This window comes from Coffea arabica, chromosome 9c (genome assembly GCF_036785885.1).
Source record: "Coffea arabica cultivar ET-39 chromosome 9c, Coffea Arabica ET-39 HiFi, whole genome shotgun sequence".
NCBI lineage: Eukaryota > Viridiplantae > Streptophyta > Magnoliopsida > Gentianales > Rubiaceae > Coffea > Coffea arabica.
In genome coordinates, this window is record NC_092326.1 from 7,410,771 (window position 1) to 7,482,859 (window position 72,089).

General features: G+C 37.0%; 2 protein-coding genes across 2 annotated transcripts; both read right to left on the reverse strand.

Annotated features, from left to right (window-relative positions):
• Positions 1 to 12,668: 12,668 nt before the first annotated feature.
• Positions 12,669 to 13,580, reverse strand: LOC140014098 (uncharacterized). The gene is made up of 2 exons (XM_072064493.1): positions 13,031 to 13,580; positions 12,669 to 12,694 (listed from the first exon to the last, which is right to left on the reverse strand). The coding sequence occupies exons 1-2, from the start codon at positions 13,578 to 13,580 to the stop codon at positions 12,669 to 12,671; spliced, it is 576 nt and encodes a 191-aa protein (XP_071920594.1).
• Positions 13,581 to 13,772: 192 nt separating this feature from the next.
• LOC140014099 (uncharacterized) lies at positions 13,773 to 14,732 on the reverse strand. The gene has a single exon (XM_072064494.1). It carries the CDS (start codon positions 14,730 to 14,732, stop codon positions 13,773 to 13,775), a length of 960 nt encoding a protein of 319 aa, XP_071920595.1.
• Positions 14,733 to 72,089: the final 57,357 nt, after the last annotated feature.

Genomic DNA, 72,089 nt, shown 5'->3' on the forward strand with positions numbered 1-72,089 from the left:
TTTTGTCTCTAGTGCTTTGGTCATAGTTATTCCATGCTTCTGGTTTTTTTTTTATTCACGGAAACCTTGGTCAAACACTATTCTGCTCATGATTGTTGGAATATGGATTCAGGAGCTAATTCACGGACAATATTACATATTATTTTGGTTACATGAATTCTTCATCCGATTGCATGCTTGTGATGATGTAAGCTATTTTGTTTTCTGGCCACGGGAAGTCCCTTGTCCTTTTCTCCACCATTATGGACAAGTTAATTTTGTCTTAACAATTTCACAATTCATGGTCTTGTTTGCTTCCACGGCTTGAATAAGGTGCTTCGTACTTTGACTTTCGATGGTAGCAAGGTCATTGCTTTCATGGTCCCAGTGTCATTCACATGTATTGAATCAAGTATGAAATTCATGTACTGGTCTTCCATTATTTCTTTATGAGATTTTAAGTTGGTCGATTGTCTAATTGCCTAATTAATTGTTTATATCGCTGGAATTCAATTATGGGTATGCCTTTGGTTATAAAATTAGGACAATTAACTCGAATTTTTGACTTGTTTTTCTTATTTAAGAGCCAATACATATATTTTTTATGTTAAGGATATTAGGGTTTCTTTAATTTAAATGAGCCCTAATAAAGTTAAATAGGACATTTAAGCCCTATAAAATTCATATGTGTGGCCCATTAAATATGTAGTTTTTTTTTTATAAAGTACTTATGGATTTCAAGAAAATTTTTGGGCTTAAATGTTAATTTTGGGTCAAATTATGGATATGGACCTTTGGTCCAATAAGTCATGATTTAATTTGATTGATTTGACCATATTTGATCACGTTTTGACCAAAGTTGACTTTGATTAAAATTTTTTGTTTAATTTAGATAATTTTAAATTCGAATATTGGTATGATTATATATATTTTGGAATAAATTAATTGAAATAATATGCCACCAAAGTGACCTCTATTATGGAAATTAATTTATTTTAAAATATAATTAGTTGGGCACTAGTAATTTTATGAATATTGATCGGCCCAAAGGAAGGTCAATATTTAATGAAATTACATGTGCACTCGTTGTAATAAATACGTGATAATTATTTGGATTTTACATGTGATTTATAAATTGGCCCAAAGGAAAATTTATTTTCGACATGTTATTATTATCAGTATTTATTACTGCACCAAGATATCACTCAGAAGTTAATATTTTTGTCCAAAGACAAAATATTAATGGAATATCGGTATCTTGAGATGGGACTACTATTATTTGAATTTATTATTGTTTTGATTTATGTGAGCTTGTTTTAATTATGTTATGTTTTCTGTTCAGTTGCGAATGATCTTACAAATATTACTTCCAACATCAATAATATTCCTATGCTGAATGGCACAAACTTCAAGTTCTGGAAAGAAAATCTCTTAATAGTACTTGGAGTAATGGATCTCGACCTTGCGTTAAGGAATGATTCACCCCCACCTCTTACAGATCAGAGTACCTCTGATGAAAAAAGAAATAATGAGAGGTGGGAGAGATCAAATCGCTTGTATCTAATGATCATTAAAAAGGCCGTTCTTGAAGCATTCAGGGGAACAATGTCAGAAACGACTGTAACCGCTAAAGAGTTCCTTCAGGACATTGAAAAAATGTTTGTCAAGAACGAAAAGACTGAAGTTAGTACGCTCTTGACACGCCTAGTTTCAATGAAATATAGTGGTAAAGGCAATATCAGAGAGTACATCATGGAGATGTCTCATCTTGCTTCGAAATTAAATGCACTTAAAGTGAAACTCTCTGAAGAGTTACTAGTGCATTTGATTTTAATATCTCTTCCTACACAATTTAGCCAGTTTAAGGTGAGTTACAATTGTCAAAAGGAGACTTGGTCTCTAAATGAACTCATCTCACACTGTGTAGAGGAAGAGGAAAGGTTGAAGCAAGAGCAGACAGAAAGTGCCCATCTGGTGTCAACCACTAATAATAAAAGTAAGGGATTTAAAAGAAAGAAGAAAAAAGGAGCTGCAGGTACAGCGCCACAAAAGAAACAACAAAAGAAATCAAATGATTAGGGAAAGAATAGTTGTTTCTTCTGTGGGGCTGAAGGGCATCAAAAGAAGCATTGCACCAACTATCATGCTTGGCGTGCTAAGAAAGGTATGTTTCTTAATTTGGTTTGTTCTGAGGTTAATTTAACTTCGGTACCTAGACACACATGGTGGTTAGATTCTGGTGCAACAACTCACATCAGTGTGTCTATGCAGGTTTGCCTGAATTGCCGAAAGCCTAATGATAATGAAAGATATATCTACGTGGGCGATGGCAAAACAGTTCAAGTTGAGGCAATTGGAGTTTTTAGATTATTGTTAAAGATCGGATTTTATTTGGATCTCTATGAGACATTTGTTGTACCGTCTTTTAGACGGAATTTAATTTCTATTTCTGCTTTGGACAAATTTGGTTATTTTTGTTCATTTGGAAATGGAAAATTTGAATTGTTTCATGATTCAAAATTGGTTGGTTCTGGTTCTTTAATGCATTGCGATAATCTATATTTAATTGATACGATTGCCTCATTTAATGAATCTCTGCATTTGAGTACTAGAGGAGTTAAAAGAAAATTAACCAATGAGAATTCAGCTGCATTATGGCACAAGAGATTGGGACATATCTCCAAACGGAGAATGGAAAGGCTTGTGTCAAATGAAATTCTCGACCCCTTGAATTTTACAGATTTTCATGATTGCATTAACTGTATAAAGGAGAAACAAACCAATAAAAGGAGATTTGAAACCAATAGGTCCTCAGACGTCTTAGAACTTATACATACAGATATTTGTGGACCATTTCCTACATCTGCTTGGAATGATCAACAATATTTTATAACGTTCATAGACGATTTTTCAAGATATGGCTACATATATCTCATTTCTGAAAAATCACAGTCATTGGACGTGTTCAAAAATTTTAAGGCTGAAGTTGAGAATCAACTCAACAAAAGAATTAAAAGCGTCAGATCTGACCATGGTGGTGAGTACTATGGCAGATATGACGGTTCAGGTGAACAACATCCAGGACCATTTGCTAAATACCTAGAGCAGTGCGGTATCGTCCCACAGTACACTATGCCGGGTTCACCCACTATGAATGGTGTAGCTGAAAGACGAAATAGAACACTTAAAGACATGGTAAGGAGTATGATATATCATTCCACCTTACCAGAGTCACTCTGGGGTGAAGCACTTAAGACTGCAGCATATATCCTTAATAGGGTTCTAATTAAAGCAACTATCAAAACCCCTTATGAGCTTTGGACCGGAAAAAAGCCCAGTTTAAAGCATCTACACATTTGGGGATGTCCAACTGAGGCAAGGCCTTATAGGCCTAATGAAAAGAAACTGGACTCAAGAACGATTAGTTGTTATTTTATTGGATACTCTGAAAGATCCAGGGATTACAAGTTTTATGATCCCAAAGCCAAATCAATTTTTGAGACAGGAAATACTCGGTTCTTTGAGGATGTCGAGTTTGGGGGAGAAAATACAGTAAGGGACATTGTCTTTAAAGAGGAATATATTAATATTCCCACAGGTGTCATTACTCTTGCTCAGGACCCTATTTCTGAACTTGATCATGGCATAACAAATCAAGACAATGTCGAAGAGCAAACTGTTATAGAAGAACAAACTCTTCCTCTTCAAGAACCAGTGCCATTAAGAAGATCCACTAGAGAAAGGAGAAGTGCAGTGCCAGATGATTACATTGTTTTTCTCCAAGAACATGAGGATGACATTGGATTGATGGAAGATGATCCAATCAACTTCCGTCAAGCCATGGAAAGTTCAAATTCTCAAAAGTGGATCGAGACCATGAATGAGAAGATTAAATCCATGAAGGACAATAATGTTTGGGATCTTGTCTCATTGCCCAAAGGTGCGAAACCCATTGGTTGTAAATGGATATTTAAAATCAAAAGGGATTCGAAAGGCAATGTGGAAAGATTCAAAACTCGTCTTGTCGCTAAGGGATTTACACAAAAGGAATGTATCGACTATAAAGAAACCTTCTCTCCAGTCTCCTCAAAGGACTCTTTTAGAATTATCATGGCATTAGTGGCACATTTTGATCTTGAGTTACATCAGATGGATGTAAAGACAGCGTTTCTCAATGGTAACATTGATGAGACGATTTATATGGTGCAACCAGAAAACTTTGTATCAGGAGATCCCAAGAATATGGTTTGCAAACTTAAAAAATCCATCTATGGGCTCAAACAAGCGTCTCGACAATGGTATTTCAAATTTCATCAAGTGATTATCTCATTTGGTTTTGAGATGAATCTAGTAGATGATTGCATATACCATAAGTTCTGTGGGAGCAAACATATTTTTCTGGTATTATATGTTGATGACATTTTGCTTGCCAGTAACGATATTGGTCTATTGCATGAAACCAAGAAATTTCTAACTAAGAATTTTGAGATGAAAGATCTTGGTGATGCATCTTTTGTGTTAGGCATACAGATACACCGTGATCGCTCTCGCAGTATTTTAGAACTATCACAAAAGGGCTATATCGAAAAGGTTCTTAAAAGATATGGCATGCAAAATTGTAAATCAGGTGACACTCCTGTGGCTAAAAGAGACAAATTTAGTCTTGAACAGTGTCCCAAGAATGCTTTTGAAGAAAGAGAGATGCAAAAGATTCCTTATGCCTCAGCAGTGGGGAGTCTAATGTATGCTCAAGTATGTACGCGTCCGGATATTGCGTACATTACTGGGATGTTGGGTAGATATTTGAGTAATCCTGGATTAGATCATTGGAAAGCAACCAAACGGGTCTTACGGTATCTACAGAAAACAAAAGACTACATGCTCACGTATCGGAAGTCAGATGAGTTGGAGATCATTGGGTATACTGATTCCGATTATGCTGGATGCAAAGATACTATGAAGTCAACGTCAGGCTATGTCTACTTGTTGGCTGGAGGTGCCATATCCTGGAAGAGTGCTAAACAGTCTCTCATAGCATCTTCCACTATGGCTGCAGAGTTTATAGCTTGCTATGAGGCATCCAACCAAGGAATTTGGCTGCGAAATTTTGTCACGGGATTACGTGTAGTAGATGGCATTGAAAGACTACTCAAATTATTCTGTGACAATAAGTCAGCAGTCTTATATTCCAATAACAATAGGAGCTCGACTAAATCTAAACATATAGATATCAAGTTCCTGACTGTTAAAGAAAGAGTGCAGAATGGACAATTATCAATAGAGCACATCGGGACAAACTCCATGGTTGCGGATCCGCTTACTAAGGGATTGCCACCCAAAATGTTTCATGAGCATACTGCTCATATGGGTGTCGTATTAAATGATGTATAGTTTTAGTGGGAGTTTGTTATTTTAAATGCTCTTATGATATTTTTCAGTTATTAAGGATTTAAGGATATTTTATGCATAAATAAAGTTTGGATTTATTTGCATTCTAATTTTGGTATGATTTGATCTCATAAAATTTAAGGTGGACCAGTTGGAAATAGGCATGTTTTGATCACATTACATGAAATTTCCATGCTACACATCTACATCATAATTCATGTCATTCAATTGCATTGATATATGTGACCATAGATGGGTCGAGTTACGAAATTGTAACAAAGGCCGCTTTGATCCTATATTGGTGTAATTGATGGACCGAATTGGTTACAGATACATTGTGATAATGACAGTAAAGTTGAGCTCATACGGTTAATTACAAAACATAATTATAAGGTTACACATATAGTCCAAATGGGAGATTGTTGGATCCTTAATCCAACATTGGACTTATATGTGAATAATTATGTATTGCAAACTGTCAATTAAGGTTAAACCCAATTAAAGTGATCAAATATAGTTTGGATTTAATGTATCTAATAGGATGTGGGCCCTTTAATGTGTAGAAACTTATGGGCTCCTATTTCAATGATGGGCTGAAATAGGGCTCCAAAAGATAATAGGAATGTTACCTATAAATAGGGTTATGGTCCCTAGGTCACAGGTATCGTTTTAGTTGTCGTATTTCCTAATACCACAAAATACCCCTTCCCTGATATCCCATCGTCAAGAAAGATACCAGAGAGAAACTAAATGCCTCTCTCAAAGGATCGGTGAATACCTGTTGACCTGGAAGGCCATCCCAAATCTCTAGGGATTCAAGTATCAAGTTTATCAATATGGATTCAGGTACGCTTCCGCTATTTTACAGTTAATGTATTTCTTAATAATCACCATATAGATCTTGGGTTTAATAGGTGATGGTTTTCACCAGTGGTTAGATTTAAATAACCACCCTAACAGAATCTAGTCAAATATCACGTCTCGTCCTCCCATTTACAACAAAACACAGCTTGAACTTATCAAACCATAGCCATAATCATTCAACAATAAAAAAACTGCAGCGTGATCGAGCTTTTGCTACAACTCTCAAAAGCAATCCCAAATGCACCATTAACATCTAAATCCAACTCACTCTGAACCAAACAGCAAAAACACTAAATGTCCTCCTCTTTCTTTTGCTCTGTTTTTTTTTTCTTTTTGGTTTCTCTTGGTTCTCTCCAACTTCAGCCGTAGCCTTTCTCTAACCGAAGACCCTTTCTTTCTCCCTAAAGCTCTCGATCTCCCTTTTTTTTCTTTTTTCTTGTTTCCCTCTCACTCAGCCACCACCATCTTCCTATTTCACTCCCCTTTTCACAGCCAGTATGCTAATTCTAAACCACAACCTAATAACAAAGTCTAATGACAGCTTCCAAACAAATCCCAAGCATTAGCATACTTAATCATACAAGTAAACAACAAAAGGCAACAACTTTGGGCCTGTAAAAACACAAACCAACTCAACATGAAAGCAAACAACAAACCAGGTGATAATGGAGGATATATTCACAAACTTTGAACGATTAGAAACTGATTGAAGCTCATCTCACAGAAACCAGAAATGACCTCTTGATGTTAAGGCAAAAAAGACCAGAAAAAGGCAAGAGCTTTTACCGAAAAAAGAAATTGGCAGCAGACTGATGTTGACGGCCAAAGCTATATGCCTTTCCAATGCTGTTTCTTCCCTTCAGCCTCCTCCAATGGTGTTGCTCTTCTTATCTTCCCTTCTACTGGCCTTGGTTCTCTCAGTTTTCTATCTTTCTTCCCGCTCAGTCACCCTTTGCTTCCTCTCCCTTTTGCTCTCGTTTTTCACTCTTCACCTCGGTTTCCCCCTCACTCAGCCGCCAATTTTTGGAGAAATTTCCAATTTTGTGATGAATTTTAAAAACATTCTACAAAAGGGGTAATTTTGGTGAGGGAATCCGTCGGGGAGTCTTCGCATTTCGTAAATGCGAGCGGAATGCGAGCTCATTGAAATGCGAGCTCAATAGAGCCCAAAAAGTATAAGTAAAATTTTTGTGCTTATTTTTTTTCGGAGACAGAGATTTTTTTGTATTAAAACTAAATATTTAAAGATCTCGCATTCGTGTTCGCATTCCTTAAAAAAAAAAATTTTGGAGGTCAATAGAGCTCGCATTTCACGAAATGCGAATGCGAATGCGAGCTCAACACTAAGTATAATTTAATTTTTTTTGCTTTTTTTTTTGGGTGCTAGAGAATTTTTTCCAGAAAATAGTAAGAGCTAAATGCGAGCTCCTAAATGTTTTTCTTTAATTTTTCAAATAGCTCACATTTGATAAATTTGACCTCCAAAAATTGTAATTAATTTTTTTGTTAGATTTCGCATTTATAAGTATGACTTTCAGAAAATTAAATTCAAACTTGCTAGAAAAAAAATTTTAAATTGAAATTTACGAGCTCCAAAAAAAATGTAAAATTAAATGTAAATGTTGTTTGTTTTGTAGAATTTGCCTTTACTAAAATGCTGTCGGTAGTAAAATCTTATTTTAAAATCTCTACTAAAATCTTATATTTCGGAGAAATGTTAGAGAAATTTTATTTAAAAATCTGTAATTAGCAGAGGAATAAATTTTTTTATTTTAAAACTTGCACGTGCCAAAAGTCATCAAATATGTGCTCTAAAAAAAATCATATTCACAATAATCTTTTTAATATAATTTACTATACATGCATATTTCTTTTATATTAAAAAAAATTGGTAATTGTACGGTTGGAAATATGTTATTTTATTATAATACATTTAAATGGTGGAAAAAGTACACATGCATAGTTCTTTCTATTTCATAGATCAATGTAAAAATAGAATGAAATTGTTAACATGTAAGGTGTTGACTATATTTTATGAATAAAATACTAACTTTTTTTCCTTTTTTATAAAATAAATTTTTTTATCAAATTCTAATTTTCCTTTGTTATTAATGAATCGTATTTATTTGTTGACACCGATGAATATTAGTTATAAGAATCTAATAATTAATAGTCATTAATATCTGTTACAATTTCAACTATAATTTTAGAAATTCCATAACGCAATGTTATTTAAAAAAGTTATATAAGTTATTTTTATGAAGTGCATGTTATTTGTTTGGTAGTTGAAAAGGAAAAGAAAAAAATTAAATCAAATATCTAGCGATTAAATCTTGCGTGTTTTACCTTTTACAATTATTGGCAGGATTACTATTTTGATTAAAAATATAAAGCGATAATCAAGACAAATTTATTGTCATGCAAAAATCCTAAAACCCTAAGTGCTAAAGCCGTAAAACACTAAATCGTAAATCTTAGAAAGCAAATCCTTGTAAACCCTAAAACATCAAATCAAGGTTGTTGGGTTTATTAAAATCCATTAAAAAATATTTTTGCGGCACGATAGGATTACTATTTTAATTAAAAATCTAAAGTCCTAATCAAGGCACACTATTGTCAAACTAAAATCCTACAACCCTAAACCCGAAAGCGCTATTCTCCTAAAACACTAAATCTTGATCTCTAAAACCCTAAAACCCTGAATCCTAAAAGCCTCAAACCCTGAGTGCTATCTCTAATGTAGTCAGTAGCTGATATTATAATTTATGTTTTTTGCATCGACATTTATAAAAAAGTTTGTTGTAAGAGATATCTTATTTAAAAACTTATTATTTGTTGAGGAATATATCCGTTTCTTTTTAAAACTTGCATGAGTTTGAAGTTTGCAAATATGAGCTCTCACAAAATTATATTCAATTTAATTCTTTTTATATAAATAACTGTACATGCATAGAGGCAGATTACGGTTGGAAATACCTAATTTTATTATAATACAATTATTTTAACGAAATAACTACACATCTTGCTTCTTTATTTTCAAGGTCAATATAAAATAAAATTAAATTGTTAATAAGTTAGGGCTTAATTTTCATGAACAAAATTGTAATCTTATTTTTAACTTGCCCATATGAGAATATTAAAGTTTATTCCATATATTTAATGGAGAAACTATGAATAACAAAAGGTAAAAAATAACAATATATAAATATATTATAAATAGTATGTTTAATTTTTTTTTTGTGAAGTTCCGACATGTAACTAACTTACCGTGTATGAACTAGATGAGAGGTTAGTATAGTTTACCTTTTTTATATTTATTCTGTTCATGGGAAAAAAGGATTTCTTTGTAATTTTATCCTACATTTTTAGTTTTGTTTAAAAGAGTACTCATATAAAGTGAGAATTAAGATACGCGTGATGGCATTGTTCCACTCATATTCGTGAAATTTTAGAATATATACAAAATGTCACCAAAAAAGTATGTAATCCATAAGTTAGGTTACTTATACAATAACGATATAAGTAGCGTGCCATCAATGCTGCCCAAGTTTTCCATGAGTACCACATGTTGTTGGTTTGGGTATTCTTTGGTTTCGATATAGTTGGTTTGGCACTACTGTATAGACTTGAGTAATATGTGTCAACAGTGTAGCATCTTGAATTTGAGTGCTTGTGCCTTCACCTCTTTCACATTGCTCAGAAGTATGCTAATGTGAGTCCCTATCGGGTGTAAACTCTGGAAAAGTCATAGGGGACCTAAAATGCCCAATCGATACACCTCTCTCATGCATGACTTCAGTCTGAGGTGTGACAAAAGTAGATGTGCCACCTTGGTCCTCAGTAGCCAGCGAACCTCTATGGAATCCAGTTTGTATGGCGGGTTCTGGTGATCGGAGTGTACGACGTCGTCCACCGCCATGCTGACTTCCGTGGGTATTTCTAGGAGCTCGCTGAACACGACACGGATCAACATATAGTGGAATCTCCTGTGGTACGTGTGGAGGGCGAAATGCAAGTCGGCGTGACTCTTCTACATGATGCAAAGATGTGGATGCAAAGTCCCTCAACTCTTGAAAATAGCTGCTGTGTTGTTCATCACTAACTGCAAGAGAGTCCTGTACCATGAAATACATGTGAGACATGGCATCGCTCTGGAGAAACAAATATAAGAATAAGAAGGAGATACTGTGGTAAAAAATAGTTAAAAAAGTGAGCAAACTCAAAGTGATTATTAAAAGTGGGTTGGAAATAAACTTACAAGATATTGTGCCCTAACGCTATCACCCTGAAAGCCCTCTGGGAAAGCGGGAAATTGACTTGGATTTGAAATATAAATCACCGTCCGCTCCCGATACCACCAAACATACTCATCCGATGGATATGTAGTATCTTCAATTACAGTGCCATCTTGTGCATGCACACGTCGATCAGTCCAAATATCAAGATATTGTTTATGCGTGGTGCTTCAGTCTTGATTCGCCCTACCACGACGATCTAGAGAATGTAGAACTGCCTGATTATCTGTCAACCTCATATCAGGCAGGGACTGATGAAATCCAAACTGCCGCATAACCCGATGAGGGAGGTGCGGCTCAACTACATCCCAGCAAATAAGATACGTTACGGACCTCCAAATGTCCCGACCTGCAGTACAATACGCAGGAAGAGAAGCGAGAACGTCCTCCAAATATGGCTGCCATATAAACTGAAAAAAATATAAAATCAAAGTTGTTTCATTTTTTCTATTAAGAAATAATAAAACTTCCCAATATTCAAATTGGACAATTTCATGAAAAAAATGCTAGTCTCCGGTCAATTAAAAAATTTTTGAATTTCTAAAAAAATTTCGGCAGAGTCTCCCCTATAACTGGAGGTTAACTCCCTGCCAACAAACTCAATTTCCATTCACAAAATGCAATCTGACAAACTTATGCTTTCAGTTGACAAGAAATATTATGACAAGACTACTGGCACAACTTTTCAAATATTTCTATTGTCCGGACATATGTACAATACCTCTTCAGGACGCAGGCCTGTCAACTGATCTCGGCATGCGGGCACAACATGCCTAACAACTCTGTGTACGTCCAAGTCATTATTTCACCTATATTTAATAAAGTAAGAACCTGTTTAGAACAAATTAAAGTTGTTTCGATAACAAATGTCATTAAAACAACCGAAATAAGGGCGAAATGCGCACCTAGCTCCATATGGACCAGGGTAATGCTCCAACGGCGCGATTCGGCCCGGATGCATGGTTGGTATATGTTCCCAAATCCAGAGCTGTTAGAAAATTAGAATCAATGTTAAAATTGTAAAATGATAATATGCAAGAAACCCAAGACATATCATTATTGGGTGCAATGTACCTGTAGCAAAACTAATAGACCGGCAATAGCCGATTTGACAGGATTCGTGGCATCACAAACTAACCGATAGAGAGTCGCCAAACACGCACTACCCCAACTATATTGCCCAACAGTTTCGAAGTCCCGTAGTAATGGAAGATACAACAAAGGGACTTTGTTGCCGGACTTATCGGACAATAAATGTCCACCTAAAATCAATAAGAGGTAGATGCGCGCACGCTGCCTAAATTGGACATCTGAAGCATCGGGTGGCAAAACTGTGTCTAAGACTCTTGGTAAACATCCCAATTTTAGCCTCTGTCCATCAAAGTATCCAACTGCAGGAGAAAATCCAATGAGCTTCTCACAAATGGCTCCCCACTCCTGAATGTTGCGGTATGTGTCTATCCCTATAACCGGTGGACCATTGATGTGCAACCCCCACAACACCTTTACATCCTGTAATGTCACGGTAGCCTCTCCAACCGGTAAATGAAATGTATGCGTCTCGGGCCGCCATCTCTCCACTAAACTTGTGATTAAAGAATGATCAACCATCTGATATCCACTCTCAAGCACCCCCTCAAATCCAACCAAGGCAATATAACGACAGACCCGATCAGGAATAGGTGTATACTCCCAAAATCCTCTGTCACACCGTCTGACATCTAACTGATTGCCCTCAATATGTCCGTGAAAAATGGAATGTGCTCGGTGTGCAATTCCCTCCGATATAATGTCGTTCACGTATGGTCCTGGATGTAGGACAGGAGGGATAGGAGTGTCGGCCATAATCCCAAACAAATATTTACATCGATTAAATTCAATAGTTATGCATAAGTACTTTCCAAAAGTTTGTGTATACAATTTTGACCTATAAATCGCGTTCAAGACTTTTTTTTGAGAAAATTTTGACCATATATCGCTTATAAATCGACTACAACTCCCTACCAATCAGTTATTTTTTTTAGAAACATTTGTTATTCCTCTATGTATTCATATACTGCAGCAATTTATTTGTAGTCATATTTTAAAAGTTTTAAAAAAAATTTGACAGAGTCTCCCCTATAAAGCGGCCATAATTCCCTGTCAATCAAATATCAAAATACCATATCCTGCATATGCAAGAGCATTAACACATATAACACACCATCCGAGCATTTTTTTAACAAATCAATGGATAGGGGATATAACGATAAATGAATAAAACTGTTGGGCTGCATGTTTAAACTAATTAATTCAATACTTATCATAGTCAAGAACGAAGCATGCATTTGACAAATAAACAATGAAAGTCACTAATGTAATTGTTTAAAATAAATCATGAATTGAACACAAATGAACTAGAATGAACCCTCTGTCAAACTAGAGTGCACTGACATGAGTTTCCAATTTCTAGGAACTCGATCAAATCAAGAACTATAATTTTAGACAATTTCTCCTATTGTGACCTGTCTGATGACAATTTCGACATCTTCTTGGTTCGTCTGGATCCCTTTCATCCATCTCATTTCGAATTCTGTTAGCTCGAACCCGCCCTGCCCGACGTGCAACAAACTTGCTCCTATCTGCCTGCAGTTCCCATCCAGGATGGAGCCAAATATCTTGATGCGGCAGTGGGTTAAACTTCCCTGAATACTGCACGGCCCACCTCGTTTTGGTAAACTGCTGATCCACAAGCAATTCCAGATTGTCACCTCTATTCCTGCACACCGCCAAAGCGTATGAACAAAGAAGCCTATAATTCTGCCACTTTTCACAAGAGCATGCCTTATCAAAAAACCTGACGGTTTGCGTATTGTCTCCTTTACCATCGACAAGCCGACCTGTGATAACCTTATATACGCCCGATGGGCCATCGAACTCAATGACTCTGTGGGCGCCTACCTTCTGCTCAGTATTCTTAAAACGCCGCCATATCTTTGGGGGGAAAAGATTGCGACAATGTGAAGCATCTTCACTTCTCGTCTTAAATAACACAACTGTCCGATGGAATGTCATGTCAATGCATGCACGAATTGGCAAATGGTGTGCCTCGCGCAAGACATTATTATAACTTTCGGATATGTTGGTAGTTAGAATACCCCAACGATGGCCATCGTCGTGTGTTAGGCACCACTTTTCTGGACTAATGGCAGGCAGATAATTCCAACCATCTGGAAACATGCTTCGTAGTTCTCTTCTGAACATCCGCTACTTGCGCAATTGTCTTGTCCTTCCTATTGCCCAACACAACCTTTTAAGGTGTAAACCTTTGAAGTGTCTTATCAAATTGCTCCTAACATGTCGCAGGCAAAACTTATGGTAGGCCAAAGGTTCTTCCCAATAATCAAAGTGTGTCATGGTATAGATGATACCGTTGTGGCGATCGGAAATGACACAGATAGGATGTCGATCAAGTGCCACATTATATCTTAATTGTTCCATAAACCACGACCAACTGGAAATCGTCTCCTTATCTACTATGGCATAAGCAATTGGCAGAATATTGTTGTTCGCATCTTGAGTGACTGTAACAAGGAGTTTGCCCTTGTATTCGCCACGCAAATGAGTGCCATCAACACATATAACCGACCTGCACATGTGAAATGCTTTAATAGCCGGTCCAAAGGCCCAGAATACATACTTAAAAGTCTTAACTTGATCCGAACCATCCGAATGATGCGACCACTCCACCACGGTACCTGGATTGGATTGCACCAGGGCATCGAAATACTGTGGTAGTTCGGCAAAATTCGCCTCCCAAGATCCAAACACAAGCTCAATTGCTTTACGTCTGGCATACCAGGCTTTTTTGTAAGACACATCAACCTTCAAGTTTTCTTTAACGAAACTTAGTATGTTCTTGACCTTTAATCTAGGATCATCTTCAATGCTACGGAGTATGTGCCTTGAAATAACGGAAGCCGTCAGACTTGTATTGTTATTTCTAATCATGTCGCCTAAACAGTTATGGTCATTAATCCATTTTGTAATTTGCCACATTCCATGAGTCTTTTTCTTTACGGTTCTAACACACCAGTCGCATGGTGGATACGACGGCGCGGTTGATGTGGAAGGAGTTCTTTCAATTGATGATTTGCATTTAGCAAACCACGTGTTACTCTTACTCTCAATAACTCTGAATTCCCTATTGTGATTGATGGACCACATCCTAACTGCCCGGCTGAGCTACTATTTACTCTCAAACTTCATATGGAGACGTATATTATTATTTTTCTCACTGAATGTGACAATACGCTCCAATCCATCCTCCTCTTCTATATCATCATCATCTATGCTACCAAGATCGGAGAAAAATGCCATTTCTCTTGGAACATATGCAGAGCTGCCAGCTGTGCTATTACGCCTGATATCTCCGCATTCTGTGTTAGCAACCCAATACCCAATAAAAGGTTGTTGGGTATCGAGGTTTACTCTTAAACCCCCACCTTCATGCTCATCATTCGACTCACTACCAGACACATCTTGCGACTCCGACTCTTCAACCTCTTCCGCATCAACTTCCGGATCATCTTCTTCCGGATCATCTTCTTCAGAGGCAAGGAGCCTATTATGCCCACTAGCATATACATCATGTTCAGCTGAACTACGACAATCTTGACCAGGGTTAGATTCGATCCCATGTGGAGAAATATGGCATGATGGCCCTGGATCTCCAAAACTTGGAATCGAATCCAGGCCATGAAAATATTCCTGGGCACCCATGGACCCTGATGTGAGCCTTGGTTCTAATAAATTCATAGATTGATCATCATGCATATAATGAGATGCCGATGAAGTCTCTGGAATGATTGAACTAGAACTGAAGTTAAACTTTGTTAGATACATGAATGCATGTACAAGCGACATCATTGGACCAACATTACCTATTGGTCCAATGAATACGCTATTAACTACAGGCATTTGGACGATTTCTTCCTTCTCGATATAAATCTCCGCCATGTATGAAACTCTTTGGATCCAAAGATCGTACATTACATCAAGAGTTTCATCATCCACCACTGCGGAAACAGTATATTTGGAACTCTCCAACGGTTGACGAAGAAACAATTTCAGCTTGAACATCCCTTTATCGACCCTAATATAGTGATAAATCCTGTCAACCAACTCCCCGTATCCAATTCTATGCCTCAAAGTGAATGTCCGGTTGGAAGTACGAGGCAAATAACAAACAAAGTCACCCTCGTAATGTATTTCTCCTCCCCAATATAGGTTTACCCGCAGAGGTCTTTCTACAGACATGTCTGTGAAATGAATCCCTATTTTGGGGACAATAAATTAGAATTAGTTGTCCAAGAGTCCAAACAAATGAAAGAGGGTGGACTCTAGGTCGAAATTGGCACTATTAAATAGACTAATTTCGATCCAGATGTTTATGAAAAAATTGAAAACAGGTATGAAATATGCTATAAATGACGATATGAATAGCCTAAAACTCCCAACGAAATTTTGAGAAAATTTGGACAGAGTCTCCCCGAAAAATAGACTAAAACTCCTTGCCAACCAATCCACAAAATAAACTAAAACTCCCTGCCAACCAATCCAAACAGGGTTTATATGAAGTTGTAATGACATTTGCCACACTACATATTGTCAAGAGACCCTATAATTTTCAAAATACAAGTATAAGAAAAGTACGGGAAGTTATATATATTTGGCCTCCACATTCACACCGCATAACAAAATCCACATTCACAATGATGTGATATTCTAGCAATGAACCTTATAAAATTAATGTTTTTCCCTATAGCAGATTTTGCCACTTTTTTAGCATTATAGATTTTGCCAATTACAAAAAATACTACAAGGTTGGTCATTGACTTTAAATCCATCAATTCGCCATAAATGAAATCCGTATTTCATATTCTAACGCTCTTTTCTACTAAAAGAAGATTTAACAAACTATACTATTTCAATTCGACGGCAAAGATCCAATAGTTGTAATATAAAATAAATTCCCAACCTAATGACTTGTATCAAATCCGAATGTAGCCAACTTCTGTGGGTTAGATTCTAGAGGTACCAAACACAACCTTCCAGGCTTGTATCCCAACTTTGTTGTACCTAGATGAAGAAATAATTTACAATAAAAAATCACTTAAAAATATATAGGGTGTGTTTGGATCCCTTGTTTTTTGGGCTGTTTTTCAAAAACTGTTTTTGACATTTATATAATAAAATATACAACAAATATTACAAATTGAAATATTATATAAACACCATATTTATAATATTAAAATATTTATAATTAATATTAACGTATATTATATATTTTAAATATTTATATATTATTTGTACATATTATAAATATTTTTATATATTTATATGAATTTTATATATTATATAAATTATATATAATATAACATATATTATATATTATATAAATTATATATAATATAACATATATTATATATTATATATATTATACATTTATATAAATGTACATTTATACATAATATATATTAATGTATATTTATAATATAAATTTATATTATGTATTATATATAATATAATACATTTATACATTTATATTAATATACATAATATTAATTTTATATTTATACATAATATTAATACATTTGTACATTTATATTAATTATATTAATACATTTATACTTAATACTAATATATATTAATAAAATTATAATTTATACATTTATATAATATTCATTTGTAATTTATACATTTATAATAATATAGACTTATACGTTTATAAATATATTTATATTATGTATTATATATTTTTATGTAAATACATAAATATATTTATTTATAAATGTATTATAATTGCATAAATGTATATTTATATAAAAATATATAATTTATAATTTATACATTCATATAATATTCATTTATAATTTATACATTTACAATAATATAAACTTATACATTTATAAATATATTTATATTATGTATTATATATAATATAATAAATTTATAATACATTTATATATTTATATATAAATGTATAAATATATTTATTTATAAATGTATAAATATATTTATTTATAAATGTATAAATATATTTATATATAAATGTATAAATATATTTATTTATAAATGTATAAATATATTTATTTATAAATGTATAAATATATTTATATATAAATGTATAAATATATTTATATATAAATGTATAAATATATTTATATATAAATGTATAAATATATTTATTTATAAATGTATAAATATATTTATTTATAAATGTATAAATATATTTATATATAAATGTATAAATATATTTATTTATAAATGTATAAATATATTTATATATAAATGTATAAATATATTTATTTATAAATGTATAAATATATTTATTTATAAATGTATTATAAATGCATAAATGTAGATTTATATAAAAATATAAAAGTTATAAATTGTAATTTATACATTTATGTAATATTCATTTATAATTTATACATTTATAATAATATACACTTATATTCATTTATAATTTATACATTTATAATAATATACACTTATAAGTTTATAAATATATTTATATTATGTATTATATATAATATAATACATTTATATATATTTTGAGCGAATATATAAATATATTTCTTTATAAATATTTATAAATGTATTATAAATGCATAAATGTATATAAAAATATAAATTATAAATTATAAATTATAAAAATACCAAAAAATATGTTTTAGAAATACCTGTAAAAATAATCCAAAAAACATCTACAGTAAAAGTTTTTCGTATAATTTTTGAAAAATAACTCCAAAAACAACTAATCCAAACGGACTTGTATTTTAAAAACAAAATGCTACAGTGCTATTTTTGAAAAACAACCCCAAAAACAGCTAATCCAAACGGAGCCATAGAAGTTGCAACATGTATTTGTAATAGTCAGTTGCCCTCACAAAGAAAGAGATCTACAAAAATTTTACAGAGTCTCCCCTATAAATGGGCTAAAACTCCCTGTCAAACAATCCAAATTACTGTCATTTCAAATTGCACAAGACGTATTAAAGTACTTTAAATCCATCAATTCGCCTTCAAATAAATCCATTTAATTTCATTAACGCCTTCGTGGTTTGGAAGAGCTTTAACAAACTATACTATTTCATTGTTTCGACGTCCATAATATGTAGTTGTAAACTAAAAATTAATATCGAATGGCTTGTATCGAATTCGAAAGATGGACTTCTGTGGTTTGGACGACGGACTTCCCAACCCAGGTCTCTACGCCTCCCAAGCTTGTGTCACCAACCTTGTATACACCTATATGAAGCAACAACTGCTCAATATGCAAACCATTTCATATAAGTTATTTGCATCCTGTTTATCTCAATTCATATCTTTTGATGATTACAAAACAATTGGATGTTTCTAATACTTTTTGTAAAGATCCTTTTCAGAAATAAACCAAACAGGTATGTGGAGTTAAAGCAGAAAAAGAAGATCAGAAAGGAATGAAGTATGCTGAGGATGATGTCGGACGCACAAAAGGAAAGTATCGGACGTCCGACATTCTTTGAGCATCTTCGGACGAGTAGAGAACTCAGACTCGGACGTCCGAAGAAGACAAGCCAGGAGTTACTCTATTACTAATTTGGTTCGGATGCTCAACACCTGTGTATCGGACGTCCGACAAATGTTGCTGATCTTCGGACACAACACTTTGGATGCATCGGCCGTCCGAAGGAATTGAAGAAGAAAAGTCCAAGTATTCATCCTACCCTCGGACGCATGATCGGACGTCCTAAGAGACTCGAGAAAACTTCCAGAACTCATTTATATCGTTCGGACGCATAAAAACCAAGCATCGGACGTCCGACAGCACCAACGGCTAGTTGACTCTTCAGCTACCTTCTACCCGTTGACAGCATTAATTGAAGAATTCTCTGGTCTCCTATAAAAGGAACTAAGCCAACCACCTCAGGATAACTTTGTACATCAAGCCTACATCAGATTGTGAGTGATTCAAGTGCTAGAATACTCAAAAGAATCATTTGTATTCCTTGCATGTGCAATCTTCGTGTAGCTGTTTTTCAAGTGTGACATAGCTTCTTCAATAGTGTAGCAAAGAGAGGGTTTGCGACTGTTTGTAAAACTTCCTTGCTTGACCAAGTGTATTTTGGGGCAAGAAGGAAGTGATCCCTTCCTTGTACACATAAGATTGGTTGCAAGTCTATTCAGCTTGAAGTAACTTGGTATATAATAGAGGGTTTCAAACATCAGTTGTGTTTGAAGCTTGGTTTGGCTCTTTACTCTCATTTACTGCTTTTCTATATAAACTGCTTTTCTCCTCATCTCACTAATACCTGTGCTACTATATTATCTCGTTCATTGAGAAGCATCTTGAAAAAGAAGGGCTGTCTGTCAAAAAGGTTGAATATTTACTAGCAGGTTTTTGAAAGCCTAATTCACCCCCCTCTTAGGTTGTCCTCGATCCTAATAATTGGTATCAGAGCTTGGTCTCCTAGAGATTAAGCTCAAGCGGCTTGGAGTAAGATGACAACCAGTCATGCTATGTTTGTTGAGGGGCAATCTGTTACTAGGCCTCCCATGTTTACTGGTTCCAATTATGTTAGCTGGAAAGAAAGAATGATTATCTTCTTGCAATCCATTGATATTGAGCTATGGTTTATTGTGAATGAAGGACCGCATGATGCTAACTTTCTTGATGCAGAAACAGGTTTATTGCGGCCAAAAACGAGAGCTGAGATGAATGCTCAAGACAGAACCAATCTCACATTGAATGCCAAAGCCATGAATGTTCTTTACAGTGCCTTAGACTCAAATGAGTCAATTAGAGTAAAAGGGTGTAAATCTGCCAAAGAAATGTGGGATAAGTTAAGAGAAATTCATGAGGGCAGCGACAACGTAAGAGAACAGAAAAAGTCCATTCTGGTCACCAAATATGAATCTTTTAAGATGGAGCCTCATGAGAACATCGACAAAATGTATTGTAGATTCAATGATCTGATCAAGGATTTAGAGGTACTCGAGAAGGAATACTCTCTAGGTGAAAAGAACAGAAAAATTCTGAATGCTCTATCAAAGGATTGGGAAATCAAAGTAACTGCTATAGAGGAAGCTAAGGATTTAAATTCCTTATCCATTGAATCTCTGATTAACTCTCTAACTTCCTATGAACTGAAGCTTAAATCTAAGTTGCAGGAAGAAGAAGACACAAAAGGAAGGAAGAGTATTGCTCTGAAAACGTCACAAGATGAAGATGAAACAGCCTCACTGGATGAAAATGACTTGGATGGTGATGATAGTGACATTGCACTCATCACAAGAGGCTTCAAAAGATTTCTTAATAAGAGAAGATTCAGGAAAGGCGGATCCAGCAATTCCTTCCAGAATCAGACTAATGACTTCAGGAATAGAGGGAAACTAGAGTTCAACAAGAAGCAGAATGATAAATGCTTTGAATGTGGCCAACCTGGACACTATGCAAATGAGTGTCCAATGAAGAAAAAGAAGGAAAACAAGATTGAACGAAAACCAAAGTTCAACAATTTCCAGATTACCTGGAATGATTGCAACTCAGAAGGCGAAGTTGAAGAAGAAGAGGAATCTGCTCAAGTAGCTTTCATGGCCATTGGAGATGAAGAGGTAACACAATGCAACTCTCAAATCAATAGTGATAGTGAATCTGATGATGATGTCAATTCTTTTCTAGAAAAAATGCATGACAGCTTGAAAGAATCCTATGCTAAAAACAAAGAACTGAAGCAAAAAATCAGCTTTCTAATACAAGACAATGCAAATCTTTTTCGACAAAACAAATGCCTTAAGCATGAAAATGATAACCTGAAAAGGACTGAAACTGATGCGATTGCTGAACTTTACAAAAAGAAAAATTACTGTGACTTACTCAACAGTGAGCAATGCAGCCTGAGAAAAAGGATGGATGATTTATGTAAATTGTTACATCATGTGAAACAGAATCATCTTCAAAAAATTGACACTGTACCTTATGTTAATACTCATCGAATAAGACTGAACCAAAATACAAATGAGTTTGCTATCCACAGAAGAAGGCAAGTCAGATTCATCAAACCTGTTCATTTGATTAATCCTATGTCAATGTGCAACTTTTGTTATCAATCTGGCCACATGTACAGCAACTGTCATGTTAAGAAAAATATGAGGAATGGGATGAGATGCATGTGGATAGTCAAACATAAGACTAACTCTCAAGGACCCAACATGTAAAGGGTACCAAGTATTATCTTGTGGGTTTGTGTGTAGGTGAACCAGGATTACAGTGCTAAAGGATCAAAATGGTTCATTGATAGTGGATGTTCAAGACATATGACTGGTGATGCGTCACAATTTATTAAACTCAAGCAAAAAGCAAGTGGAAAGGTAACTTTTGGAGATGATAACAAAGCCAAAACTGTTGGCATTGGCGATGTTGGTAAGAATGATCAAACTTTTATTCACAATGTTCTTCTTGTTGATAATTTGAGCTACAATCTGTTAAGTGTTAGCCAATTGTGTGATAGGAATCTGTTTGTATTATTCAAAAAGCTTGAATGTCTTATATTTGACTCAAAGTTCAACATTATTTTCAAAGGAAAAAGAGTTAATGATGTCTACGTTGTGTATCTTGAAAATTTTGATTCCTCATATCTCAAATGTCTCAAAGTAGCAAATGAGGACCCATGGTTATGGCATAGAAGGTTGTGTCACTTCAATATGGACTTGCTGAAAGAAATTTCTAAAAAGGAACTTGTTAGAGGTCTTCCAAAAATCAGATTTGAAAAAGACAGAATCTGTGATGCATGCCAATTTGGAAAACAAGTCAAGGTCTCTTTTAAACCTAAGAAATGTGTTTCCACTTCAAAACCACTTGAACTTCTGCACCTTGATCTATTTGGCCCTACACAGACTGCAAGCCTTGGTGGTAAGAGATATTGTTTTGTGATTGTTGATGACTTCTCTCGATATACTTGGGTAATATTCCTTGCTCATAAAGATGATGCCTTTAAGAATTTTACCTCATTATTTGCTAAAGTACAAAATCTGCTTGGCTTGAAAATTGTTAGAATTAGAAGTGATAATGGGACAGAATTTAAGTTCTGTGGTTTTCCAGAATTCTGTGATCACAATGGTATTACCCATGAATTCTCTATTGCTAGAGTTCCTCAACAGAATGGAGTTGTAGAAAGAAAAAATAGAACTCTCCAAGAGGCTGCTAGAACCATGCTTAGTGAATGCAATTTACCAAAATATTTTTGGGCTGAAGCCATAAACACAGCTTGCTATACCATGAATAGAATTCTTCTAAGACCAATTTTGAACAAAACTTCCTATGAGCTCATGTATGATAAAAAGCCAGTAGTCAGCTACTTCAAAGTATTTGGTTGTAAGTGTTTCATTTTGAATATCAAGGAACATCTTGGAAAGTTTGACAAGAAATCTGATGAAGGAATTTTCTTGGGATATTGTGAAAACAAAAGAGGTTTCAGAGTTTATAATCGTAGAACATTGATTATAGAGGAGGCTATACACATTACTTTTGATGAATCTAATGGTGACATTTCTATGAGTTGTGGTGATGATGATGACACAGGTGTTCAAGAAGGACTAAAGAAACTAGCAATCAATGACCATGACTCTGCTTCACCAGAAACTGATTCAAAGGATAATGATGCTCAGATCAGTCCAGCTGAAGAAGTGAATAATAGAGATACCACTACTCCTAATGATCTTCCAAGAGCCTGGAAATTTGCTCATAATCATCCCAGGGAGCTCATAATTGGTGATCCTTCTGAAAAGGTCAGGACTCGTTCCTCTAGACACCTGGTAGATAATCTTGCTTTTGTATCACATTTTGAACCAAAAAATGTTGTTGATGTTTTGAATGATGAGCACTGGATTTTAGCTATGGAAGAAGAGTTAATCCAATTTGAAAGAAACAAAGTCTGGACTCTGGTTGCCAGACCACAAGGCCATCCTATCATTGGCACAAAATGGGTGTTTAGAAACAAATTGAATGATAAAGGGGAGATTGTTAGAAACAAGGCTAGACTGGTGGCTAAAGGATACACTCAAGAAGAGGGAATAGACTTTGATGAGTCTTTTGCACCAGTAGCCAGGCTGGAATCCATAAGAATGTTTTTAGCATTTGCATGTTTCAAGAATTTTAAATTATTTCAAATGGATGTTAAGAGTGCTTTCTTAAATGGATTTATAGATCAAGAAGTCTATGTTGACCAACCACCTGGCTTTGAAAATGTATCTTATCCAAATCACGTGTTTAAACTCTCAAAAGCTTTATATGGATTAAAGCAAGCTCCTAGAGCATGGTATGAACGTCTGAGTGGATTTCTGATTGAAAATGGTTTTAAAAGAGGCATTGTAGACACTACACTTTTTACAAAACAAAGCTCACAAGATCTTTTGATAGTGCAAATATATGTGGATGATATCATATTTGGTGCTACTAATGAAAATTTGTGCAAGGATTTTTCCATCATCATGCAAAAAGAATTTGAAATGAGCATGATGGGAGAACTGAATTTCTTCCTTGGACTCCAAGTGATTCAAACCCATGATGGAACATTTATAAATCAAACAAAATACACCATGGAGTTGCTGAAAAGATTCAAAATGGAGGATTCAAAGCCTGTTGGGACACCTATGTGCACCTCTACCAAACTAGACAAAGATGAGGAAGGTATTAAAGTTGAGGAGAAGAAGTACAGAGGTATGATTGGAAGTTTACTTTATTTAACTGCTAGTAGGCCTGACATCATGTTTGCTGTGTGTTTATGTGCTCGATTTCAATCCTGTCCAAAGGAATCACACTTGAATGCAGTAAAAAGAATCTTGAGATATCTTAAAGGAACCTTAAATTTTGGCTTGTGGTATCCAAAATGTTATGAACTTTCTTTGTGTGGATTTTCTGATGCTGATTTTGGAGGTTGTAAAATAGATAGAAAAAGTACTACTGGTATATGCAACTTTCTTGGAAATTGCTTGGTCTCTTGGTTTAGTAAAAAACAAAATGCTATCTCACTGTCCACTACTGAAGCTGAGTATGTTGCTGCTGGTGCTTGTTGTGCTCAATTGTTGTGGATGAAAAACACACTAAATGATTTCGGTTTAGTGTATGAATGTGTACCCATGTACTGTGACAACACCAGTGCAATTAATCTAACAAAAAATCCCATTCAACACTCTAGGACTAAGCACATTGATATTAAGCATCATTTCATTCGCGATCTTGTCTCAAAGGGGATAATCCGTGTTGAGTTTGTTTGTTCTAAAGAACAGATCGCTGATATACTCACAAAAGCTCTTCCGCTAGATCAATTTGTGTTTTTGAGGACCAAATTGGGTGTTACAGAAAAAATGTTCTGAGTCTTATTTCCAGACAATCCTTATCGGACGTCCGATGAATTGGAACGGACGTCCGACAGTGTTCCTCATCCAAGGTCCAGAAAATCCCTGGCTCGGACGGTTGTGTCGGACGCATCACTTCGTTCGGACGTCCGACACTCAAAAAAATGAGTCCTACAAGACAGTTATCCACTCTTCTCAATTCATTTTCCTTCATAAGTCTCGGACGCGACCTTTCAGTTTCTCTAAAATTTGAAATTCAAATTCCTCTCTCCTCAAACCAAGTTTCGAAAAATTAACTCAACCAACTCATCCCAATTAGTAATAGTTAGTTAACGAGGATTACAAAAATTTTTTAAAAATGTCGGCAAAGCCTCCCCTACGGAAATTGCTATAAATATTCAAAAACTAACAAAGATATTTAAAAAAAAATTGACAAGGTCTCCCCTATAAGTAGGCTAAAACTCACTGTACCAATGATACAAACAGGGTCTATATTAAGTTATAATCGGTCAATACCACACTGTATAATATATATGTCCCCTATAATTTAGAACCCTAACAACTATGAGCCGCCTTCGAATTGCAAAAGAGAGTTGATTGACATGCGATTTGGAAGAATATTTAATCAATTTTTGGGCTCCACATCCATATAGCTATACAAGATCTATGTTCATATACGTATGCTATTTTCATCAACAACACAATAAGATTTTTTTGGCTATATCCAAAGGCCACTTCACAGCATTATCTGTTATTTCCCTAACCTCGACATGCATATATTGTAAATATAGACTACAAGATTAGATTTAACTTCAAATCCATCGATTCGACTTAAAATAAATCCGTTAACGTGTTCTAACGCCCTCTTCTACATCCAGAAGTTTAACAAAACATACTATTTCAATTCGACGTAAAAAATCTAAAAGTTGTAATATAAAATATATTACCGAATGACTTATATCAAATTCGAATCTAGCCAACATCTATGGTCAGGTTTTTTTGAGGTACCAACCCCAGCCTCTAAACCTCCCAAGCTTATGTCACCAACCTTGTATGTACCTATATGAAGAAATAATTTACAACAAAAAACCATTTAAAAAAACAGAAGTTGCGACATGTATTTGTAATAGTCAGTTGCCCTCACAAAGAAAACTCTACAAAAAATTCGACAGAGTCTCCCCTATAAATGGGCTAAAACTCCCTGTCAAACAATTCAAATATCCATGAAATTCAAAAGCTCCAATCTATAAACTACATAATATCAATAAAATTTCTAAACTCCAATTGCAAAACATACAATGTCCAATGTAGATAGTGTTTCGACCAAAAATAACAGCTGCGAAATGGATTTTAAAAACAAAAACTGAAAAGTGGGCACTTGCCACCCAAATTTGGTACATAACCCTTGCCCCCACATTGAGTATTAGAGACTTTGTCTACTATGTGCTTAGCATTTTAGAGAATTATTTTGTACATTAAAATAGTCAGAGATGATTAATTATTATCATTTTAAATTACACAAGATATATTAAAGTACTAATTATTGTAATTATTATCATTTCAACTTATACAGGGCGTATTAAAGTACTAATTATTGTAAATGGCATGCTAAAGTACGACAATAGTGTCTAAATGTATATAAAAAATAATTAAATGGCATGCTATGCGAGAACTCGAAAATTTCTTATATTTTTTTTCAAAAATGCCCTTTTATTTGGAAATTATTCGTTTATTATAACCCTACTACCCAATCATTCCACAATAAGTGCAAATTGACCAAGAAAGTAGGGTTTCACTTTTCGTTTTCAAGTTGGAGCAAGTTAGGGTTGTCGCGTTTTTCCATAGGGTGATTTTTCTGGTACAGAGTGAGGAGCAAATTTGGTGCTTAAGAGTGACTTTTAGGTGAGAAATAATATGTGATTAGGAGCAATGATAAAAAGTTAGTGAATAGGAAGTAGAAACCCTAGTACATGTGATTTAAGAAAAAACGGCGTGAACCGACGGGTACCGCGCACTACCGATTGAGCGCACCACTTGACCACCACTTTCTCACCACATGAGCTCATTAACACTTGAGCAAAATATCTCCTCAATTCCAGCTAGCCTTGACCGAAAATATGGACCAAAATAGCAAGGAAAAGAAAAAAGAAGTGAGTGGTGATGGTGAAGCCACTTGTCGCCACCTAAGGGCCACTTGACCAAGCCAAGAGTCCAACCTTCTTATCCTCCATTTTGCTCCATTCTTCTTCATATTTCTGCTGGTTGGCCGAGAGAGAGAGAAAGAAAAACCCAAGAGTGTGTTGCATCATTTCATCTTGAAATCTAGGCACAAAGTGAGGAAACAAAGAAAACAAACCGATTAAAGCCATCCTTGGGTGTTTAGCTAGTGGAGTATTGGTGAAATTTTGAAAGGAAGAACTAGGGTTGCTCTTGGAAGACACTTAAGTAAGGTAAGGATGATGATTTCCCCATTTCTTACTCTTGATCTTGTTTATATTAGCTTAGCACCTCAAAGTTGTGGTGAATGATGGTTGTTATCATGTTTTGGGTGTTTTTCCTTTTAGTTACATGAATTAGGATTTGAAGGATTGCTACCTATACTTGATGTATGCCTAATATATATTGTATCTAAGATTAAATAGGGGGTTTTGGTAGCAAGTGAAGCAAGAAATGAAAAAAGTTCTTTGAAACCAAAAAATTCCAGATTTCTGGAAAATTTTTATCCTGTTCTGTCCGGTTCCAGTTTGTGTTGTTAGAGGCCAAATTAGGCTTGGTTTAAAACATGAAAGTTGTATAGAATGATATTTTATAGTTGCCTACAAAATTTCAGCCCAATCGGAGCAACGTAGCCGGTGTTCACTATGTTGCCTCACTGCCTAAAATACCCTCACTGCCCTATGTTGCCTTCCAGTGTTCCATTTAGACAGTTTAGTCTTTTGGCCATGCCTATTCACTATAATTCGTGCTGATTTGGCTATTTTCCAAAACATAAAAGTTTTAGCACTCTGTCTTAGCTTTTCAACGCCACCAAGAACGCCTTAAATGGACTTGGGTAACCTGAGATATGACCATTTGAAGGCAGTACAATTAAATAGCCGATTAGTTGGATTTTGATTCTGTAAATTGGGAATTTGACTGGGTTACACTGGAAATTTGACTAAGTGATTTTCATGAAAGTTGTAGGCCTTCGTCTTAGCTTCGAAATGGTATAAGTTGTACCTCAATCCGATAAGCGTAGCCTCGGATGTGTTCTTTCCGCAAAAACCCATCAAATTTGTCTTTTGTAAACTTCATTTCCGCATTTGTTATTAGTTTGATTCTTGTCCTTGTATTGTCTTGAGCCTATTGAACGGCTATTGAAATGCAATTGTGTTATGGATGACTTTGGATTGGATTGAGTAAAATAATGAAGCCATAAATGGCTGGAAATAGGAAAATACAAAGGGCATGCTGCCCAAATTTACGCTCGAGGACTATAGAAATACACTTGCGACTTGGGTAGAGTTGATATGAGTATCACTTGGGTCATCTAGGACTTTGGCTACCTTGGTTATCGAGGGTTATACGTTAAAATCTAGCCGAACTTGTACCCTTGAGGAAAAGACATAATAACCACTGTAAACCCGTTTTCCTTGTACTTTCGACTCAAATGTTATTTCCAAGTATATTTGCTACAAAATCTTCTAGTTTGAAAAGCGAGCAAGTGTTTCACGAATGTCTTCCAAATGAACTTAAATTATTTGATTCTTATTGAATGAAACGTTTAAGTTTCGAATCTTGGTAATGTTTCAAAGTTCTCAAACTGAAATTTTATCGCAGATCTGGACTCCAAACCTGGAGTATAACTGAACGTGAATACTTGAGGCACTACATTTTAGTGAGTGCTTCCAAATATCCGATTGCACTTAATACATGTGTTTTCTACTTGACCTACATGAGTACATGATGAATGAATGATAGGGCAAGAGTGTACTTTACCGCATTTGTCCTAACATAACTTGTTCTTGTTTGTTGATTACACTTGATTCGCTATACATGTACATGAGTTATATCCTGCCTAGAATTCCAGCAACCCTGTGGCTAGTTAATTGAGTCGAGCCGGCAAGAGTTTGGTCGATTAGATAACGAACCCTGGGTAACTAGTTATGTCGAGTGGAGTGTTATCTCCTTGGCTAAATGGTATACTCGAGTATTACCATCCGTGTTTCATGTGGCGTGCGGGCCCGGAGAAGGGGGTTGATCGGTGGACGGAGATTGGCGTGAAGTGGGGTTTATTTTGGACTAGTTATTACTTGAGAGTTGACGAAGTGTCAACTACCAATCGATCAAGCTGGAATGGAGCCAAGATCTGAGTTACTGTATCCTTATATGTGAATGTGAATTTGATGTGGCTTGACTAGCTGAAGTGCTATTTCTCTGATTTGACTTGTTTGCTCGCTATTTCACTATTACTTTGCTATCACTTGGTTTGTTGGCCAATTTGATATTTGGAACTTCACTGAGTTTTGGCACACTCCGTTAATTTTGTTTTCCTTACAGGGGTATGAGCGAGACGTGAGACGGGTAAAGACTAGCGTAGTCTAGTTGTTTGACTTTTGACTTGTACTCGCGCTATTACTTGAATAGAATTTGTTGTATTTGGATTGTATACGCTTTGAACTAGTTTGGGTATATTGAGACTTTGTACCTTGATTTGTATCAATGTAAATTATAAGCTTGAATTGTGGATGTTAATTATGGTCTATGGATGTATGCCGTAATACGAGTGAGTGAGTGAGTCCTGGCGAGAGTTGGGCAGGCGGTCCGCCGAACCCTTTGGTACTCCTTAGGGGAAGGTGGGGTCGCACAGGTGGTATCAGATCCTAGGTTGTGAATTGATCTGGATAGATTGAGTGCTTGATACGATAGGCTAGGGTTTTATTCTTGAGCTTAGCCTTTAGCCTTGTTGTCTACGTCTCGTGTACTTACTTTTGCAATGTTACTTGCAAACCTAGGTTATGGCGGGTACTGATGCCTCTGGGAGTGCTGGGCCGTCCCAGCCTGTGCCTACTGATCTACCTACTGACGCGCCTACTGACGCTCCTATTGACGAGCCACATTTGGAGGGGCCTGTTTGTCGTGTGATCACATATCAGGAGAGCCCCAGTGGGCCAGTGCAGCGGTGGTCCTCAGCGCACAAGATCCGACGCTGCGACTGCTGGAAGACCTACTCCTACCCCGACCGAGTAGTGTTTGCCGTGGAAAACGAGCGGCTACGATTTGGTCGCACCAATCGTATGTGCCATTCGGAGATTGAGCATCTCCGAGCTACGTTCCGAGACCAGGGAGTTAGGATCCGAGAGCTGGAGGCCTCGGTGTTGGAGGAGCAGCAGCGAACGGATGCCTTCAGCGAGCAGGCTCAGGCGACGACTGGACGCCTTATACGAGTGGTTGCGGATATTAGAGACCGGACCGGCTACATCCTGACTGAGTTCGAGGCACTAGTGGATGATGTGCTTCAGGATTTGGCTGGAGAGGGTCAAGCGCCTGTAGCTCCTGGCGCTCCTGATACTCTTGGGGAGGATCCAGAGAAGGATCTGGAGGAGGAGCCGAGTGCATTCTCGGAGTCGGTTGAGTCGGCGTCTAGCCGGACGACTTGTTAGGAGTGAGGACTGACGAGATTTTTGTGGGATAGTTAGGAACATAGTAGGACGACACGTTTCCTTTTATTTTTGACTTTGACGTGTCGCGGTGGATGTAAATAGGGGCTTTTGTTCTATGTTCCTTGGCTAGTATAGCCTCTGACTTGCCTAGGCTGGCATGTATATATGACTTGTTTGCTATGTATATAAAGTACTTGTTTATTATGTGTTTTATTGCCTTTATTTAGCCTTTTGCAACGTGTTATACGAGTTATACCTTACTTTGTTTATATATTTTTAGTTGCGTAAATCCGAAACATGGAGGGTAGAAGAAGTCAAACCAGGGGAACTAACCGAGGAATCGGTCCTAGTCGAGGCCGCGGGGGTAGACAAGAATAGGAACCGGTGCTAGAACCAAAAAAGGAGTGAGAGGTAACGATTGAGCCACAACCTGAACTCCAAGCTGCAGGGGGAGATCAAGTGACAACTGCCATCCAACAGATGACTAACATCTTGGCTCGTTTAGTGGAACAACAGAGTTAAGCCCCTGTAAATCAACCTAGGGACCCCGATATGGGGCAAGATAGGGCCTTAGAGAGATTCCAGAAGTTCTCTCCACCCAAGTTCTTGGGAGGACTAGACCCGGACAGAGCCGAGAAATAGCTGGAAGCCATGATTAATATCTTTGCTGTCTTAAATTATACAGAGGAGAGGCAAGTTCAATTCGCTATTTTCTAGTTCAAGGGGCCAGCTAGAGTTTGGTGGAATGTAGTGAGTGCCAAATGGGAGAGAGAGGTGACTGCATGGACCTGGTTAAACTTTGTACGGGAGTTTAACGAGAAATATCTTCCTCCTATCATCCAGGAGAAGAGAGATGCTGATTTCATTAAACTCCGTCAGGGAATGTTGAGTGTAGCTGAGTATGAGACTCAGTTTACAAAGTTGTCCAAATTTGCTCCCGAACTGATAGCTACAGAGCAAAGGAAGGTACGGAGGTTTGTGCAAGGGTTAAATGTGAAATTACAAGAAGCCTTAGTGGCAGCCCAAATTAATACGTTTACGGAGGTTCTGGAGAAGGCCCAAAGGATAGAGATTGCTAGAGCACACGTGAGGAATTTCCACGCTAAACGGAAAGGGGTACCTAGTGGAGTCCAAGGATTAGTGCGGAGTGATCAGAACATGCCACCTGCTAAATCCGGTCGTGGGACTGGAGGTGAACGGTTTTCGAGCACATCTAGAGGAGGTGCTCCGAAAAGAGGTGCCCAGAGGGGAGGCCAAAGTGGTAGGGGACAAGGTAGGGATTTTTCGCAGGGAGGCCAAACCTCCACTCCCTGAGTAACGTGTGGATATTGTGGAAAACCAAACCACACAGAGGATGAGTGCTGGAGAAAGGCTCGGAAGTGCCTAAGATGTGGAAGTGTGGAACACCAGATAGTCAACTGCCCGTTGATCAGTGATACTCAGTCGACTGCCAAGTCAAACCTAAAGCCGACCAATGTTGGAGGGACCAGGTCGAGAGTACCGGCCAGGGTGTATTCGCTGGATCAACAAACCGTGCCTGAACCAACAGAGGTAGTAGAAGGTACGATCCCTGTTTTTCACCGGTTAGCCAAAATTTTGATAGACCCCGGTGCTATTCATTCTTTTGTTAATCCTGCATTTATGCTTGGAATTGACCTAAAAGTTGAAAGATTACCTTATGACTTAGAAGTAAGAACACCTACGGGTAGTCAAATCTTGCTTGCGAATGAGATGTATAGGAATTGTGATATTTGGGTTGGTGAACGGAAATTGATAGTTGACCTCATTAGTCTAACCATTAAGGGGTATGATGTCATCTTAGGTATGGATTGGCTAGCTCATTATCATGCTCGGGTAGATTGTAGGATGAAAGTGGTAGAGTTTTGCATTTCAGGTGAGACAACTTTGAAATTAGACGTGAGGGGTATGTTAGCCTCATCTGCGCTCATTTCGGGAATAAGGACTAGAAAATTGCTTAGTCGTGGGGCACACGATTATCTAGCTTTTCTAATTAACACTCCGAGAGAAAAAATTAAGTTGGAAAACATGCCCGTAATCTATGAATATCCGGACGTATTTCCGGAGGAGTTGGAGTCTCTGCCACCTGAAAGGGAGATTGAATTTAAGGTTGACCTAGTACCCGGAACTACTCCTATTTCGAAAATCCCTTATCGTATGGCACCTGCTGACCTTAAGGAATTAAAGGGGCAATTGCAGGACTTGCTAGAACTGGGGTTCATATATGAGAGCGAGTCGCCGTGGGGAGCTCCAGTATTATTTGTTAAAAAGAAGGACGGAAATTTAAGGTTATGCATTGACTATCGAGGGCTAAACGCAGTAACTGTTAAGAATAAATATCCTTTGCCCCACATCGATGAGTTGTTTGATCAGTTACAAGGGGCTGTGGTGTTTTCTAAGTTGGACCTGCGACAAGAGTACTACCAATTGAGAATTAGAAAGGAGGATGTGCCAAAAACGGCATTTAACACTCGATATGGGCATTTTGAGTTCGCGGTAATGTCTTTTGGCTTAACCAAGCCCCAACGGCATTCATGGATTTAATGCATCGAGTGTTCAAACCTTTCTTGGATAGGTTGGTAGTGGTATTCATTGATGATATCCTAGTATATTCGAAATCAAGAGAGGAGCATGAACAACACTTGCGAATTGTGCTGCAAACCCTAAGAGAACACCAATTGTTCGCTAAATTCAGCAAGTGTGAATTTTGGATGGAGAAAGCGGCATTTCTAGGTCATGTAATTTCAAAAGATGGACTTGCTGTAGACCTGGCGAAAGTGAAAGTTGTGGCCAAATGGAAGCGGCCAGAAAATCCCACAGAGGTACGACGTTTTCTAGGCCTAGCAGGGTACTACCGCTGATTTATAAAGAACTTCTCGAGAATTGCGGGACCCTTGACTAACTTGACCAAGAAACAAGGAAAGTATATTTGGGATGTTAAATGCGATAGTAGTTTCCAAGAGCTTAAGAAGCAATTGACTATGGTTCCAGTTTTAGCTTTGCCCAGTGGGAACGATAGCTACACGGTTTATACCGATGCCTCAAAAGAAGGGATAGGGTGCGTGTTGATGCAAAATAGGAATGTGATTGCCTATGCGTCTCGAAAGTTAAAATCTCATGAATAAAACTATCCAACCCATGACTTGGAACTTGCAGCTGTTGTGTTTGTTTTGAAGAAATGGCGACATTATCTCTATGGTGTAACTTTCGAGGTCTATACGGATCATAAGAGCTTTAAGTATCTGTTTTCTCAGAATGAGGAAAATCTCAGACAACGTCGATGGGTGGAATTCTTAGAAAATTATGATTGTACAATAAACTACCATCCTGAAAAGGCCAACGTTGTAGCAGATGCTTTAAGTCGAAAGGCTCAACTAGCAAGTTCTATGGTGAGAGAGTGGAGCCTGTTGGAAGATGTATGTGAGTGGAAATCTCGTCTGGAACCGAATAAGGTGATTTGTGAAAATATTGAGGTGAAGTCGACACTGATGGATCGAATCAAAGAGGGCCAAGTGAAGGACCCAATGGTGCAAAAGTGGGTGGAAAAGGTGATGAAAAGGGAGTTGCCTAACTTTAACTTAGGTTCTGATGAAATCTTAAAGTTCTGAAATCGTGCCATTGTACCCAAGGATGAGGAGTTAAAAAGAGAGATTTTGGAGGAATCACACCGCTCTAGGTATACGGTGCACCCAGGGAATAATAAGATGTACCAAGATCTTAAAAGTCTGTATTGGTGGGAGAATATGAAGGTGAAAATTGCCTAGTTTGTGCAAAAGTGCCTTACGTGCCAACAGGTAAAAGCTGAGTATCAAAAGCCGTCAAGTCTGTTACAGCCGTTAGAGATCCTTGAATGGAAATGGGAGCATATAACGATGGATTTTGTATCAAGGTTGCCACGAACACAAAAGGGGCATGATGCAATTTGGATAATAGTGGATCGATTAACCAAGACCGCACATTTCCTGCCAATAAATATGAAATATTCTTTGGAGAAACTTGCCAAACTTTATATGGATGAAGTGGTGAGACTACACGGGATACCAGTGAGCATTGTATCCGATAGAAACCCTAGATTTGTATCCCGATTCTGGCAGAAAGTGCAAGAGACTCTAGGAACTAAGTTGAATTATAGTACAGTGTATCACCCGCAAACTGATGGACAATCTAAGAGAACTATTCAAACTCTTGAGGATATGCTGAGAGCCTGTATTGTGGACTTTGGAGGAGGTTGGGGTCAATACTTAACTTTGGTTGAATTTGCATATAACAATAGTTATCACTCCTCTATTCAAATGGCCCCATATGAAGCCTTGTATGGACGACGATGTTGATCTCCAATCTATTGAGATGAAGTAGGAGAAAGAAAAATTATAGATCCGACCACAATACCATGGGTTGAGGAAACCTATGAAAGGGTAAATGTGATCCGCCAGAGACTGCAAATGGCCCAAAGCCGACAAAAAAGTTATGCCGATCATCGTAGGAAGGATTTGGAGTTTGAGGTAGGGGATAAAATGTTTCTTCAGATTACCCCATTGAAGGGAAAGATTAGAGCAGGAAAAGAGAAAAAGTTACAACCACGATATATAGGACCTTTCAATGTACTTCAGCGAATAGGAAAGGTGACTTATCGACTTGAGTTACCAGCTAGTTTGTCTAGGATCCATGACGTTTTCCATGTTTCTCTGCTTAAGAAATACCATCCGGATCTGACTCACATTTTGCCACCCGAAGATGTTGAACTCGACGAGTCCTTAACCTATGAAGAACGACCCATTCAAATCTTGGATCGGAAGGTGAAGGACCTGAGAAACAAGCAGATTTCTTTAGTAAATGTTCTATGAAAGCATCATGAAGTGGAAGAAGCAACTTGGGAGCTAGAAAAGGACATGCAAGAGAAATATCCCGACCTGTTCACGGCGAAAGGTATGAATTTCGAGGTCGAAATTCTTTTTTAAAGGGAGAGAATGTGAGGACTCGAAAATTTCTTATATTTTTTTTCAAAAATGCCCTTTTATTTGGAAATTATTCGTTTCTTATAACCCTACTACCCAATCATTCCACAATAAGTGCAAATGGACCAAGAAAGTAGGGTTTCACTTTTCGTTTTCAAGTTGGAGCAAGTTAGGATTTTCGCGTTTTTCCGTAGGGTGATTTTTTCGATACAGAGTGAGGAGCAAATTTGGTACTTAAGAGTGACTTTTAGGTGAGAAATAATATGTGATTAGGAGTAATGATAAAAAGTTAGTGAATAGGAAGTAAAAACCCTAGTACGTGTGATTTAAGCAAAAACGGCGTGAACCAACGGGTACCGCGCACTACCGATTGAACACACCACTTGACAACCACTTTCTCACCACATGAGCTCATTAACACTTGAGCAAAATATCTCCTCAATTCCAGCTAGTCTTGACCGAAAATATGGACCAAAATAGGAAGGAAAAGAAAAAAAAATGAGTGGTGATGGTGAAGCCACTTGTCGCCACCTAAGGGCCACTTGACCAAACCAAGAGTTCAATCTTCTTATCCTCCATTTTGCTCCATTTTTCTTTATATTTCTGCTGCTTGGCCAAGAGAGAGAGAGAAAAAAATCCAAGAGTGTGTTGCATCATTTCATCTTGAAATCTAGGCACAAAGTGAGGAAATAAAGAAAACAAACCGATTAAAGTCATCATTGGGTGTTTAGCTAGTGGAATATTGGTGAAATTTTGAAAGGAAGAACTAGGGTTGCTCTTGAAAGACACTTAAGCAAGGTAAGGATGATGATTTCCTCATTTCTTACTCTTGATCTTGTTTATATTAGCTTAGCACTTCAAAATTGTGGTGAATGATGGTTGTTATCATGTTTTGGGTGTTTTTCCTTTTAGTTACATGAATTAGGGTTTGAAGGATTGCTACCTATACTTGATGTATGATTAATATGTGTTGTATCTAAGATTAAATAGGGGGTTTTGGTAGCAAGTGAAGCAAGAAATGAAGAAAGTTCTTTGAAACCAAAAAATTCCAGATTTCTGGAAAATTTTTATCCTGTTCTGTCCGGTTCCAGTTCGTGTTGTTAGAGGCCGAATTAGACTTGGTTTAAAACATGAAAGTTGTAGAGAATAATATTTTATAGTTGCCCACAACATTTCAGCCTAATCAGAGCAACGTAGCCTGTGAAAAGATTAAAATATCCTCACTGCCCTATGTTGCCTTCCAGTGTTCCGTTTAGACAGTTCAGTCTTTTGGCCATGCCTATTCACTATAATCCGTGCTAATTTAGCTATTTGCCAAAATATGAAAGTTTTAGTACTCTGTCTTACTTTTCAATGCCACCAAGAATGCCTTAAACGGACTTGGGTAGCCTGAGATATGACCATTTGAAGGCAGTACGGTTAAATAGCCGATTAGTTGGATTTTGATTCTGTAAATTGGGAATTTGACTGGGTTACACTAGAAATTTGACTAAGTGATCTTCATGAAAGTTGTAGGCCTTCGTCTTAGCTTCGAAATGGTATAAGTTGTACCTCAATCCGATAAGTGTAGCCTCGAATGTGTTCTTTCCGTAAAAATCCGTCAAATCTGTCTTTTGTAAACTTAATTTCCGCATTTGTTATTAGTTTGATTCTTGTCCTTGTATTGTCTTGAGCCTATTGAACGGCTATTGAAATGCAATTGTGTTGTGGATGACTTTGGGTTGGATTGAGTAAAAGAATGAAACCATAAATGGCTGAAAATAGGAAAATACAAAGGGCATGCTGCCCAAATTTACGCTCGAGCACTATAGAAATACACTTGTGACTTGGGTAGAGTTGATATGAGTATCACTTGGGCCATCTAGGACTTTGGCTACCTTGGTTATCGAGGGTTATACGTTAAAATTTAGCCGAACTTGTACCCTTGAGGAAAAGACATAATAACCACTGTAAACCCGTTTTCCTTGCACTTTCGACTCAAATGTTATTTCCAAGTATATTTGCTACAAAATCTTCCAGTTTGAAAAGCGAGCAAGTGTTTCACGAATGTCTTCCAAATGAACTTTAATTATTTGATTCTTATTGAATGAAACGTTTAAGTTTCGAATCTTGGTAATGTTTCAAAGTTCTCAAACTGAAATTTTATCACAGATCTGGACTCCAAACCTGGAGTATAACTGAACGTGAATACTTGAGACACTACATTTTCGTGAGTGCTTCCAAATATCCGATTGCACTTAATACATGTGTTTTCTACTTGACCTACATGAGTACATGATGATTGAATGATAGGGCAAGAGTGTACTTTACCGCACTTGTCCTAACATGACTTGTTCTTATTTGTTGATTACACTTGATTCGCTATACATGTACATGAGTTATATCCTGCCTGGAATTCCAGCAACCCTGTGGCTAGTTAATCGAGTCGAGCCGGCAAAGGTCTGGTCGATTAGATAACGAACCCTGGGTAACTAGTTATGTCGAGTGGAGTGTTATCTCCTCGGCTAAATGGTATACTCGAGTATTACCATCCGTGTTTCATGTGGCGTGCGGGCCCGGAGAAGGGGGTTGATCGGTGGACGGAGATTGGCGTGAAGTGGGGTTTATTTTGGACTAGTTATTACTTGAGAGTTGACGAAGTGTCAACTACCAATCGATCAAGCTGGAATGGAGCCAAGATCTGAGTTACTGTATTGTTTTAGCATAGATTTTCTCAAAAAGCAAAAAGAAAAAAAAAGAATTATTAGTAAGATTAGCAATTTTGGTTTTATTTGGCTTTGTTCATCTATTTTAGTCATTTCTACTTAATTTATCTTTTATTTTTGATTGGATCATTTAGAAAAAAAAAAGAGAAAAAGTGAAAAATGAGGAAAAATGAAAAAAGGAAAAATGGAAAGTTGCATTTTGTTGTTTCTAGTTTATTTATTTTTATCCAATATTAATTAAGTTGTTTTTGTTATTATTATTATTATTATTATCAATTTTTTTAATTAATTAATTAGTTGAAAATATTAAAAAAAAAAAAATAGATGCGCGGCATGCTAGCTGCGTATTGTCGCAGCTTGCAAACAGAGAATTGGGCAGCCCCTTTAGCTGCAATTTTAGGAAAACGGCTGAGGGTTTTAGGGGTTGGAGGTCCCAGATAAATAGATAGAAAGATGGAGAGCCGCAGAGGAGAGAGAGGATGGGATCGGAAAGAAAGAAAAACAGAGGAGGAAAAAACAACTGCTGAGAGTTTTGACGGCTAGGGTTAAGGAGGCTGTGAAAGAGTGAGGAACCGTGAGACAGAAGGGAACCATTTTTGAGAGATAGAAAACAGGGAGGTTTTGGAGGGTAACGGCGGAAACAAAAGTGGAGGAAGGGCTTCGACTGTGGAAAGGAAGAAAGGAAAATCTGAGCAAAAGAGAGGGGAAATAGAGAAAAAGAAACAGAAAAGAGAGAAAGAGAGACTTACGGTTGAGGAGGAAAACAGAGACAACGGAAAAAAAAAGGGAAAAGAGGGGAGGTTTCAGGTCTGAGGGCTGAGGTGTGTGAACCAGAGAAAGAACCCAACTCCACCATCATCGTCTTCGATTTTCATCAAGAAACCAACGAGTACTGCGTGAGTTTTCGAGACTTTGCTCACGGAAATCTTTTGTTTGTTGTCTACCCTTCTGCCTTTTCTGTTTTATGTCCCCCAAGATTCTGTTTTCCTTGTTTATGAATGAAAAACCAAGTCTTGTGGATATGCATGAGCCGTGTTTTGAATTTGTTTTGTGGAAAGTTGGTGAATCTAAAAAAAGCCGTCAGCTTTGCATTTTCTGCACCAAAAATCTGATGAATATGGTCCGTGGTTCTGTCTTAGATGATAACTGATGGTACAAAGATTTGATTTTTTTTTGATGTTTCGAGAATGGTTGAATCTTTTATTGCTGATTGAAACTTGTTGTTGCTATATGATGTGACGGCCCCACTTCCCCCTAGGGCGTACCCCAAGGTTCAGCGGGTCGCCTGCCCAGCTCTCGCCAGGACTCACTCACTATGGAACTCGAATCATGTATATACATCCATAGACAATAGATGCTCAAGTAAAAGATAAGAAACTTCTACACACCAGAAGTCTTCAAAGTTGTTACCATTCAAGTACAAACATCGAATATACAAGGGTTCTCATTCCTCATACAACCAGCCCGTGCCAAGCACTAGGGCGAGAACCATTACAAGGCCAAAGAACTAGATCAACTAGACTATACAGAACGCTCGTCCTTGCTCGCCTTCCCCTGCTAAGGAAAACAATTGACGTGGTATGAGCTAAAAAGCCCAGTGAGGTTCTATATATATAAACAAGTAATTAAACAAGGAACATTAGTCATGTAATAACATTTAATCCAGAAAACATGTTCAATATAAAGCAATGATAATACATTCATTAAAAGGATACAGGCTCACGAGGAGCTATTTGTTTGTTCGTTCGTTCCCCTGACATTTCCCCTTATTCCTCCAATCGTTTGAAAATACATTTTTTTGTAAGTAGAATCCCTCGTTCATCCTTTTGTTCGTTCATCCCCTTTTCCGGACGTTGACCGGACTCCACCCATCCGAACATTGGCCGGACTCCACCCATCCGGACGTAGCCGGACTACAAGGTAATACTCGAGTATACCAAATTCACCCAGGGTCACCATATCGCCCGACCGAGTCCGCTTCTGGCTCGAGTCGATCGGTAACGAAGGGCAGGGCCCAATTCAGCCAAAAGGCTTACATCATGCGCAACTAATGTTTCCATCATTAAATCATTGAAAATTTCATATTTATTTAGGTCGAGTGCGATAAAGTACACACTCACCTAGAAAAAGTTCATTTTAGAAATCATAGAAAACAAGTAACATTTAATCAAATAGTCACAAATAATCACATAGACCCAACAATCCACATAGTCATAGAAACAAAACGTATATAGAACACTCACCTACGTATGAAAAACAATGGCAAAATATCTCTCCGGATATTATCTTTAATCACCGAGAAAACCTAAGATTAAACGAAAAGAATATTACAGCTCATTTATCACAACCAATTAGGTGCAATCAAAGAGGCTCGACGAATGATGAGTAGAACGTAATAAAAGACTTTAAAGTGGAACGAGGACATTTGGACCCGTGGACAAAAATAACTAGGGTTTCATAGACCACACATAAAACCAAACTCAAAAGGGTTATAAAATTTTCTAATGGAAACACTTGAACTAAAGACAAGTCAAAATCCAACTAGATAGACTAAGAAATACCGTTTTTGGAATCGTTTATATGGTTGAAACTTATCTCATATTCAAGTAGATATTGTAGACTAATTGTCTTAATGAAATTCATGAAAAAGAGAGGACAAAATACTCAAGAAAATTCTAAACTACTCCTCTTTATTTGGTAAGAGTAAGTAAACATTTGGAGTTTCCAATTGAAGAAGGATCGTGTTTTTAAGATGGAAAAAAGGTCATAGTATTATACAAGTTCAAATAGAACTTAGCTTTCGGGCGAAAATTTGGGCAGCATGCCCTTTGTGTTTACCTAATTTTCCAGCCATTTATGGCTTCATGATTTTTTTTCAGCCAAACCCAAAGTCATGTACAGCACAAACTCATCATAATAGCCATTTCATAGGCTCAAGACAATATAAGAACAAAAATCAAAGTAATAACAAGTGCGGAAATCCAATTTGACAAAAGACAGTTTTGACGGGTTCATGCATAATGGTCACAACCGGAGTTACACTTATCGGATTGGGATGAACATTATGTCGTTTCGAAGCTAAGACACAGGGCTACAACATTCATGAAAGTCTCTTAGTCCAGTTCCTAATGTAACTTAGTCAAATTCGCAAATTACTAAACCAGAAACCAATTCATCGGCTGTTTAAACGTAGAACACTGTAATGGACATATCTCAGAGTACACAAGTCCGAATCAGGTGTTCTTAGAGGCATTTGAAAGCTAATTCAGAATACTACAACTTTCATGTTTTGGAAGAAAGCTAAATCAGAATGGATCCTAGTCGAAAAACGTGATAAACTGGACTTAACTGATCACACGGACTGCTTGGGAAATACTTAAAATAGTAAGGGTATTTTGGACTTTTCACATCTTACGTTGCTCCGATTGAGCTGAAATTTTGTAGGCACCTATAAAATACCATTCTATACAACTTTTCTTCTTTGACCTAAGGGCAATTCGGCCTCTAACATAGGGATTCAAATTCGGACAGAATAGGATGAAAATTTCCAGAAATCTGAAATCTTTTGGTTTCAATGATAGTTTTCTTAATTTCTTGCTACACTTGCTACCAAAACCCCCTATATAACCTTATATACACCATATACTAACTATACAACAAGTTTAGACAGAAATTAATCAAACTCTAACTTACATATTTCATCCAAAAATCACCACAACAACTTGCATCACTTGTAATCAAACCCAAAACATGGACTATTTAACATCTTAAACAAGAATAAAAGGATCAAAGCCATAGATCAGATTTTATACCTCAAAAAGAAGGCTTGCAAGAGTGATCCTCCACTATTTCTTGAAGTTTTTGGTTCCCTTAGCTTCCCAAGCTTCCAAACTTACAATCAATCGGTTTAGAATTCGATTTTAGCACTTGGTTGGTGTAAATCAAGAAGGAATTTGTTTTCTCTTGCTCTCCCTTTCTCCCTCTCTTGCTCAGCCAAGATGAAGAATAAAATGAAGGAGATTAAGCTAAGTTTGTCTTATAAGAAGGTAGAAAGATAAGACTTAATTCTAACCACAAGTTTGGCCAACACTTGGCTCAACCTCAACCACACAATTTTCTCTTTCTTTCCTTGCATTTTGGGCCACATATTTTGGTCAATAAGTAATCATGAGAGGGAAGATATTTTGCTCAATTAGTGATAAGCTTGTATGGCAAGAAAGTGGTGGTCAAGTGGTGGTCAAATCGGTAGTGCCCGGTACACGTCGGTTCGCACTGTTTTTCCTTAAATCCCCCGTACTAGGATTTTTACTTCCTATTCACCAACTTTATATCATTGCTCCTAATCACATATTATTTCTCACTTAAAAGTCACTCTTAAGCACCAAATTTGATCCTTACTCGGTACCGGATAATTATACTGCGGTTACACGAAAAATCCGATTTCACCTTGAATTGAAAACGAATAGGAAAACCCTAATTTCCTATGGTCATTGGCACTTTTCTAGGGTGATTGAACCATGAATAACATGAAATAATAATTTTTAAATAAAAGGGAATTTTTGAGAAATATGTAAGGTTTTGCGAGTCCTCACACTCTCTCCCCCTTAAAAGAATTTCGACCTCGAAATTCCAACTCGCACTAATCAGATCAAAAAAATAGTTCTCGAAAGTTGATCACGTACTAAGAATCATTGCAATCTCACCACAAGGATCTTTTGGGTTACAATATTTTCCAGACTCAGTTAAGATGACCCCGTCCGGTCTCTCACGTCACTTCCTAGTCACTCGATGTCCGTAGATTTCTTATATTCATTTTGGTCGGACAAAGCCTGTTCATATTCCAAAATACAAGTCTCAAGTACCTAGTAGCTAGCATCGCCTCAACTCTGGAGTACTCGGGCACGAGAATCCGAAATAAGATAATTCACATCTCGAGCTGCAGTCCCAAGAGTAAACTATCTACAATCGAAATTCCTACCTGACGTACCTATCTATGGTCCTCAGATACCATGAGAAAGATTTAAGGCCGATAACATTTATGATCCATAACTTATGCTCGAACGAACACTTAATCCTTCATACTTATTCACCACTTAGTCCAGGCTCACTCCGCGCAAAGACCACGCGAAGCAGCTATAGGTTTTATCCCTCAATTGCTTACCTTTCAAATCAAATCAAATCCCACAGTCCGGCATCCCAAACTTTAAGCCTAGGATACACTACAGAAATCTGAAGCCTAAGCTCTGATACCACCTGTGACGGCCCCACTTCCCCCTAGGGCGTACCCCAGGGTTCAGCGGGTCGCCTGCCCAGCTCTCGCCAGGACTCACTCACTATGGAACTCGAATCATGTATATACATCCATAGACAATAGATGCTCAAGTAAAAGATAAGAAACTTCTACACACCAGAAGTCTTCAAAGTTGTTACCATTCAAGTACAAACATCGAATATACAAGGGTTCTCATTCCTCATACAACCAGCCCGTGCCAAGCACTAGGGCGAGAACCATTACAAGGCCAAAGAACTAGATCAACTAGACTATACAGAACGCTCATCCTTGCTCGCCTCCCCTGCTAAGGAAAACAATTGACGTGGTATGAGCTAAAAAGCCCAGTGAGGTTCTATATATATAAACAAGTAATTAATCAAGGAACATTAGTCATGTAATAACATTTAATCCAGAAAACATGTTCAATATAAAGCAATGATAATACATTCATTAAAAGGATACAGGCTCACGAGGAGCTATTTGTTTGTTCGTTCGTTCCCCTGACATTTCCCCTTATTCCTCCAATCGTTTGAAAATACATTTTTTTGTAAGTAGAATCCCTCGTTCATCCTTTTGTTCGTTCATCCCCTTTTCCGGACGTTGACCGGACTCCACCCATCCGGACATTGGCCGGACTCCACCCATCCGGACGTAGCCGGACTACAAGGTAATACTCGAGTATACCAAATTCACCCAGGGTCACCATATCGCCCGACCGAGTTGGTCATTGACTTTAAATCCATCAATTCGCCATAAATGAAATCCGTATTTCATATTCTAACGCTCTTTTCTACTAAAAGAAGATTTAACAAACTATACTATTTCAATTCGACGGCAAAGATCCAATAGTTGTAATATAAAATAAATTCCCAACCTAATGACTTGTATCAAATCCGAATGTAGCCAACTTCTGTGGGTTAGATTCTAGAGGTACCAAACACAACCTTCCAGGCTTGTATCCCAACTTTGTTGTACCTAGATGAAGAAATAATTTACAATAAAAAATCACTTAAAAATATATAGGGTGTGTTTGGATCCCTTGTTTTTTGGGCTGTTTTTCAAAAACTGTTTTTGACATTTATATAATAAAATATACAACAAATATTACAAATTGAAATATTATATAAACACCATATTTATAATATTAAAATATTTATAATTAATATTAACGTATATTATATATTTTAAATATTTATATATTATTTGTACATATTATAAATATTTTTATATATTTATATGAATTTTATATATTATATAAATTATATATAATATAACATATATTATATATTATATAAATTATATATAATATAACATATATTATATATTATATATATTATACATTTATATAAATGTACATTTATACATAATATATATTAATGTATATTTATAATATAAATTTATATTATGTATTATATATAATATAATACATTTATACATTTATATTAATATACATAATATTAATTTTATATTTATACATAATATTAATACATTTGTACATTTATATTAATTATATTAATACATTTATACTTAATACTAATATATATTAATAAAATTATAATTTATACATTTATATAATATTCATTTGTAATTTATACATTTATAATAATATAGACTTATACGTTTATAAATATATTTATATTATGTATTATATATTTTTATGTAAATACATAAATATATTTATTTATAAATGTATTATAATTGCATAAATGTATATTTATATAAAAATATATAATTTATAATTTATACATTCATATAATATTCATTTATAATTTATACATTTACAATAATATAAACTTATACATTTATAAATATATTTATATTATGTATTATATATGTATAAATATATTTATATATAAATGTATAAATATATTTATTTATAAATGTATAAATATATTTATTTATAAATGTATAAATATATTTATATATAAATGTATAAATATATTTATATATAAATGTATAAATATATTTATATATAAATGTATAAATATATTTATTTATAAATGTATAAATATATTTATTTATAAATGTATAAATATATTTATATATAAATGTATAAATATATTTATTTATAAATGTATAAATATATTTATATATAAATGTATAAATATATTTATTTATAAATGTATAAATATATTTATTTATAAATGTATTATAAATGCATAAATGTAGATTTATATAAAAATATAAAAGTTATAAATTGTAATTTATACATTTATGTAATATTCATTTATAATTTATACATTTATAATAATATACACTTATATTCATTTATAATTTATACATTTATAATAATATACACTTATAAGTTTATAAATATATTTATATTATGTATTATATATAATATAATACATTTATATATATTTTGAGCGAATATATAAATATATTTCTTTATAAATATTTATAAATGTATTATAAATGCATAAATGTATATAAAAATATAAATTATAAATTATAAATTATAAAAATACCAAAAAATATGTTTTAGAAATACCTGTAAAAATAATCCAAAAAACATCTACAGTAAAAGTTTTTCGTATAATTTTTGAAAAATAACTCCAAAAACAACTAATCCAAACGGACTTGTATTTTAAAAACAAAATGCTACAGTGCTATTTTTGAAAAACAACCCCAAAAACAGCTAATCCAAACGGAGCCATAGAAGTTGCAACATGTATTTGTAATAGTCAGTTGCCCTCACAAAGAAAGAGATCTACAAAAATTTTACAGAGTCTCCCCTATAAATGGGCTAAAACTCCCTGTCAAACAATCCAAATTACTGTCATTTCAAATTGCACAAGACGTATTAAAGTACTTTAAATCCATCAATTCGCCTTCAAATAAATCCATTTAATTTCATTAACGCCTTCGTGGTTTGGAAGAGCTTTAACAAACTATACTATTTCATTGTTTCGACGTCCATAATATGTAGTTGTAAACTAAAAATTAATATCGAATGGCTTGTATCGAATTCGAAAGATGGACTTCTGTGGTTTGGACGACGGACTTCCCAACCCAGGTCTCTACGCCTCCCAAGCTTGTGTCACCAACCTTGTATACACCTATATGAAGCAACAACTGCTCAATATGCAAACCATTTCATATAAGTTATTTGCATCCTGTTTATCTCAATTCATATCTTTTGATGATTACAAAACAATTGGATGTTTCTAATACTTTTTGTAAAGATCCTTTTCAGAAATAAACCAAACAGGTATGTGGAGTTAAAGCAGAAAAAGAAGATCAGAAAGGAATGAAGTATGCTGAGGATGATGTCGGACGCACAAAAGGAAAGTATCGGACGTCCGACATTCTTTGAGCATCTTCGGACGAGTAGAGAACTCAGACTCGGACGTCCGAAGAAGACAAGCCAGGAGTTACTCTATTACTAATTTGGTTCGGATGCTCAACACCTGTGTATCGGACGTCCGACAAATGTTGCTGATCTTCGGACACAACACTTTGGATGCATCGGCCGTCCGAAGGAATTGAAGAAGAAAAGTCCAAGTATTCATCCTACCCTCGGACGCATGATCGGACGTCCTAAGAGACTCGAGAAAACTTCCAGAACTCATTTATATCGTTCGGACGCATAAAAACCAAGCATCGGACGTCCGACAGCACCAACGGCTAGTTGACTCTTCAGCTACCTTCTACCCGTTGACAGCATTAATTGAAGAATTCTCTGGTCTCCTATAAAAGGAACTAAGCCAACCACCTCAGGATAACTTTGTACATCAAGCCTACATCAGATTGTGAGTGATTCAAGTGCTAGAATACTCAAAAGAATCATTTGTATTCCTTGCATGTGCAATCTTCGTGTAGCTGTTTTTCAAGTGTGACATAGCTTCTTCAATAGTGTAGCAAAGAGAGGGTTTGCGACTGTTTGTAAAACTTCCTTGCTTGACCAAGTGTATTTTGGGGCAAGAAGGAAGTGATCCCTTCCTTGTACACATAAGATTGGTTGCAAGTCTATTCAGCTTGAAGTAACTTGGTATATAATAGAGGGTTTCAAACATCAGTTGTGTTTGAAGCTTGGTTTGGCTCTTTACTCTCATTTACTGCTTTTCTATATAAACTGCTTTTCTCCTCATCTCACTAATACCTGTGCTACTATATTATCTCGTTCATTGAGAAGCATCTTGAAAAAGAAGGGCTGTCTGTCAAAAAGGTTGAATATTTACTAGCAGGTTTTTGAAAGCCTAATTCACCCCCCTCTTAGGTTGTCCTCGATCCTAATAATTGGTATCAGAGCTTGGTCTCCTAGAGATTAAGCTCAAGCGGCTTGGAGTAAGATGACAACCAGTCATGCTATGTTTGTTGAGGGGCAATCTGTTACTAGGCCTCCCATGTTTACTGGTTCCAATTATGTTAGCTGGAAAGAAAGAATGATTATCTTCTTGCAATCCATTGATATTGAGCTATGGTTTATTGTGAATGAAGGACCGCATGATGCTAACTTTCTTGATGCAGAAACAGGTTTATTGCGGCCAAAAACGAGAGCTGAGATGAATGCTCAAGACAGAACCAATCTCACATTGAATGCCAAAGCCATGAATGTTCTTTACAGTGCCTTAGACTCAAATGAGTCAATTAGAGTAAAAGGGTGTAAATCTGCCAAAGAAATGTGGGATAAGTTAAGAGAAATTCATGAGGGCAGCGACAACGTAAGAGAACAGAAAAAGTCCATTCTGGTCACCAAATATGAATCTTTTAAGATGGAGCCTCATGAGAACATCGACAAAATGTATTGTAGATTCAATGATCTGATCAAGGATTTAGAGGTACTCGAGAAGGAATACTCTCTAGGTGAAAAGAACAGAAAAATTCTGAATGCTCTATCAAAGGATTGGGAAATCAAAGTAACTGCTATAGAGGAAGCTAAGGATTTAAATTCCTTATCCATTGAATCTCTGATTAACTCTCTAACTTCCTATGAACTGAAGCTTAAATCTAAGTTGCAGGAAGAAGAAGACACAAAAGGAAGGAAGAGTATTGCTCTGAAAACGTCACAAGATGAAGATGAAACAGCCTCACTGGATGAAAATGACTTGGATGGTGATGATAGTGACATTGCACTCATCACAAGAGGCTTCAAAAGATTTCTTAATAAGAGAAGATTCAGGAAAGGCGGATCCAGCAATTCCTTCCAGAATCAGACTAATGACTTCAGGAATAGAGGGAAACTAGAGTTCAACAAGAAGCAGAATGATAAATGCTTTGAATGTGGCCAACCTGGACACTATGCAAATGAGTGTCCAATGAAGAAAAAGAAGGAAAACAAGATTGAACGAAAACCAAAGTTCAACAATTTCCAGATTACCTGGAATGATTGCAACTCAGAAGGCGAAGTTGAAGAAGAAGAGGAATCTGCTCAAGTAGCTTTCATGGCCATTGGAGATGAAGAGGTAACACAATGCAACTCTCAAATCAATAGTGATAGTGAATCTGATGATGATGTCAATTCTTTTCTAGAAAAAATGCATGACAGCTTGAAAGAATCCTATGCTAAAAACAAAGAACTGAAGCAAAAAATCAGCTTTCTAATACAAGACAATGCAAATCTTTTTCGACAAAACAAATGCCTTAAGCATGAAAATGATAACCTGAAAAGGACTGAAACTGATGCGATTGCTGAACTTTACAAAAAGAAAAATTACTGTGACTTACTCAACAGTGAGCAATGCAGCCTGAGAAAAAGGATGGATGATTTATGTAAATTGTTACATCATGTGAAACAGAATCATCTTCAAAAAATTGACACTGTACCTTATGTTAATACTCATCGAATAAGACTGAACCAAAATACAAATGAGTTTGCTATCCACAGAAGAAGGCAAGTCAGATTCATCAAACCTGTTCATTTGATTAATCCTATGTCAATGTGCAACTTTTGTTATCAATCTGGCCACATGTACAGCAACTGTCATGTTAAGAAAAATATGAGGAATGGGATGAGATGCATGTGGATAGTCAAACATAAGACTAACTCTCAAGGACCCAACATGTAAAGGGTACCAAGTATTATCTTGTGGGTTTGTGTGTAGGTGAACCAGGATTACAGTGCTAAAGGATCAAAATGGTTCATTGATAGTGGATGTTCAAGACATATGACTGGTGATGCGTCACAATTTATTAAACTCAAGCAAAAAGCAAGTGGAAAGGTAACTTTTGGAGATGATAACAAAGCCAAAACTGTTGGCATTGGCGATGTTGGTAAGAATGATCAAACTTTTATTCACAATGTTCTTCTTGTTGATAATTTGAGCTACAATCTGTTAAGTGTTAGCCAATTGTGTGATAGGAATCTGTTTGTATTATTCAAAAAGCTTGAATGTCTTATATTTGACTCAAAGTTCAACATTATTTTCAAAGGAAAAAGAGTTAATGATGTCTACGTTGTGTATCTTGAAAATTTTGATTCCTCATATCTCAAATGTCTCAAAGTAGCAAATGAGGACCCATGGTTATGGCATAGAAGGTTGTGTCACTTCAATATGGACTTGCTGAAAGAAATTTCTAAAAAGGAACTTGTTAGAGGTCTTCCAAAAATCAGATTTGAAAAAGACAGAATCTGTGATGCATGCCAATTTGGAAAACAAGTCAAGGTCTCTTTTAAACCTAAGAAATGTGTTTCCACTTCAAAACCACTTGAACTTCTGCACCTTGATCTATTTGGCCCTACACAGACTGCAAGCCTTGGTGGTAAGAGATATTGTTTTGTGATTGTTGATGACTTCTCTCGATATACTTGGGTAATATTCCTTGCTCATAAAGATGATGCCTTTAAGAATTTTACCTCATTATTTGCTAAAGTACAAAATCTGCTTGGCTTGAAAATTGTTAGAATTAGAAGTGATAATGGGACAGAATTTAAGTTCTGTGGTTTTCCAGAATTCTGTGATCACAATGGTATTACCCATGAATTCTCTATTGCTAGAGTTCCTCAACAGAATGGAGTTGTAGAAAGAAAAAATAGAACTCTCCAAGAGGCTGCTAGAACCATGCTTAGTGAATGCAATTTACCAAAATATTTTTGGGCTGAAGCCATAAACACAGCTTGCTATACCATGAATAGAATTCTTCTAAGACCAATTTTGAACAAAACTTCCTATGAGCTCATGTATGATAAAAAGCCAGTAGTCAGCTACTTCAAAGTATTTGGTTGTAAGTGTTTCATTTTGAATATCAAGGAACATCTTGGAAAGTTTGACAAGAAATCTGATGAAGGAATTTTCTTGGGATATTGTGAAAACAAAAGAGGTTTCAGAGTTTATAATCGTAGAACATTGATTATAGAGGAGGCTATACACATTACTTTTGATGAATCTAATGGTGACATTTCTATGAGTTGTGGTGATGATGATGACACAGGTGTTCAAGAAGGACTAAAGAAACTAGCAATCAATGACCATGACTCTGCTTCACCAGAAACTGATTCAAAGGATAATGATGCTCAGATCAGTCCAGCTGAAGAAGTGAATAATAGAGATACCACTACTCCTAATGATCTTCCAAGAGCCTGGAAATTTGCTCATAATCATCCCAGGGAGCTCATAATTGGTGATCCTTCTGAAAAGGTCAGGACTCGTTCCTCTAGACACCTGGTAGATAATCTTGCTTTTGTATCACATTTTGAACCAAAAAATGTTGTTGATGTTTTGAATGATGAGCACTGGATTTTAGCTATGGAAGAAGAGTTAATCCAATTTGAAAGAAACAAAGTCTGGACTCTGGTTGCCAGACCACAAGGCCATCCTATCATTGGCACAAAATGGGTGTTTAGAAACAAATTGAATGATAAAGGGGAGATTGTTAGAAACAAGGCTAGACTGGTGGCTAAAGGATACACTCAAGAAGAGGGAATAGACTTTGATGAGTCTTTTGCACCAGTAGCCAGGCTGGAATCCATAAGAATGTTTTTAGCATTTGCATGTTTCAAGAATTTTAAATTATTTCAAATGGATGTTAAGAGTGCTTTCTTAAATGGATTTATAGATCAAGAAGTCTATGTTGACCAACCACCTGGCTTTGAAAATGTATCTTATCCAAATCACGTGTTTAAACTCTCAAAAGCTTTATATGGATTAAAGCAAGCTCCTAGAGCATGGTATGAACGTCTGAGTGGATTTCTGATTGAAAATGGTTTTAAAAGAGGCATTGTAGACACTACACTTTTTACAAAACAAAGCTCACAAGATCTTTTGATAGTGCAAATATATGTGGATGATATCATATTTGGTGCTACTAATGAAAATTTGTGCAAGGATTTTTCCATCATCATGCAAAAAGAATTTGAAATGAGCATGATGGGAGAACTGAATTTCTTCCTTGGACTCCAAGTGATTCAAACCCATGATGGAACATTTATAAATCAAACAAAATACACCATGGAGTTGCTGAAAAGATTCAAAATGGAGGATTCAAAGCCTGTTGGGACACCTATGTGCACCTCTACCAAACTAGACAAAGATGAGGAAGGTATTAAAGTTGAGGAGAAGAAGTACAGAGGTATGATTGGAAGTTTACTTTATTTAACTGCTAGTAGGCCTGACATCATGTTTGCTGTGTGTTTATGTGCTCGATTTCAATCCTGTCCAAAGGAATCACACTTGAATGCAGTAAAAAGAATCTTGAGATATCTTAAAGGAACCTTAAATTTTGGCTTGTGGTATCCAAAATGTTATGAACTTTCTTTGTGTGGATTTTCTGATGCTGATTTTGGAGGTTGTAAAATAGATAGAAAAAGTACTACTGGTATATGCAACTTTCTTGGAAATTGCTTGGTCTCTTGGTTTAGTAAAAAACAAAATGCTATCTCACTGTCCACTACTGAAGCTGAGTATGTTGCTGCTGGTGCTTGTTGTGCTCAATTGTTGTGGATGAAAAACACACTAAATGATTTCGGTTTAGTGTATGAATGTGTACCCATGTACTGTGACAACACCAGTGCAATTAATCTAACAAAAAATCCCATTCAACACTCTAGGACTAAGCACATTGATATTAAGCATCATTTCATTCGCGATCTTGTCTCAAAGGGGATAATCCGTGTTGAGTTTGTTTGTTCTAAAGAACAGATCGCTGATATACTCACAAAAGCTCTTCCGCTAGATCAATTTGTGTTTTTGAGGACCAAATTGGGTGTTACAGAAAAAATGTTCTGAGTCTTATTTCCAGACAATCCTTATCGGACGTCCGATGAATTGGAACGGACGTCCGACAGTGTTCCTCATCCAAGGTCCAGAAAATCCCTGGCTCGGACGGTTGTGTCGGACGCATCACTTCGTTCGGACGTCCGACACTCAAAAAAATGAGTCCTACAAGACAGTTATCCACTCTTCTCAATTCATTTTCCTTCATAAGTCTCGGACGCGACCTTTCAGTTTCTCTAAAATTTGAAATTCAAATTCCTCTCTCCTCAAACCAAGTTTCGAAAAATTAACTCAACCAACTCATCCCAATTAGTAATAGTTAGTTAACGAGGATTACAAAAATTTTTTAAAAATGTCGGCAAAGCCTCCCCTACGGAAATTGCTATAAATATTCAAAAACTAACAAAGATATTTAAAAAAAAATTGACAAGGTCTCCCCTATAAGTAGGCTAAAACTCACTGTACCAATGATACAAACAGGGTCTATATTAAGTTATAATCGGTCAATACCACACTGTATAATATATATGTCCCCTATAATTTAGAACCCTAACAACTATGAGCCGCCTTCGAATTGCAAAAGAGAGTTGATTGACATGCGATTTGGAAGAATATTTAATCAATTTTTGGGCTCCACATCCATATAGCTATACAAGATCTATGTTCATATACGTATGCTATTTTCATCAACAACACAATAAGATTTTTTTGGCTATATCCAAAGGCCACTTCACAGCATTATCTGTTATTTCCCTAACCTCGACATGCATATATTGTAAATATAGACTACAAGATTAGATTTAACTTCAAATCCATCGATTCGACTTAAAATAAATCCGTTAACGTGTTCTAACGCCCTCTTCTACATCCAGAAGTTTAACAAAACATACTATTTCAATTCGACGTAAAAAATCTAAAAGTTGTAATATAAAATATATTACCGAATGACTTATATCAAATTCGAATCTAGCCAACATCTATGGTCAGGTTTTTTTGAGGTACCAACCCCAGCCTCTAAACCTCCCAAGCTTATGTCACCAACCTTGTATGTACCTATATGAAGAAATAATTTACAACAAAAAACCATTTAAAAAAACAGAAGTTGCGACATGTATTTGTAATAGTCAGTTGCCCTCACAAAGAAAACTCTACAAAAAATTCGACAGAGTCTCCCCTATAAATGGGCTAAAACTCCCTGTCAAACAATTCAAATATCCATGAAATTCAAAAGCTCCAATCTATAAACTACATAATATCAATAAAATTTCTAAACTCCAATTGCAAAACATACAATGTCCAATGTAGATAGTGTTTCGACCAAAAATAACAGCTGCGAAATGGATTTTAAAAACAAAAACTGAAAAGTGGGCACTTGCCACCCAAATTTGGTACATAACCCTTGCCCCCACATTGAGTATTAGAGACTTTGTCTACTATGTGCTTAGCATTTTAGAGAATTATTTTGTACATTAAAATAGTCAGAGATGATTAATTATTATCATTTTAAATTACACAAGATATATTAAAGTACTAATTATTGTAATTATTATCATTTCAACTTATACAGGGCGTATTAAAGTACTAATTATTGTAAATGGCATGCTAAAGTACGACAATAGTGTCTAAATGTATATAAAAAATAATTAAATGGCATGCTATGCGAGAACTCGAAAATTTCTTATATTTTTTTTCAAAAATGCCCTTTTATTTGGAAATTATTCGTTTATTATAACCCTACTACCCAATCATTCCACAATAAGTGCAAATTGACCAAGAAAGTAGGGTTTCACTTTTCGTTTTCAAGTTGGAGCAAGTTAGGGTTGTCGCGTTTTTCCATAGGGTGATTTTTCTGGTACAGAGTGAGGAGCAAATTTGGTGCTTAAGAGTGACTTTTAGGTGAGAAATAATATGTGATTAGGAGCAATGATAAAAAGTTAGTGAATAGGAAGTAGAAACCCTAGTACATGTGATTTAAGAAAAAACGGCGTGAACCGACGGGTACCGCGCACTACCGATTGAGCGCACCACTTGACCACCACTTTCTCACCACATGAGCTCATTAACACTTGAGCAAAATATCTCCTCAATTCCAGCTAGCCTTGACCGAAAATATGGACCAAAATAGCAAGGAAAAGAAAAAAGAAGTGAGTGGTGATGGTGAAGCCACTTGTCGCCACCTAAGGGCCACTTGACCAAGCCAAGAGTCCAACCTTCTTATCCTCCATTTTGCTCCATTCTTCTTCATATTTCTGCTGGTTGGCCGAGAGAGAGAGAAAGAAAAACCCAAGAGTGTGTTGCATCATTTCATCTTGAAATCTAGGCACAAAGTGAGGAAACAAAGAAAACAAACCGATTAAAGCCATCCTTGGGTGTTTAGCTAGTGGAGTATTGGTGAAATTTTGAAAGGAAGAACTAGGGTTGCTCTTGGAAGACACTTAAGTAAGGTAAGGATGATGATTTCCCCATTTCTTACTCTTGATCTTGTTTATATTAGCTTAGCACCTCAAAGTTGTGGTGAATGATGGTTGTTATCATGTTTTGGGTGTTTTTCCTTTTAGTTACATGAATTAGGATTTGAAGGATTGCTACCTATACTTGATGTATGCCTAATATATATTGTATCTAAGATTAAATAGGGGGTTTTGGTAGCAAGTGAAGCAAGAAATGAAAAAAGTTCTTTGAAACCAAAAAATTCCAGATTTCTGGAAAATTTTTATCCTGTTCTGTCCGGTTCCAGTTTGTGTTGTTAGAGGCCAAATTAGGCTTGGTTTAAAACATGAAAGTTGTATAGAATGATATTTTATAGTTGCCTACAAAATTTCAGCCCAATCGGAGCAACGTAGCCGGTGTTCACTATGTTGCCTCACTGCCTAAAATACCCTCACTGCCCTATGTTGCCTTCCAGTGTTCCATTTAGACAGTTTAGTCTTTTGGCCATGCCTATTCACTATAATTCGTGCTGATTTGGCTATTTTCCAAAACATAAAAGTTTTAGCACTCTGTCTTAGCTTTTCAACGCCACCAAGAACGCCTTAAATGGACTTGGGTAACCTGAGATATGACCATTTGAAGGCAGTACAATTAAATAGCCGATTAGTTGGATTTTGATTCTGTAAATTGGGAATTTGACTGGGTTACACTGGAAATTTGACTAAGTGATTTTCATGAAAGTTGTAGGCCTTCGTCTTAGCTTCGAAATGGTATAAGTTGTACCTCAATCCGATAAGCGTAGCCTCGGATGTGTTCTTTCCGCAAAAACCCATCAAATTTGTCTTTTGTAAACTTCATTTCCGCATTTGTTATTAGTTTGATTCTTGTCCTTGTATTGTCTTGAGCCTATTGAACGGCTATTGAAATGCAATTGTGTTATGGATGACTTTGGATTGGATTGAGTAAAATAATGAAGCCATAAATGGCTGGAAATAGGAAAATACAAAGGGCATGCTGCCCAAATTTACGCTCGAGGACTATAGAAATACACTTGCGACTTGGGTAGAGTTGATATGAGTATCACTTGGGTCATCTAGGACTTTGGCTACCTTGGTTATCGAGGGTTATACGTTAAAATCTAGCCGAACTTGTACCCTTGAGGAAAAGACATAATAACCACTGTAAACCCGTTTTCCTTGTACTTTCGACTCAAATGTTATTTCCAAGTATATTTGCTACAAAATCTTCTAGTTTGAAAAGCGAGCAAGTGTTTCACGAATGTCTTCCAAATGAACTTAAATTATTTGATTCTTATTGAATGAAACGTTTAAGTTTCGAATCTTGGTAATGTTTCAAAGTTCTCAAACTGAAATTTTATCGCAGATCTGGACTCCAAACCTGGAGTATAACTGAACGTGAATACTTGAGGCACTACATTTTAGTGAGTGCTTCCAAATATCCGATTGCACTTAATACATGTGTTTTCTACTTGACCTACATGAGTACATGATGAATGAATGATAGGGCAAGAGTGTACTTTACCGCATTTGTCCTAACATAACTTGTTCTTGTTTGTTGATTACACTTGATTCGCTATACATGTACATGAGTTATATCCTGCCTAGAATTCCAGCAACCCTGTGGCTAGTTAATTGAGTCGAGCCGGCAAGAGTTTGGTCGATTAGATAACGAACCCTGGGTAACTAGTTATGTCGAGTGGAGTGTTATCTCCTTGGCTAAATGGTATACTCGAGTATTACCATCCGTGTTTCATGTGGCGTGCGGGCCCGGAGAAGGGGGTTGATCGGTGGACGGAGATTGGCGTGAAGTGGGGTTTATTTTGGACTAGTTATTACTTGAGAGTTGACGAAGTGTCAACTACCAATCGATCAAGCTGGAATGGAGCCAAGATCTGAGTTACTGTATCCTTATATGTGAATGTGAATTTGATGTGGCTTGACTAGCTGAAGTGCTATTTCTCTGATTTGACTTGTTTGCTCGCTATTTCACTATTACTTTGCTATCACTTGGTTTGTTGGCCAATTTGATATTTGGAACTTCACTGAGTTTTGGCACACTCCGTTAATTTTGTTTTCCTTACAGGGGTATGAGCGAGACGTGAGACGGGTAAAGACTAGCGTAGTCTAGTTGTTTGACTTTTGACTTGTACTCGCGCTATTACTTGAATAGAATTTGTTGTATTTGGATTGTATACGCTTTGAACTAGTTTGGGTATATTGAGACTTTGTACCTTGATTTGTATCAATGTAAATTATAAGCTTGAATTGTGGATGTTAATTATGGTCTATGGATGTATGCCGTAATACGAGTGAGTGAGTGAGTCCTGGCGAGAGTTGGGCAGGCGGTCCGCCGAACCCTTTGGTACTCCTTAGGGGAAGGTGGGGTCGCACAGGTGGTATCAGATCCTAGGTTGTGAATTGATCTGGATAGATTGAGTGCTTGATACGATAGGCTAGGGTTTTATTCTTGAGCTTAGCCTTTAGCCTTGTTGTCTACGTCTCGTGTACTTACTTTTGCAATGTTACTTGCAAACCTAGGTTATGGCGGGTACTGATGCCTCTGGGAGTGCTGGGCCGTCCCAGCCTGTGCCTACTGATCTACCTACTGACGCGCCTACTGACGCTCCTATTGACGAGCCACATTTGGAGGGGCCTGTTTGTCGTGTGATCACATATCAGGAGAGCCCCAGTGGGCCAGTGCAGCGGTGGTCCTCAGCGCACAAGATCCGACGCTGCGACTGCTGGAAGACCTACTCCTACCCCGACCGAGTAGTGTTTGCCGTGGAAAACGAGCGGCTACGATTTGGTCGCACCAATCGTATGTGCCATTCGGAGATTGAGCATCTCCGAGCTACGTTCCGAGACCAGGGAGTTAGGATCCGAGAGCTGGAGGCCTCGGTGTTGGAGGAGCAGCAGCGAACGGATGCCTTCAGCGAGCAGGCTCAGGCGACGACTGGACGCCTTATACGAGTGGTTGCGGATATTAGAGACCGGACCGGCTACATCCTGACTGAGTTCGAGGCACTAGTGGATGATGTGCTTCAGGATTTGGCTGGAGAGGGTCAAGCGCCTGTAGCTCCTGGCGCTCCTGATACTCTTGGGGAGGATCCAGAGAAGGATCTGGAGGAGGAGCCGAGTGCATTCTCGGAGTCGGTTGAGTCGGCGTCTAGCCGGACGACTTGTTAGGAGTGAGGACTGACGAGATTTTTGTGGGATAGTTAGGAACATAGTAGGACGACACGTTTCCTTTTATTTTTGACTTTGACGTGTCGCGGTGGATGTAAATAGGGGCTTTTGTTCTATGTTCCTTGGCTAGTATAGCCTCTGACTTGCCTAGGCTGGCATGTATATATGACTTGTTTGCTATGTATATAAAGTACTTGTTTATTATGTGTTTTATTGCCTTTATTTAGCCTTTTGCAACGTGTTATACGAGTTATACCTTACTTTGTTTATATATTTTTAGTTGCGTAAATCCGAAACATGGAGGGTAGAAGAAGTCAAACCAGGGGAACTAACCGAGGAATCGGTCCTAGTCGAGGCCGCGGGGGTAGACAAGAATAGGAACCGGTGCTAGAACCAAAAAAGGAGTGAGAGGTAACGATTGAGCCACAACCTGAACTCCAAGCTGCAGGGGGAGATCAAGTGACAACTGCCATCCAACAGATGACTAACATCTTGGCTCGTTTAGTGGAACAACAGAGTTAAGCCCCTGTAAATCAACCTAGGGACCCCGATATGGGGCAAGATAGGGCCTTAGAGAGATTCCAGAAGTTCTCTCCACCCAAGTTCTTGGGAGGACTAGACCCGGACAGAGCCGAGAAATAGCTGGAAGCCATGATTAATATCTTTGCTGTCTTAAATTATACAGAGGAGAGGCAAGTTCAATTCGCTATTTTCTAGTTCAAGGGGCCAGCTAGAGTTTGGTGGAATGTAGTGAGTGCCAAATGGGAGAGAGAGGTGACTGCATGGACCTGGTTAAACTTTGTACGGGAGTTTAACGAGAAATATCTTCCTCCTATCATCCAGGAGAAGAGAGATGCTGATTTCATTAAACTCCGTCAGGGAATGTTGAGTGTAGCTGAGTATGAGACTCAGTTTACAAAGTTGTCCAAATTTGCTCCCGAACTGATAGCTACAGAGCAAAGGAAGGTACGGAGGTTTGTGCAAGGGTTAAATGTGAAATTACAAGAAGCCTTAGTGGCAGCCCAAATTAATACGTTTACGGAGGTTCTGGAGAAGGCCCAAAGGATAGAGATTGCTAGAGCACACGTGAGGAATTTCCACGCTAAACGGAAAGGGGTACCTAGTGGAGTCCAAGGATTAGTGCGGAGTGATCAGAACATGCCACCTGCTAAATCCGGTCGTGGGACTGGAGGTGAACGGTTTTCGAGCACATCTAGAGGAGGTGCTCCGAAAAGAGGTGCCCAGAGGGGAGGCCAAAGTGGTAGGGGACAAGGTAGGGATTTTTCGCAGGGAGGCCAAACCTCCACTCCCTGAGTAACGTGTGGATATTGTGGAAAACCAAACCACACAGAGGATGAGTGCTGGAGAAAGGCTCGGAAGTGCCTAAGATGTGGAAGTGTGGAACACCAGATAGTCAACTGCCCGTTGATCAGTGATACTCAGTCGACTGCCAAGTCAAACCTAAAGCCGACCAATGTTGGAGGGACCAGGTCGAGAGTACCGGCCAGGGTGTATTCGCTGGATCAACAAACCGTGCCTGAACCAACAGAGGTAGTAGAAGGTACGATCCCTGTTTTTCACCGGTTAGCCAAAATTTTGATAGACCCCGGTGCTATTCATTCTTTTGTTAATCCTGCATTTATGCTTGGAATTGACCTAAAAGTTGAAAGATTACCTTATGACTTAGAAGTAAGAACACCTACGGGTAGTCAAATCTTGCTTGCGAATGAGATGTATAGGAATTGTGATATTTGGGTTGGTGAACGGAAATTGATAGTTGACCTCATTAGTCTAACCATTAAGGGGTATGATGTCATCTTAGGTATGGATTGGCTAGCTCATTATCATGCTCGGGTAGATTGTAGGATGAAAGTGGTAGAGTTTTGCATTTCAGGTGAGACAACTTTGAAATTAGACGTGAGGGGTATGTTAGCCTCATCTGCGCTCATTTCGGGAATAAGGACTAGAAAATTGCTTAGTCGTGGGGCACACGATTATCTAGCTTTTCTAATTAACACTCCGAGAGAAAAAATTAAGTTGGAAAACATGCCCGTAATCTATGAATATCCGGACGTATTTCCGGAGGAGTTGGAGTCTCTGCCACCTGAAAGGGAGATTGAATTTAAGGTTGACCTAGTACCCGGAACTACTCCTATTTCGAAAATCCCTTATCGTATGGCACCTGCTGACCTTAAGGAATTAAAGGGGCAATTGCAGGACTTGCTAGAACTGGGGTTCATATATGAGAGCGAGTCGCCGTGGGGAGCTCCAGTATTATTTGTTAAAAAGAAGGACGGAAATTTAAGGTTATGCATTGACTATCGAGGGCTAAACGCAGTAACTGTTAAGAATAAATATCCTTTGCCCCACATCGATGAGTTGTTTGATCAGTTACAAGGGGCTGTGGTGTTTTCTAAGTTGGACCTGCGACAAGAGTACTACCAATTGAGAATTAGAAAGGAGGATGTGCCAAAAACGGCATTTAACACTCGATATGGGCATTTTGAGTTCGCGGTAATGTCTTTTGGCTTAACCAAGCCCCAACGGCATTCATGGATTTAATGCATCGAGTGTTCAAACCTTTCTTGGATAGGTTGGTAGTGGTATTCATTGATGATATCCTAGTATATTCGAAATCAAGAGAGGAGCATGAACAACACTTGCGAATTGTGCTGCAAACCCTAAGAGAACACCAATTGTTCGCTAAATTCAGCAAGTGTGAATTTTGGATGGAGAAAGCGGCATTTCTAGGTCATGTAATTTCAAAAGATGGACTTGCTGTAGACCTGGCGAAAGTGAAAGTTGTGGCCAAATGGAAGCGGCCAGAAAATCCCACAGAGGTACGACGTTTTCTAGGCCTAGCAGGGTACTACCGCTGATTTATAAAGAACTTCTCGAGAATTGCGGGACCCTTGACTAACTTGACCAAGAAACAAGGAAAGTATATTTGGGATGTTAAATGCGATAGTAGTTTCCAAGAGCTTAAGAAGCAATTGACTATGGTTCCAGTTTTAGCTTTGCCCAGTGGGAACGATAGCTACACGGTTTATACCGATGCCTCAAAAGAAGGGATAGGGTGCGTGTTGATGCAAAATAGGAATGTGATTGCCTATGCGTCTCGAAAGTTAAAATCTCATGAATAAAACTATCCAACCCATGACTTGGAACTTGCAGCTGTTGTGTTTGTTTTGAAGAAATGGCGACATTATCTCTATGGTGTAACTTTCGAGGTCTATACGGATCATAAGAGCTTTAAGTATCTGTTTTCTCAGAATGAGGAAAATCTCAGACAACGTCGATGGGTGGAATTCTTAGAAAATTATGATTGTACAATAAACTACCATCCTGAAAAGGCCAACGTTGTAGCAGATGCTTTAAGTCGAAAGGCTCAACTAGCAAGTTCTATGGTGAGAGAGTGGAGCCTGTTGGAAGATGTATGTGAGTGGAAATCTCGTCTGGAACCGAATAAGGTGATTTGTGAAAATATTGAGGTGAAGTCGACACTGATGGATCGAATCAAAGAGGGCCAAGTGAAGGACCCAATGGTGCAAAAGTGGGTGGAAAAGGTGATGAAAAGGGAGTTGCCTAACTTTAACTTAGGTTCTGATGAAATCTTAAAGTTCTGAAATCGTGCCATTGTACCCAAGGATGAGGAGTTAAAAAGAGAGATTTTGGAGGAATCACACCGCTCTAGGTATACGGTGCACCCAGGGAATAATAAGATGTACCAAGATCTTAAAAGTCTGTATTGGTGGGAGAATATGAAGGTGAAAATTGCCTAGTTTGTGCAAAAGTGCCTTACGTGCCAACAGGTAAAAGCTGAGTATCAAAAGCCGTCAAGTCTGTTACAGCCGTTAGAGATCCTTGAATGGAAATGGGAGCATATAACGATGGATTTTGTATCAAGGTTGCCACGAACACAAAAGGGGCATGATGCAATTTGGATAATAGTGGATCGATTAACCAAGACCGCACATTTCCTGCCAATAAATATGAAATATTCTTTGGAGAAACTTGCCAAACTTTATATGGATGAAGTGGTGAGACTACACGGGATACCAGTGAGCATTGTATCCGATAGAAACCCTAGATTTGTATCCCGATTCTGGCAGAAAGTGCAAGAGACTCTAGGAACTAAGTTGAATTATAGTACAGTGTATCACCCGCAAACTGATGGACAATCTAAGAGAACTATTCAAACTCTTGAGGATATGCTGAGAGCCTGTATTGTGGACTTTGGAGGAGGTTGGGGTCAATACTTAACTTTGGTTGAATTTGCATATAACAATAGTTATCACTCCTCTATTCAAATGGCCCCATATGAAGCCTTGTATGGACGACGATGTTGATCTCCAATCTATTGAGATGAAGTAGGAGAAAGAAAAATTATAGATCCGACCACAATACCATGGGTTGAGGAAACCTATGAAAGGGTAAATGTGATCCGCCAGAGACTGCAAATGGCCCAAAGCCGACAAAAAAGTTATGCCGATCATCGTAGGAAGGATTTGGAGTTTGAGGTAGGGGATAAAATGTTTCTTCAGATTACCCCATTGAAGGGAAAGATTAGAGCAGGAAAAGAGAAAAAGTTACAACCACGATATATAGGACCTTTCAATGTACTTCAGCGAATAGGAAAGGTGACTTATCGACTTGAGTTACCAGCTAGTTTGTCTAGGATCCATGACGTTTTCCATGTTTCTCTGCTTAAGAAATACCATCCGGATCTGACTCACATTTTGCCACCCGAAGATGTTGAACTCGACGAGTCCTTAACCTATGAAGAACGACCCATTCAAATCTTGGATCGGAAGGTGAAGGACCTGAGAAACAAGCAGATTTCTTTAGTAAATGTTCTATGAAAGCATCATGAAGTGGAAGAAGCAACTTGGGAGCTAGAAAAGGACATGCAAGAGAAATATCCCGACCTGTTCACGGCGAAAGGTATGAATTTCGAGGTCGAAATTCTTTTTTAAAGGGAGAGAATGTGAGGACTCGAAAATTTCTTATATTTTTTTTCAAAAATGCCCTTTTATTTGGAAATTATTCGTTTCTTATAACCCTACTACCCAATCATTCCACAATAAGTGCAAATGGACCAAGAAAGTAGGGTTTCACTTTTCGTTTTCAAGTTGGAGCAAGTTAGGATTTTCGCGTTTTTCCGTAGGGTGATTTTTTCGATACAGAGTGAGGAGCAAATTTGGTACTTAAGAGTGACTTTTAGGTGAGAAATAATATGTGATTAGGAGTAATGATAAAAAGTTAGTGAATAGGAAGTAAAAACCCTAGTACGTGTGATTTAAGCAAAAACGGCGTGAACCAACGGGTACCGCGCACTACCGATTGAACACACCACTTGACAACCACTTTCTCACCACATGAGCTCATTAACACTTGAGCAAAATATCTCCTCAATTCCAGCTAGTCTTGACCGAAAATATGGACCAAAATAGGAAGGAAAAGAAAAAAAAATGAGTGGTGATGGTGAAGCCACTTGTCGCCACCTAAGGGCCACTTGACCAAACCAAGAGTTCAATCTTCTTATCCTCCATTTTGCTCCATTTTTCTTTATATTTCTGCTGCTTGGCCAAGAGAGAGAGAGAAAAAAATCCAAGAGTGTGTTGCATCATTTCATCTTGAAATCTAGGCACAAAGTGAGGAAATAAAGAAAACAAACCGATTAAAGTCATCATTGGGTGTTTAGCTAGTGGAATATTGGTGAAATTTTGAAAGGAAGAACTAGGGTTGCTCTTGAAAGACACTTAAGCAAGGTAAGGATGATGATTTCCTCATTTCTTACTCTTGATCTTGTTTATATTAGCTTAGCACTTCAAAATTGTGGTGAATGATGGTTGTTATCATGTTTTGGGTGTTTTTCCTTTTAGTTACATGAATTAGGGTTTGAAGGATTGCTACCTATACTTGATGTATGATTAATATGTGTTGTATCTAAGATTAAATAGGGGGTTTTGGTAGCAAGTGAAGCAAGAAATGAAGAAAGTTCTTTGAAACCAAAAAATTCCAGATTTCTGGAAAATTTTTATCCTGTTCTGTCCGGTTCCAGTTCGTGTTGTTAGAGGCCGAATTAGACTTGGTTTAAAACATGAAAGTTGTAGAGAATAATATTTTATAGTTGCCCACAACATTTCAGCCTAATCAGAGCAACGTAGCCTGTGAAAAGATTAAAATATCCTCACTGCCCTATGTTGCCTTCCAGTGTTCCGTTTAGACAGTTCAGTCTTTTGGCCATGCCTATTCACTATAATCCGTGCTAATTTAGCTATTTGCCAAAATATGAAAGTTTTAGTACTCTGTCTTACTTTTCAATGCCACCAAGAATGCCTTAAACGGACTTGGGTAGCCTGAGATATGACCATTTGAAGGCAGTACGGTTAAATAGCCGATTAGTTGGATTTTGATTCTGTAAATTGGGAATTTGACTGGGTTACACTAGAAATTTGACTAAGTGATCTTCATGAAAGTTGTAGGCCTTCGTCTTAGCTTCGAAATGGTATAAGTTGTACCTCAATCCGATAAGTGTAGCCTCGAATGTGTTCTTTCCGTAAAAATCCGTCAAATCTGTCTTTTGTAAACTTAATTTCCGCATTTGTTATTAGTTTGATTCTTGTCCTTGTATTGTCTTGAGCCTATTGAACGGCTATTGAAATGCAATTGTGTTGTGGATGACTTTGGGTTGGATTGAGTAAAAGAATGAAACCATAAATGGCTGAAAATAGGAAAATACAAAGGGCATGCTGCCCAAATTTACGCTCGAGCACTATAGAAATACACTTGTGACTTGGGTAGAGTTGATATGAGTATCACTTGGGCCATCTAGGACTTTGGCTACCTTGGTTATCGAGGGTTATACGTTAAAATTTAGCCGAACTTGTACCCTTGAGGAAAAGACATAATAACCACTGTAAACCCGTTTTCCTTGCACTTTCGACTCAAATGTTATTTCCAAGTATATTTGCTACAAAATCTTCCAGTTTGAAAAGCGAGCAAGTGTTTCACGAATGTCTTCCAAATGAACTTTAATTATTTGATTCTTATTGAATGAAACGTTTAAGTTTCGAATCTTGGTAATGTTTCAAAGTTCTCAAACTGAAATTTTATCACAGATCTGGACTCCAAACCTGGAGTATAACTGAACGTGAATACTTGAGACACTACATTTTCGTGAGTGCTTCCAAATATCCGATTGCACTTAATACATGTGTTTTCTACTTGACCTACATGAGTACATGATGATTGAATGATAGGGCAAGAGTGTACTTTACCGCACTTGTCCTAACATGACTTGTTCTTATTTGTTGATTACACTTGATTCGCTATACATGTACATGAGTTATATCCTGCCTGGAATTCCAGCAACCCTGTGGCTAGTTAATCGAGTCGAGCCGGCAAAGGTCTGGTCGATTAGATAACGAACCCTGGGTAACTAGTTATGTCGAGTGGAGTGTTATCTCCTCGGCTAAATGGTATACTCGAGTATTACCATCCGTGTTTCATGTGGCGTGCGGGCCCGGAGAAGGGGGTTGATCGGTGGACGGAGATTGGCGTGAAGTGGGGTTTATTTTGGACTAGTTATTACTTGAGAGTTGACGAAGTGTCAACTACCAATCGATCAAGCTGGAATGGAGCCAAGATCTGAGTTACTGTATCCTTATATGTGAATGTGAATTGGATGTGGCTTGACTAGCTGAAATGCTATTTCTCTGATTTGACTTGTTTGCTCGCTATTTCACTATTACTTTGTTATCACTTGGTTTGTTGGCCAATTTGATATTTGGAACTTCACTGAGCTTTGGCTCACTCCGTTAGTTTTGTTTTCCTTACAGGGGTACGAGCGAGGCGTGAGACCGGTAAAGACTAGCATAGTCTAGTTGTTTGACTTTTGACTTGTACTCACGCTATTATTTGAATAGAATGTGTTGTATTTGGATTGTATACGCTTTGAACTAATTTGAGTATATTGAGACTTTGTACCTTGATTTGTATCAATATAAATTTTAAGCTTGAATTGTGGATGTTAATTATGGCTTATGGATGTATGCCGTGATACGAGTGAGTGAGTAAGTCCTGGCGAGAGTTGGACAGGCGGTCCGCCGAACCCTTTGGTACGCCTTAGGGGAAGGTGGGGCCGTCACATGCTAAGACTGTTAAAGCAACGGAAATGCATCCAAGACAACTTCAATGCTCGACATCAAATTTTGGGTCACGCTAACATATATTGTAATTTTAGCAAAATTTATTTTTCCATTTTAGTTCAAGGCCCTTATTTTTCTAAAATCTTTTCTAGGAACACAACTCTAATGTACGATTTACCCATAGCTGCCCTAGAGAAATCCGTTTCTCATTTGCATCTCATGTTTAATTCCCTTAATTAGAATCCATTTTCTATTTTAAATGGTACTTGCCCCTTTTTTCTTTTTTTTTTGTTTTATCTTCTTCAACACAAAAAAATAGATTTTTTTTTAAAACGTAATTTCAAGTTGGTCCAATGTTAGAACATTTAGTCATTTCCTATGCCTTATCGGAAAAATCATGAACACCAACCCGTTCGTAGTACCACTAGCTCTCTATTCACCGTAGACAATAAAATGAGACTAGCACCACTTTTCTTTTTAGAGTTAGATGTACAGAAAATAAGTTTAACCTAAATTTCATTCTAATTTTGAGAAAATTTTAAAAAATAGTTGAAACAATTAAATGGACTTTTTCCTTAAAAGGGTTTTAGCTTTAAACTATTTTGCAATATTTGTCAAAAAAACTATTTCCTTCTTTTTCCAGCTCCACTGTCCACACGGACACAATTAGCGCAACTACAACAAATTGGAAACAGAAAAATTGCAAGAATTCAAAAAATGTAACGTATATCCTCAAATCCACCACAAAAATTGCAAAACTAAGCACAACCCACATCAAATTTAAACCCAAATTTCACAACAAATCTGAACTTGCCGTTGGATTCAAGTATTCAAGTATTAATTAAACTTAAAATGCTACAAATGAGGCATTGCAAATGGAAAAGGCTCACCTTTATGCTGTTTGGCAGTCGCAATGGGACGGCAATGCTGGCAAATGTTGGGTCGGCAATGGGGCGGCAGTGGGTGGGCAAAGGCGCAAATGGGTCGGGGATCTAGTGGTTGAAGAAGCTTTGAAAACCGGCTGCAATATGGAGGGCTTGCTTCAGCGAGGCAGAAAGAGAATGAGGCGTGACTTCCGGCGGAGCAGAACAACAGAGATGGTGGCGCTGCTCAGCCGTGTGGCGCCGCTCCTCCTATTTCTGCCGTCCGGCGTTTTGGCAGCACAAAATAGGACAAATGGTGGCCAGCTCCAGTCTTTGGATGCTTTGATGTGCAGAATCCAGGTCAGATTTTTCAATTGCGAGGAGGCTATGGCGGGAGTTTGGTGGCCTGCTCTGTTTTCTTTGTTTTGCTGTTCTTTGAAGATTTCCGATATTGCGTTTTGCTTCTTTGACTCACTTTTTTGGTTTTTTTTTTCAAACAGACCTCGCATTCGCGGAATGCGAAGACCCCATTTCAAGAACAATCTCCAAAAACCGCCCCACTTCTAGAATGCCTTTTTTTCATCATAAACTAAGAATTCTCCCCCAATTTTTGCTCTTTCACTCCCTTAGCCATCGCACTTTATCCTCCCTTCTTCTTTCAACCGTCACTCCCTTTTCTTTCCTCCTATTTTCCAATTTTCCTCGGCCGAGAGCTCTCTTGGTTCTCTCTCTCACTCTATCTCTCACTCTCCCATTACCCTCTTTACTCTAACCCTAGCCGCTTCCTTCTATCCTCCCCAGCTGCATTTCTTTTGGATCCCTTTTATAGGAACCAGCAACTCCAAAACCCTCACCTCAAAGGTGAGGATGAAGGGTGGGTTTCTACAGAAAACTGGAGCCATCGGATGACATTCTTCTAGAAAGATCTTGATATAGATTAGGGGCATGAGATGGTAAATGGTTGGGGAAAAAGAAAACAACAAAAAGAAGTGAAATGGGTTCACCTTGCCAGCTGCAAAATTCTGGTTCGTGGTTCGTACGAAGGAGATGATGAATAGTTCCCTTTTTTGTTTTTGTTTTTCTGTTTTCCAAATCAATTTTAAACAACAAAATTAATAGAAAATTTATTTATTTTAAAGTAATTAAATCTAAAAGGCTAAAAACAAATTTTGTGAGGATTTTTCCTGTTCTTTCTTTCTTTTTTTTGGAAATATAATGCAAAAATACCTTAAAAATAATAAGTCTAATTTATAAAAATAATCAAAATGAACACTAGCTATCATTTAATTAATAATAATAATAAAATTGAATTAGATAAAGCTAAAATCAAGCTAAATGAAATTTTGGTGGCTACATTAATAAACAACGCCTATCTTTTCTTCGGATGGGAAATAATGTGGTGAGTTATATTAGTTTTTTGTTGATCAGGTGATACCCGGATTTGAATTGGAGAAAAGGAATTTGTAGTCCACGCCTTACCACTCAGCCATGCTGCCAGAATGATAAAAAATTGGTGAAATTTTTGGTTGCTGTGTTTTTTGGGGGATAGACTTTGAAAGTAGGAAAGAGCTCGTTTTATTACTGAAATGTGGAAGACGGTCCATATTTGAGTGAAAAAAATGATGCTTTATATAATCAAACCACCAGCTTTATATGCGATAATTTAATGGGTTCAGCTTATAATTGATGGTTGTGCAACATTCTTCAGGCGTGACAAATTCAAGATTGTTGCCAAGTATGAGGTTGAGTATGATAAGATGGCTCTGCCACTGATTGGAAAGCTATAACTTGATAGAAGAGATGAGGGCATCTTTTGGCTTATAAAAAATAATATTGCACTTGTTGTGATCCTAGAAGTAATTGGAAATTGTCATTCTCAGCCATATGATGCTATCAGTTCTAGAATTTGTTTAGGAAATACTCATATACATCACAGTGGTTGTGATGCTTCTGATGCAAGATTGTTCAAGTCATTAATCTTGTTAGGGGACTTGAAAAGATTGAGGTTTCAAGATTTCCTATTCTAAGCTGTGGTGATTTGAATTCTATTCGTAGGAGTGATTCTCATCGATTTCTCATCAACAGCAAAGTTGGATGTTACAATCAAAATCATTTTAGAGATCCTTTGGGAGTGTATAAGAATCTTAGACTTAGCCACTCAATGCATCTGGTCAGTGCATATTCATCATCACGGTTAGCTGATTCTAATGAAGTTTTGCAATAGAACAGACGGGAAAAAATGGAGCCTAAACCAAGTTTTTTTTGGAACCTTGTGTCACAAGTTGGCTAAAATTTTTATTAACAGACCATCCATGTGGCACTAGCAAATTTCAAGACTTAAGATATGAATGGTTGTTAGTTCAACCTAACTCTCAAATACACGGTTGTGCGGAAATGAATGAAGTAAACAAAGAAGAGAAAGGTTGGAGGCTAAGGAAAGCTCTTGTATTCCACTCAAAATATTATACAATGCATTTACAAATGAAGGGGTTTGGTCTATTTATAGGCAAGCCAAGAAATCTTTATAAAGATCTAGAGACTTCTACACACTAACTCTCTACACGTAATCTCTAGAATATTCTATACAAGGCAAGACTCTTATGTACAAGTTCCAGACTATTTTCCAAGAATCTTGAATGGCCTAAAATACTTCAGAATATTACCAAAATGTTTCAAGAAATATCTAAGCATTGGCCCTAACCTCCATGGCTTCCTGTTTGTTCATTAAACTATACTTTTACTAATGATCCTGGTTTTTCACTAATTCCCATATAGGTAGTAATGCATATTTGACCTGTCGCAGATGGACACGTGCGGACCAAGTCACCCTCTCCTACTTGAATAAGGCATTGTCCCTGATGCCTGTTAACGTCCTTCATATCCTCGTATGAGCTTCTCGAACTGCCATAGTTTTACAGCTGACGCATGCCAATGCATAGACCATGCCAACACATCAAGTACTCTTTTGTTGACGCATGATTCTTGTGTCGGACAATACGATCAGCTAGGATCTCCTCTATAATCTTGTCGTACTCGTCCCTAACACCTGCAGGTGCTTTTACTGACACATCTTTTGTTAGGTTGCGTAGATTCTTGTGAAATGGTTTCAGTAGGTTGACATGAAAGACCGGGTGAAGTTGAAATAGAGCCTCAAGCAACTTCACTTTGTAGGCAATATTCCCAATTTTCTTAAACACAGTAAACAATCCTTCATATAGTCTCATAAAACTCTTGTGCACCCCACGAATGCGCCCGTATTGGTAGAACGTCACTAACACTTGGTCTCCCTTCTTGAACTCGCGGAATGTATGTTTATAGTCAGCCCATTTTTTCATCTATTGTTGGACCTTCTTCAAGTACAATTTAGTCGTTTTCGCTCATTTTTGTCAAATCTTGGGCAAATCTAAATGCGGGAGGGCTTGGACCCTTGTAACTATGAACAATATTCTTCAGGGTCGTTGGTTGAAAATCTAACACGATCTCAAACGGACTTTTGTCGGTGCTCTCATTTTGTTGTAGGTTAAAGCAAAATTGAGTAACATCCAACAATTTTGCCTAGTCAGCTTGATTTACAACCATGTAATGCCAAAAGTACACTTCCAGCACAATATTGACTCGTTCCGTTTGTCCATCCGTTTGCAAATGTATCATTGTTGACATGTTGAACTGTGACCCAAACAAAAGAAAGAGTTCTATCCAGAACTTAGCCTTAAAACGTGAGTATCGGTTACTCACTATAGTTGCCACCAAACCCCAATATTTGACGATGTGCCCTATGAAGAATTTTGTCGTCACCTCCACTGTTCAGTCCTTTAGAATGGGGATGAATACCTTTCCGATCTCGACAGTCCCATAATAAAGTGCATGGAGATGCTCTCCCATATACATACTGGAATTTGTAACTAGAAGTGTGCATAGAAATCAAATTCGATAATTTGAATTTGAAATTTTTCAAAATTTGTACAGGAAATTCAATTGATTTCGATTTCGATTTCACATATTCCGATTTCGAATTTGTACCGAATTCAATTTAGAATTTGGTAATAACTAATTTCATCGAAATTCAATTTGGAGTTTTGTTTTGTATTTCTAATTTTTTTATTATAATTATATATAAGTTTGGCTAAACTAAATGCTGACTTTTGTATGATATATGTTCATAATTATAACATAATGTACAATAAACTTAATAAAACTTATTATTGTATTGTTAAATAATATAATTATTAGTTAAATGTATTATTATATAATATAAATTTTATATTACATATAATATATATATATATAACGAATTTGAAATCAGAATCGGTATTCGATTCCCGATTTCGAATTATGAATTTAAAATTAGAATTTTTTATTTGAAAAATCGCATTACTAAATTTGAACCAAATTCGTATATTTTGAATTCAAAAAATCTGATTTCCATTCCAATTTTCGATTTACTGATTTCAAAACTTTTGAATTTGGTTGGTATATTAGAATTTTTTGATTTTGCACACTCCTATTTGTAACGGTTGTAGAAGTCCAGCTGGCGATTTTTACGTATGCATCTATGTTGTTCCGCAAGTTGGGCCAGTAGTACTGTTCCTGCACAAGAGACAACGTGCAATGTGTCCCCGGATGATTAGGGTACCGGCTGTCATGATATTCTTTAAGAATGTCCCTCCACATGTGATCCCAATCTAGCATGTATATGCGCTGGCGCTTGGTGTAGAAGACCCCGTCCTCAGGGCAAAATCTCTTCATCTTGTCCTCCTTGATTAGCTCCTTGAACACTTGAGCTTG

Excerpts from the sequence above, each read along its gene's own strand:
- LOC140014098 (XM_072064493.1), bottom strand. The coding sequence starts at position 13,580 with ATGACATTCCATCGGACAGTTGTGTTATTTAAGACGAGAAGTGAAGAT. Across the intron at positions 12,695-13,030 it reads TCGAAATTGTCATCAGACAG|GATATGGTATTTTGATATTT; the intron begins GTCACAATAGGA and ends TTGCATATGCAG.
- LOC140014099 (XM_072064494.1), bottom strand. The coding sequence starts at position 14,732 with ATGTGGTCCATCAATCACAATAGGGAATTCAGAGTTATTGAGAGTAAG.